A 72,089-nucleotide genomic window follows, 5' to 3' on the forward strand; every position below is an offset into this window, starting at 1 on the left:
CAAAAATCGAGCTAAGCAATGTAAACAATCCCTTCTTCATTGTTTTGCTCGAAACGTCAAAAAAATAATTCACAAGTTTCTGTCCATTTGTCTCTGATATGGATATTTGTATGAGTTTAAAGTTCCGTTCAAAATTCATTTAATTTCACTTTTTATTCCCGTCCACACACACACACACACGTTCGTGGTTGGCATTTCATTTTCCAGCAGCATTGTCCAGGGTTTGTTGTTGGGTTGGGGAGGACCAGGACGGATGAATTCCGGGGGTACAATCGGTCGAGCGCTCTTGTTTCAATAATTACAAGGTACGACGACGACGACTTCAGTTTCGTCCAAAAAACCACGACACGGAAAGTTTGTTGAATTTGTTTTGACATTTTGTATTTAATTTTGACAGATGACGTTTACTGTTTGTCTCACCTTTAGCTTTACACTTTCATTGTGCTCGCATCAATGTTAAAACGCTGAAGGTGACGTTACTTCAAAAAATTATTTGTCAAATCGATTTTTCGACAATATTTTTCCGTGCACTTGGTCACTGGAATTGTCCGACCTCCCCTTTCACCGTGTCGGATGGTTCACTTGACCAATGTTTCAAGAGGGGTAAGGGGGAGGACAAAACAACAGAAAAATTTATGTTTTCAATTCTACAACAACACTCCATTTTCCAGTGGAATAACTATGCTGGATTGCCTGAGCTCGCGGCTCAGTTAAAGTGACTTTTCCTTCCATAACCTCAAAAACGCGAGGGAAAACATAACCTCAAACCTTCCATTCTTCCCCCACCTCAGTCCCGAAATTAAAGTCACCGAGTCCGCAGTGGAAAGTTTTTTTTAAATATTTTATCACACAAAAATTTCGAGTTCGTAATTCACCGCGCGCCCGCGATGACAGCTGGGGAAAATTAAATGTCCGGGGATTTTGTTCCACCGAAACGAAATGGTGTCTCAATTTTACCTTGGCAGCGGTGTCTTCTCTATCTCTCTCTCTGTCTTTGTCTGTTCCGGGGCGATGGCCATGGCCACCTAGCCTGGGTGGCAGGTCACGAACCCGGAGAAGCTCAACTGGGTTGGCAGAAGGGAAGGGGAGAGGGGGTATTGTGGAGTCATATATAATGTGTGGCGTCACCTGGAACCGTAATGAATGTTTAATCGGGACAAATTGGGCAGGGAAACAACTGGATGGAAGTGTTTTTAGGAGAAGTTTTTGACTTTTTGGTAAAATATGGTGGAAATAAAGTTTGGCTAGCAATGAAATGTTAACAAACAAATGTTAACAGTAAGGAGAAATGGTTAAAATTTATTGAAGAAAATCTTTCTCAAACTCTGAAAGGAACATCAAAGAGAAAAGATCTTGGCTAAGTTCATTGGACGTCTACAGTAAAGTGACAGCACGGTTTCCTCTCTGAAATCTTAAAATTAGATTTGTTTGAGGTCTCATTTCAATAATAATATTTATTTCAAGTTTCATACTTTCTTTCTTCATAATGATCATCAAAAAATCTTCAATAAATATCCTTATTTAAAACATTTGCAGAAAATTTTAAACCAAAAATATTATTCTGGCATAAACGCATAAAAGTCAATTCCCAAAACCGTGAATTGTGTTCATGAGTTTGCGAACCATACTCATAAATACATTCCTTCCTGATTCTTAAATTCATGAACACAATTCACGATTTCAGAAATTGATTTTTATTCTGTGTATTTCAATCCTTTAACCATAAAACACAATCCAAACATTATTTCAAAAACTTTATTTTACTTTCTAAACCTCCGGAAATATCATGAGAGGAGACAGGCTTTATTTGCAGTCTTTTCGTAGAATCAGACGTTTCATCGGTAGACATTTGGCCAAACAAATAACTCTAGCTTTAAAAATCATGGGTTAATCTATTTATTTATTTTCAGGGTGAAAGTACTACAAAATCGATTAATTTTGTTTTGTTCTTTTCAAAACATGTTTGTTTTCGATTTTTTAATTTAAATCTGGTAATGTTTAAAAAAAATGCAAAATCCCACAGAAAAAAAAATATTTCAAGAGAATTTTGTTTTCACAAAATTTAATTTTATCATCTTTCCCTTGCATACATTAGAAACCTGCGAATGTTTTGAAAAAAAATACAGAATTATTCCTATTTGAAAACTTTCAATCCAAGGAACTGTTCATGATTTTAACAAGCAAGATCTCACAGAAATAAGTTGATTTAAAATTTCAAATATAGTCCAGACTCGATTATTTGAAGCCTCGATTATCGGAAGGTTCGATTATCCATAAAATTCCAATTCTGCGACCCCGTTTTAGTCAAATTTGAATAGTTAATTGCCTATTAAATTACAAAATGCCTTTTTTCAATATTTCACCATCGTCATTATGGCCGCCATCTTGGATTTAAAAAAAAACTAAATCAATGGAGCATTTCCATTCGAGCAGTTTTTGCTTTTTTCTACATTGTATTCCTTATGGGAGAACTGTCATTTCTACCACTAGAATCGGGTGCTCCATTTCGAAAAGTTTGGAGGTTATACTCAAGCTTGACAATCAAAAATAAAGCAACGAAGTTTTTTTTTTGATTATCCGAAGTGAAATTTTGCCAAGGCCTTCGGATAATCGAGCCATGTTCAAAATAAAGGAAGCGTTCGACAAACTAATAAACTCGCTTTTTTCGTGTTTGACAGTTGGCCCAACATCTCGGACGAAAGAGACAATGATAAATAATGCCTTTTTTGCATCGGTATTTGACCTACTTACGATAAGCCAATATCAAAAATGCTTAAGATTGTTCATCTACATGTCTTTCAAGTGTCCCAAACTAAAAATAAATGAAATTTTGTTATAACTTGGAGAAAACCGAATTTTAGTATCGGAGGTCACGGTGGCTCTTACAGCTTTTTGAAAACTCACCCGAGATGTAAACTTGTTGGCGGCAAACTCGCAAACAAAGCAACTTGTATGCAGGCTGGCATTTCTGCAAAAAAAATGCAGGCAAAGTGCCAAACTGTCAAAAAGTGCGAGTTTGTTTGTTTGTCATAGTCTAATATCTCCTTAACGCAAAAAAAGGTTATAAAATCATATTCTCATGATTTTCAAGAACTGCTCATGCTTAAGAGAATGCAGAAACTCGAAAAAAGAAATATTTCTGCATGTTTTAATACTGCCCATTTTTTTAAGAAGATGCTGATGCTCAAAAGAAATGCATTGCAGACAAACACAAAAATTTAAAAAAAATATCTATTTAAATAATTCAAAGAACCGCTTATGTAAAAAAAAGTCCTACAAATTATTTTATGAAAACAATAATTCTAGAGTAAATTTTCAAAACAACCTAAACCTGAGTCATGGGTTTTCTATGCAGATAGGACCTTTTGAAAATGTAATCTAGAATTGTTTTCATGGAATTGCTCATATTTAACAGATTTAAAAATCCCGTCAATAGTTTTTAAACCAATCTAAAAATTCTTTGACTTTAAATTTCCATGTTCCTATATCCATGTTTGAACAAATTCAAAAACACATTAAAATTATAAAAAAAAACAATTTATTCTCAAAACCTGCTCATGTTTAAAAGAGTGCAAAAACTAAAGAAATTATTTATTGAAAAACCTTTAAAAAAAACTAGCAAACGAAACAATACGTTTTTGAAAATACATTATTTTTAAAGACTGAAAAGAAAATAATTTAAAAAATCCCAGAAAATAATTTAAAAAAATCAATTTACTGAATACAAAAAACTCATAGAAATTAAGTTTTGAAATATTTTTTTCCTGAACTGCTCACTTTCAAAAGAATACAAAAACTCACAGAGTTTAATGGAAATCGTCTTATTAAATAATTCAAAGAACTCCTCATGCTTGGAAAAATGTAAAAACTCACGAATATTGAGCTTCTGTTATAATTTCAACTAATTGATTTATTCTTGTCAATATTTTTTCAGTCCGTCCAACGAAACGACCTTCTTCAAAACGTTCCATTTGACGAAACGATTATCAAATAAATGTTCATCCGGCGAAACAAATTCAGACGAAATGTTCCGCACCCTTTTTTCTGATCTACGCTCATGAAATAAAAACAGAAAATAAAATCTTTACAGAACCTTTACTCATAAATTTTAAATATTAAAAAAAAAACCTAAATGATGGTAAAAAAACATACCAGTCAAATATTTTAATTAATTAAAAAACCTTTAAAATAAAATCAGATTATTTGGAAAACATTGTTTTTTGTTTTTTTTTTTTTGTTAATTGGGTCCTAAAATGAAGCTTAGATTGCTGATATTATTGTTTACGGCGATAAAGCTTATTTTTCTGAGTACAATGACCCTTTGTACGACCACAAAGAGTTTAAAATGGATTTTTAAATCAATTTTGAAAAATTAACCTCGCGGTCCTTCTTGACAGAAAAGTTCCTACTTGACAGCTCGTTCCAAGGGGACCATAGTTGATCCATCGAAAAAATGTTGGCTTGTCAAAAAAATTGTTTGCATTAAAATGAAAAAAAGTGATCAGAAATGGTTTTTGATCGTGTTTTTTACCGTTGTACATAAAAATTGACATAGGGCTTTAGTACCCAATTGTTCTATAAATCACCTGAAATATTCTTATTTGCTTTATAAAGTCTGAATTAATGGTAATGCGTCATTTAACAATAATCACATTTTCCGCAAAATGTTTCTTAAAGTTTTAATATTTGTAATGTGATACGTTAAAAAATATTGTGTGAAATATTAAACAAAAAGAGAAATTTCTGAATTCTTCATGTAATGCAAAATAAAACTTTGACAAGTCGCCTTGAAGTGAGCTGCTTAAAACACTTCTCTCAAGAAAGATTGCGATGTATTTTTTTTTTCAAAATCATTTTAAAATTCCCTTTGAAAATTATCTCAGCACTTAACATAACCGTTTTTTTAAAGCTACATCAATAAATGATTTACAAAAGAGTAAAGTTTTGAAACTTGAATTTAGTTTGCTCAAAAAAATATTTTAGGTCTCTTTTTAAAAATAACAAGAGAGATAATAAACTCAGATCTAAATAAGATTATCTTTTGAGTGTGTAACGATGGAAATGACAGCTGTCACAGAAAATCCTTCCCTAATGAAAATGCTGGCTCAACCTCCCGTTAGCCCGTAAAGCAGCCAAACGATGGATAAAAAATCAACTTTAACTTTTCAGGGTGAGCAAACCTGAAAAAAACTACACTGCAGTAGAAATCTGATGTTTCAAAAGTATGAAACAAGTTCAAAATCCTACAACAATGAAATTCGCCACGTTTCCTCATTGTTTTTCAACAAATTCAAACGATCCGCTCACAACTTGTTAATTCAAATCACACATTCAATGCAAAGACAACATAAATCAGCACCTCAGCACCTTTCTTTCGCCCTAATTTCGCTGCAATCACATCTAAAAACCGCGCAAATCCTCGACTCTTTCGGGGGGTGATTTAGAGGTTATGGTGCAAATTTGTGTACACAACATAAATATTTTACTGTTTTTGATTCGACTCCGCGCTCCAAAATTACGAAATAAAATTCTATGCGCGACTAATAAAACAAGGGGGCGCGCGCACACCCTCGAAAAACAAGAAAGAAAAAAATAAAATTGATCAACTCCCCCCTCGTCGCTCCACTCACACAAACACACTGACGCTTGCGCTCACGCCAAAAAAAAACGGGGCGTGACAGCACGCTTTGCACTCTCCTCTCTCTTGCGCAGCTGTGTGTGGGAGAAAGAGGGCGTGGCAGCCACGACACGGGGCCTACTGCGCGCCCCCACCAATACCAAAAAGGTAACAAAAGTTGAGCTAGAGCAGCGGGAGCTGCTCTCGGTGTGTTTGTGTGACGTTTGGGTGCAGCACACCATCGCAGTAGGCTTCGGAACCGGTTTCTTTGGGCCGCTGCGCGGCCTGCTGCGATTGAGCAGGGTTTTTTTCGTGGTGTGCGTGAGAGAAGGGAGAGCGCGGTGCGCTCTCTCTGCTGAGGGGTTTACGAGCGTTCGGGCGAGCTCATGAGCTCATGCTTTCTCGCTTTTGCCTTCAGTCGTGCACGAGCTCGTTTCGCTTCGGCTGTTGTATGAGTAATTTATCATCAAACAAGTTTTTCCATATTATTCAAAAAACTATTCAAGTTAGTTGAAAGAATAATCTTGAATGGTGAACGTACACGTACACAAAACTCTAATTTATCAATGGGAAAGCGCTGGTCTGCCGCTGGGTGCTTGTTTTGAAGGGACCCCCTTTCGTTTTTGTGTAGTGTGTTGAGTTGCCGCCGCCGCCGCAGCAGTGTTCCGACGCGTCAAAGCGGCGAGTGTGTTTTGTTTTTTCGTGCACAGTGACCGACCCCTAGGTCGTCGAGGAGGAAAAATAATAAATTCTAATCTGTCAAACTAAGGAGGCGAACGAAAAACCCTAGGTTCCTGCCTTATTCAACAGTTCCAGTCGCCGCGCGCGAGTGTGTGACATTTCCGGTTACGACGACGCCATCTTGGATCATCTCCGCGCTTGGTGACAGCTAGCGAAATCGTGAAGAGAAACAATCAATCTTGACGGGATTCGAACCGCGCGCGACAACACTTGGAGCTGCGACCTAACGCCCTACGCCACAGCGGTCCCCGGTGATTGACAGCTGATTAGTTCGCGCGAAGGCGCCTTTTGTGAAAGTTTCAAGTTGTGTGAGTGTGTCGGTGCCGAAAGACCAGTAATGAACACGTAAAATTGCTCATTGTTATTTTTATAACGCGCAATTAGCGGTGGAAAAGAGCGCAGTTTTTCGAACGGGCTCGGGCCAAATAATAATAATCACACAAAAAGCCTAATAGCTCCCAAGAGTTTAAGGCAGCAGCAAAAAATATCGAATAAAAAGGAAAAAATGTTTTAGAAGTTGCCGCGAGCAGTCTCGGCCTATCGTTTTCTCTAAATATCAAATTAAACAAATAATCGCGAGAGAGCGAGCTCTTGCGAGAGCCAGCGAGCGCTTCGCGAGCAGAACTAAACGCCTAACCTTAAAAGTGAGTGTTTTTAAGATGACTCATTTGATTTAATTGCTCCCGCACTAAACCGAGCGGTCCGTACGTCAGTTGTTGGGCGAAGAACCGATCGAGGTAGATAAGAGTCGAAAAAAAGGGCCCTCAAAAAGCTAAGGCGCTAAGGCGAACTCAAAAAAAATAGAGCGCTCGTAGTCTGTGAGGAAGAAGAGGAAGAAGAGCTCGTATTGTCCCGGAACGCAGCACAAAAACGCCCGTCAAAACGTCGGATCCCACGCGGAGGCTCGAACACACGACGTTCAGCATGTTGACCGACATGAGTCCGTCGGCGGCCGGACAGTTCTACGGCGCCCAGATACCGGCCATGGGCATGAACATCACCAACATCACGCACATGCAGAAACCCACGGTAAGTGTCACCTCACCGCCTACTATCATCTGTCACGCGAAAAGGCGTAAAGGCGCTTCGCGCCTTTGACAGTCTCTTAGAATCACACCGGCGACGGACCCCCCGCGGTTGTGATTGGCACCTTAAGGAGGCACCCCGTCGATTCGAGGGCTAGACGCCCCGTGACCGTAAGGTCCGTGACGAAGATGATTTGTGTCAGGTCGTAAAAGTCGGACTCTCTTCCGAGGAATCGAGTGCGAAATTTGGCAAACGAAGGCGGCGGTCCGGCGCCGCCGTCGTCAACACAGAATTTTTGATGAAGTTTCGGTTTGCGGTGCGTTTGACGGCGGTCCGACGGCGGCACGACATCACGCGATGATGGATGGTGCCGGAAATTGGCGATGAAAAGGCGCTTGGCGGGTTTGGGCTGTTTGGGCGGAATGATTCAATTTTTGGGATGATGTTGATAATGGTTTTTGACATTTGAGAATTCTCCGTAAGTCGTTTAGTAATCTGATCAAAATATTTACGTTTTTGACAGTTTTTTCAACCTAGCAAATATCAAGGCTATGTGATCTGTTGATTAAGCTAAAATTGACTAATTCGCTGACCAAATCAACTAATTTCTATGGTTTTGTAACAATTTCTTATGAAAAACCTACAAACACACTCAAAGCGCGGAGTGACAGCTGTTTGTTTTGCTGAGCAGAGCACGTTTCTATTGTTTTTGATTTTTTTTTCCAAGAGCAACATAACCAAACCACAGAGTAAGACAGAGTCACTACTGCCATTTGATTTTTGGTTCCACTTTGTGGTACATCGCAGGCATGGCTTTCTACCTAAGGTACTCGTGATTGAGTGTGTAGTGGTGCGGTTGTCAAAATCGCTATCGCTGACTCTGTCACTCCGATGAAGGTGACTTTGTTTATGTTTTGGTTTTCCTGGCACGGGCCATTGTTCGTTTGTTATTGTTTTGGTTTTCGTGGCACGGAGTGGTGAACTCACACTAATGCAAACCAAGATCGCGAGTACCTTTGATATACAGCCTTGCATCGCAGGTACATCGCACGCCTGCTACCAGCAAACCTTATGGAGCCAAAAAATAAAATGACGTTTCTTCGGACTGCTCGCTCTGGGTTACTCTGTGACCAAACTGCTGGATCTTTATCCCGGATTTCTTCCGGAGAAGATCCGGCATCAATTTTGTATGGTTTGACGGTTTCCGGGAGAGTCGCAAAAAAGTAAACAAATCACGTCGTGCATCAGCTAAAGAAATAACAGATCGGACTCGCTAGTTCGATTGGGATTATATTTGAAGCAGTGAATCCAAATTTGCAAGTTGGAACGGATGACAGCTGTCAAAGGCATGAAATCACGGGCACGGAAATCGTTGAACAAAGGTGTGGAAATGTAAACATTAGTTTAAAACACCATATTTGACGTTGACTGGGTTCTGGCTCAAAATGTGAGAACTAGGAAAAAGTCAATGCGACGTCATTTGACCGCGCCTGCTGCTCAGTTTACAAGATTCTTGGCTACTGTTGACGACGGCACATATTCTTTCCTACAAGTCGAGTTCCGAAAAGGCCGATTTTTATATCTTTAGGACTAAAATACATCCAAAGACTATTTTGCTTAGTTAGTTAGCGATTTTTAAATGTTTTCAATGAATTAGTATGAAATAAGTTTCAAATTGATCACTATTTGCAAGTCTTTGTAATGTTGTTGTGATGTTCATGAAAAAAATCAAAATTAATGATTTTTTTTAAGAACATCTTCTTAAGATATGTTTTTCAGGGCTGCGGAGTTAGCTTTTGAAACGACTTCGATCCCTACTACGAGTCCGGGAACCGAAAATGTTTTGATTCTAACATCACCAACGGAGACTCCAACTCTCACAGCCAATGTTGAAATTTAACCTACTCCGAGTTCAGTTTTAAATATTTACTGACTCCGAATCCGTGTTCTCAGATTTTTTCGGCTTCGACTCCGAGTCCTCAAAAGTATCCGACTTAACCGGCTCCGGCTGCGACTTCACAGCCCTGAAGTATTCCACCAATTTATGTCACAATAAAACTTACCACAAAACACCGCATTGTTTTCGTTGAAGTTCAGTAAAGTTTTACTGAATTTTCATCAACTGAAATTCCAGTAAACGAGTTAGCAATTTAGATTTTACTGAACTCTCAGTTAATTGGGTCCTAAAATGAAGCTTATATTGCTGATATTATTGTTTACAGCGATAAAGCTTATTTTTCTGAGTACAATGACCCTTTGTACGACCACAAAGAGTTTAAAATGGATTTTTAAATCAATTTTGAAAAATTAACCTCGCGGTCCTTCTTGACAGAAAAGTTCCTACTTGACAGCTCGTTCCAAGGGGACCATAGTTGATCCATCGAAAAAATGTTGTCTTGTCATTATTTTTTTTTGCATTAAAATGAAAAAAGTGATCAGAAATGGTTTTTGATCGTGTTTTTTTCCGATGTACATAAAAATTGACATAGGGCTTTAGTACCCAATTGTTATTTGTGATTTTGACAGATGATCGACTGCCGTTTCAGTAAGGGAGCGTTCTTTTATTACGTAACGCAGTTAGGGGGCTCCATACAACAATAATTGCTAACAAATATTTTAAAATTTGTATGAAAATTTTGTTACTGGGAGGGAGGGGGTCCAAAAATCCACATGTTTACGTTACGTTATAAAAAAACGCTCCCTAAAACAGTTGTCAAAACAATGGAAATTTCAGCAAATGAAATGACAGTTTGTTTTGCTGAAAATTCAGTATTTTGTTAGTTTGACAGATTTTTGCTGAAGGTTAAACTCGTTATCATGATTTGATTTTTATGCCATTGTATGCCAAACCTTAAAAAAATACTGGTTAGAATCAAGGCATTTGTTTTTCATATGTTTCTTACCTTTGTTGCTTAATATCATTATAAAATATTCAAAATCAAACACAACACATTTAAAAGTTGATTTTCACTCAGCAGCATCCAATCGGTCTGTCATTAAGTGACATTTCAGTTTGACAGTTTATTGTTTACTGATTTTTAAGCAATGACTTTGTGATGATAACTGAATCGCATTCACTTATTAATTTTGCTGAAATGGCAATCCAAAATTTTGTGTGTGGATAAGCGTTTTGACAATTTGACATTTGCTAAAGGGCATATGTCATATTTAAGCCTGGTTTTGCTTGACGTCAAGCTAATCTTGCGATATGGTGTAAAAATCGGGTGAAATATCTGCCACCTGTTTGGTAAACAAACAAACAGGTTTGAAGATGGTCAAGCGGCTATACCCTTTGCCGTGCTAGATTGTATATTTGAGGAATTGTACGAAACTCTTCCAGACAACGATCCGGCCACTGCTTTGAACTGGCTTGATATTTGCTGAAGGTGATATTCCACTGCAGGAAAGATTGTCTGCATTTTTTTAAATGCCTCTGGTGACCAGGGTTACCTACAGATTGTCAAGTCAAACAGATTGGCCGATCGATTTTGACAGATCCAAACGCGCTGGACACCAAAGGCGCTGAGCAACGCGTTATGTTTCTTACGGTGGGAAAAGATGAGAAGTATTGTAATTTCAATATTGTTTTTATTTATTGTTTTAATAAATTAAATTATTAGTACACACAATTTAACTAAAACGTTAAACGTTAAACACAACATTTAAAAAAAATCAAATTTAAATAAAATTGTTTTGTTTCTTATGGGACCATCCATAAACCACGTGGACACCATAGGGGGGGGGGGGGTTTGGCGATTGTCCACGCTCCATACAAAAAAGATTTTTTTTGTATGAACAATTGTCCACGAGGAGGGGGGTTGAGATTTCCAAAAAAGTGTCCACGTGGTTTATGGATGGTCCCTATTTAAGAGTTATGCATTTTTGGATCACGGGTCGAGGTTTTTTTTACGAATTTTGGACAATTTAAATTGTTTTGATAGAAGAATATTATCAATCGGCAATAATGAAGTTGTCAATACTTTTTATAAAAAAAACTCAGTTCTCTTTTTAGTTGAATGTGTAATTATTCAATTTAATTGATCGACATTTTTCTGGTTTGATTTAACACACGTTCACAACATCGCCCGATACCGTCGGACAGAAATTCTCCAGCCGGACGAGATTATTATTCCGAGGAGATATCGAGTTCTTGCAGGGTACTTGAGGACACCTCGGCCGGATAGATTCCCTCCAACAAATCTAACGTCGAGGTGCAGTCGAAGAGGACGATTCCATGCAGTCACCAGCAGTATTCTGTGAATTGTTAAAACATTATCCGACGCGGCTGGATGGTTGAATTCTAGCAGATGTAAACAACAAATTGATTAACTTACGCTACAAATCCTCTGAGATTTCAACTCAAGTTCTCTGCCATAATCGCACAGTTTCAACCAGTATTCTTGATTTTTCTTCGAAAACCGAAAGAATCCCACCCTCGCAACAACGTTTTGCGAATCACTGTTGCAAAACTTGCTGAAACGCTTCATGCCGTTTTTCACCTAAGGACTTTTTGTTTACTTTTTTTCAATAATGTCAAAGTCACGCAAAATTTGAACATTTTGCAGTGTTGCCGAAAATTAGATATTTTTGGTAAGGCAAGGCATAGGTTGCCAAGCCGATTTAAATTGCATCGGCCAATCTGTTTGACTTGACAATCTGTAGGGTTACCGGGTCAAAATTTGAAAAATCTTGCAAAGTATCGATAAAAAATCTAGAAAAAACCTGGCAGACGAAAATCTTACAATTTTCAATGGTGAAGGGAAAGTAGGATATGAATTAATTCAAAAGTATGTAGAATTCAGATGGTATAACAGATTTTATGGCCTCGAAAATGTAAAATTTACATTTTCTGTAAGAAAAACACATTCCAATTTTCTTGATTTTTCAATTCATGCCAAAGTTGCTCAAAAAGGGCATAAAGTGAAAAATCTGGCAAAATCGGTCAATATCTAACAATAAGAAAGATGAATCTTTATTCTGACTGACAATTGAAAAATCTGGCATTCAAAGATTTATCTGGCAACTTGACAACCCTGCTAGCGAAGGCTTTCCATGATCGGTCTGTAGGAAACAATGTATTAAAGTACAGTGAAACCCCGAAGGTTTGACTCCGATTATTTGTGTTGATACACAGCAAAAATTTTCTGTGTAAAATCGCATGCAAAAGCATGCACATCACCTTTGTGAGAAAAAGCATGTAATATTATATGAGAAAACGTGTACACAAAAAGCATGTACCGAAGAAAAAAAAATCAGGTCTGCTCACCCCAAAAATAACATCAATCCGGCGAGAGTCATATTCAGATTACCAAGTCCGCGCCCCAACCCACTCGGCTATCTCGCCGCTATGAATTTAGCTGGATCTTCACTGATGTAGCTGTAGGTTTCCCATACATCGTATGCAGTTAACACAGTATACGACGTTCGGAATACCTACTGTTACATTGGCATTGATCCAACTATTTTCATAGCGGCGAGATAGCCGAGTGGGTTGGGGCGCGGACTTGGTAATCTGAATATGACTCTCGCCGGATTGATGTTATTTTTGGGGTGAGCAGACCTGATTTTTTTTCTTCGGTACATGCTTTTTGTGTACACGTTTTCTCATACAATATTACATGCTTTTTCTCACAAAGGTGATGTGCATGCTTTTGCATGCGATTTTACCATCGGATTTTTTGCTGTGTAGTGTGCGTGAGATCCATGTAAAAAGTGACAGTTCAAACTAAAAGTATCAAACCACTCCGGAGGTTGGGTGTGAAAGGAACTTGATTTGGAAACACAAACACTGAATCGGTCCGAATTGTGTTTTGTCAAGTTTGCAAACAAAATTTAAAATACAAATAAAACCACTTTTTGCAAAAAATAATAGCAAATTGTGGTACTTTCTAAAGCCATTTTTGGCCGATGTTGGTCTTACACGCAATTTTTTCATATGGGGTGATTCTGCCTCTGGTCGCATAAATGTCCCATTTGCATTTTCATCGTGTTTGAGTTATTGATGCAGTTTGGTTCAAAATCGTGTGCAATTTATCAACACATTCAATGTTTTGTTGTTGTTTACATGGCAGCTGGAGGTTTGTTTGCAACAGATTTGCTATCCCTTTCTAGCAAAAGGTTTTTGTCAAGCGACTTCTAGCTGGTTTTTTTTTGACTGTCCGCCCGATGTCAGCCAACATATTTCGCAGGGACAGTGACAGCTCGAGCTCGATCATTGTTTACATCAGGACACTGTGACGAGAAGTTCGTAATTTTTGGTTTAATTTTCTTTTACTGGGCCTAAAAAGCCTTATAGAGAGAGTTGACATTTGTTATTTCAATGAAATTCGGACATTTTAAAAATTGATAAATTTCAGTTTAAATATTAATTCAGTAACCAATCCCAGACCCTCTCCAAACGCCCAATAGCACCGTCGCGAAGATGTCCAATTGGAGGCACGATTTCCCCGTAAAACTTCCCATGAAAGGGCTTCATCACAACAGAAAGCCATCCCCGTCCTCGTTACTCTGTTGACACTATCACTTTGACACCATCGTCGGAATCCCAAAGCGGAAGAAAAAAATAACATGAAAAAATAAACCATAAAAATAAAACAATAAAAACAGAAGCCATCATCGCCGCTCGTAGAACCGTGCCCAGTTTTATGGGCCCTTCCTTCGACTCTATTTGAACGGGCGAACCCCGTTCGGAATAGAGAGCGAATAGAGAAAGAAAGAAAGAACAACAACAACAACAGAGATAAAACGGTCCCGATGAGGGCGAACTAGGCGTCAAAAAGTCAGTAAAGTTGGCGCCTTTTACACACAATAAAAACGATTGAAACGATGAAAATGGGACTCCGTACAATCCGGAGACGGCCAGACGGAGATGAATCTCGAAGTTGAAGTTCCCTTGAAGCTGGAAGAAGCAGAGAGCTGTACTCGCAATCTAGGCGAACCGATCAGCTTGAAGAGCTTACGTGATCTACACCGAGGAGGCTAGACGACCATTCAGAAAGTTTGAAGAACGAGGGAAATCAACTTTTACAACAAAACGATGTAATTCTAGAAGAAAATTAGCCTAATTGGACCAATTTTCGAGAGACGGAAAAAGTTTTCTTCTATTGACGACATCAATCAGAGGGTCGGACCTTTTTAAAAAATCAGATTTCTCCTCAAATCAGAAAAGCAAAACAACAAAGAGAAAATTGTTTTCGAGCGCGCTGTGCGCGCCGGGCCAAACTGCACTTTTTTGACGAAGGATCTTTGGCCCTTTTTGTTGGGTTACGGCATGCACATAAGTCAATCAAAATTTGCCAAAACGAACGTCAGAAAAAAGGACCCTGCCAAATGTCAAGAGGTGAAACGGTGTGTTTTTTTTTTGTATTTGTGTGTATTTTGAGTGGAGAGAGTCGATGGGATGACGGCGTTGACAGCTATTTGAAGGAGAGGGAGCAAAGAAGGATATCGTAACGGAGAATCCTAATTCAGTCAAATCTGTCATGGTTTCGTGATGGAATGGATAAGCGGATTTGGGTAATTTCGGCTTTGTTGAGAAGTTGTGGGGTGGTTACGCAACTTAGTGAGTTTGCCTTCTTTCAAGGAGAAAGAAAAGCTTTTTTATAAATATACCTGGCTTTTAACGTTTGAAATTACTCAAACAACGAAGTACAATCTAAAAAATGCCAAATACAGTCTTCTAAATACATTTTTAAATGTTGTTTTAAAAGTTTACTCAAGAAAACTAACTTAATCTACATATAAGGCTCTCTAGGCTCAGTGAAAAAAATACAATTTAACCCAAATACGACGAATTTCTCGTCACAGTGTCCTGATGCAAACAATGATCGAGCTCGAGCTGTCACAGCCCTGCGATGTATGTTGGCTGACATATCGGGCGGTCAGTCAAAAAACCAAGCTAGAAGTCGCTTGACAAAACACTTTTGCTAGAAAGAGATAGGAAATCTGATGCAAACAAACGCCCAGCTGTCATGTAAACATAATTTAATTGTGTTGGTAAATTTCTGACTAGAAAGCCTTATCGCCTTTCTGATTTGACAACAGTGGATTTTTTGGGGTATCGATTTGATCTCAATGATCATTAATCTATGAAAAAATTTAAATTCAAATTAAGAAAAGAGATGTTGACCATTTTTATAATTAGAAGTAATTAAAATTCGACCAATTTTTTCCCCAAAAAGGTAGAAACATAAACGAAATTTCCACTAAATCTACTATGAGTCATGTTTCTCAGCCCTCAAGATAATCTCAAATCTCACAAAACTTGCTCACTTTTCTACGCAAAAGTCCCTCTCAACCAACCTCTTCAAGCGCGTAACTAATCCATCCCAAACATAACCTCACTCGCTTTCAAGGACCAAGTCCAGAACAAATCGGCCCGTTTTCCCTCTCTCGGTTCCCCGAGTGAAAGAATAACACATCGCCCGAGGGGTCCTCTCGTCGCTTTGCCCTTTTGCTTCTTCTGCAAAGTGCCACGTCCTCGCAAGTCCCTTTTCTTTCCCGGTAAAAATTAGGTCTTTCTCAAGAGGGTTCCGAATCCCGACTCTTGTTGGCCGTTGACTTAATCTGGTTTTTCTGTTGTTCTTTTGAGAGTTTTTCTTTTTTCTTTCGGAGCAGCAGCTCCCGAAAGCCCAGCTGGATGCTGGACAAATAATAACAAATATGACAGTTTTTCTGTTCTTTCGTTTTTTTTCTCTCCGTGGAGTGGCATTAGCAGTCATTACTATGTTTAGGCCCGTTTTTGTTCGTCACTGTTAGCTCTGAATCCCCACAGTGAGCGAGAGAGAGAGTCCTGTGGAGTGCCAAAAAGTGCTCAATCTCAAGTACCTTTTGCGTGCAGCACAACAACATTGTTTGAAGTATTGTTGCTGCTGCTGTTTGGTTCACCCTGGGATCGATAATCTAGATTAGTGCGAATTGTGTGTATTCATGGCAGGTTTTTTGTTCTGGGTATGGATTTGCGAGTTTTACTTTTTGACAAAAAGTGCACTTCACGCTGGAGAAAATCTGTTTATTTTTCACTTGAATCGAGCTTATCTTCTCTCTTTGTTTTGAAGAAAGTGATTGTTTGAGCTTGAATTGTTGATTTTTTTTTTCTTAGAAATAATCTTTGAATCCGTAGCATCCAATTGCTTGCCTTGAGAATAAAATCATACCTCTTAAAAATATCATACCAATGGTCGCAACGCTTGCTTAGAGAGTATCCTAGACCTTAAAACATCCCAGAAACTGTTCAACTCCAAGCCAAACTTATTTGGGGATACTGTGGAGATTTTCCCTTATCCCCTAAAAAAGTGGAAAACCAACATCCAAATCCTTTTCCTTGTCCCTGGTTGTAGGGTTTTCGTACTTCAAAATAATGTAAACAATATAAATATATATTGACCGGGTAATAATAACCCGAAACAGACTATCCCTTACTGAAGCGTGTACTTGGTTTTTGACAGCGCATGAAAAGAAGCGCGCGCGTGTTTATGTTTACGCTGTGGACAGTGGAGAGTGAACGATTGGCGCGGAAGGATGAGTGTGATTGAATTGTGCTGGAACCGGTTGGCGGAATCCGGAGCAGGACACGACGGAAGCGGACATGAGGTCAGTGGGTGGTTGGGAGGTTAATGATCGGCAACGATGGTGCTGCGTCCGGAACGTCGTGTCTCAAGGAGTCCCGGTTGCGACTCTACAATGGTGACGAAGATCTGTTTGCTTTTATTTCCAATTATCAAACCCCTAAGCACCCTGAACTAGAAATCCAAGCGAAGCGAAGTATTTAATCATTCATCGGGAATTTTGAAAATATTGCTATTATTATTTTAACAATTCGAATTAATATTTTTAATGTATTCCCTTTCGAATGTGATATTAGATTTCAGTGAAATTTTAAGTTTTTAGAAGATGCACCACTTGCAACAAAAATCTTGATTTTGACAAAAATATAAAGTAGCTTTTTTATCATTTTCAATCAATAAAATGTTTTTTTCCTCTTTCTCAAGAGGTCATTTCGAGCAACTTTTGTTAAGCGAAAATATAATTGTCTCTCGTTTTATGCATTTATCTTGTTTAGTTTTTTTTTTAGTTTTTGGACTTTTCAATTAACTTCAATAGTTATATTTTATTTGCTGTATTCCATAACTTGCAGTATTTTTTTTATTTTATTTTTATTTTGATAACATATTATGAGACTTTTCAAACCTTCCAAATTAACACATTTTTTTACTGGGTAGCCTTCATATGTAATGGACGAATGGGTAAAACGTTCAAAAGGTCAAATGTAAAAAAAAATGAAACAATATTCTGTAAATTTTCTAACATAAAATACACATTTTCCAAAATATGCTTAAATAGTCCGATTAGAAAATGTTTTTATTTTTTGTAAAAAATAATTTCTTGCAAACAAATCTGTATTTTTCTGTGAGTTTTTCACCTTATTTTTTTCAATAATGAGTAGTGTTTTTTTTTTTTTTTTTTCAAAGAAAAAGCATAACTTCCAATCTGTTTTAGACAGTATCTCTACTTGATTTTTTTCTAATGATATTGTGAGTTATCCCATTATTTCAAATATGAGTAGCTCTTTTGAAAAGAAAATGTCGAGTTCCTGAAATATTTTGGGAAATTTACTATTCTTTAAAAATTGTCGTAATTTTTTCCATTTTTATAAACATGAGAAGCTCTTTAAAAAATGGGCCGGCTTCTATTCCTAGTTGTCGTTATAGTTTTGGCAGTTTTTTCATTTTTCAAATATAAGAAGTTTAAAAAAAAAAATGTCTGACTTATTAACTATTTCTTGATAATATGAAGTCTGAATATTTTTGGATGTTTTCGATCCTTTCTTTTAATTTATCCTTGATGGTCAAAATACCTCTTATTAAATTTATGTCCCCACACACCGGATTACCGAATTCGGTAAAGTTTACCAAATTTTCAACTGCTGAACAGACCGGTAAACTGAAAATTTACGATTTCAGTAAAAAAAATACCGAAATTCGGTAATAAAGTTCACTATTTTTCGTCGTACAACCGATATTCGGTAAAATTTTGTTTATTTTGACAGATGTTTTACAGATCTATTCCTTACGTTTTTTAACTACCGAATTCGGTAAAAAAATGTCTCAAATATAAAATATTTTTTTTAATTTATCTTCTTTTGACGTTTCTTCCACTTTCGATCTTTTGTCCATTCGAACATTTTTCTATTCGACCTTTTGTCATACATTTGTAAAATCAACAAACCGAAGATTTCATAGTATCAAAAATATTTCTACTTTCATATTGTTTTTGAAGATTCAACATTGATTCAAAATAGATTTTTAGCGAACATTTCGAAGCCCCTCAAAGGCAGAATTGTCTTAGAAAAAAATAAGAATCAAGAAAATCAATCCAAAGAAGAACTGAAAGTATACAAGGTTGCTTTCTGTTTTTTACTTTTCGTTTTTGCTTGTTTTGCTTGCATTGTGGATTTATTATTTATATTTAAATTCGTGGAGAAGTATTTTCAAGTATGAGTATTTTGACGAATGCTCGCAAAAGATCCACTCTCGAGCTCGAAAATGAGAGTGAGAATGTTTGACAACAGTTACTGTCAAAAGATGAGCAAGCTGAGCGCGGAAAGCAAGAGAACTCACGAGCAAGCGATTTGGTTAAGATCTCATCATTTCTCTCGAAAATTACTCTCACTTGTCATTTTGAAGGATTTTAATATGAGAAATAAATATGTAAAAAAAATCTTTCCTGTGACAAGTCTTCATTAGAACTAGTGATCAAATTCAATTCGAGATTCACAATGAAATCGACATCTGGATCGCTCCAACGAAAACAAATACCACCAGCAAGTGTCAATCGACGTGTCAAACCGGCAACAGAGACATTCCCGGACACCGCAAGCGATCCGGAATTCCAACCGACGATTAATTACGATTGTTTCGTTGACAAATTTCGGAATGCGACACACTGGAAATTACCGGGGCGCGAAGAAATTCCAACCTCCTCTTCGGGGCTTGACAGCGAAGAAGCGGTCGACAAAGAGGAAAGTGTGGCGGAACGCCGCCGTCGATGGCCTGTAAACATGTTTGAAAACATGTCGGCTCGACTGTCGTACCGACTGTGGTGAAGTGGCGGGCCACGGTGAGTAGCACGAGATTTATGGCCGTACGGCATTTAAGAGACCGCCAACTTGTGTTGTTTTGTGTGTTGGATTCTTCGCAACGGATTTGCGGTTTTCAACGAGCTGTTTAGCGGTTTGAAGTTTTTGCCGCGCAGCGGCGCGCGGTGACAGTTCGTATGTCGACTCTTTAAGTCGACTCATTATTTTTTGCTTGCGCAAATTTTTCATTGATTGCATTTCGCGTTGGATGCATTTATTCAGCACCGTCTGCATTTTCTCTCTCTAGTTCCGATGCACATAGGTCACGTTTGCGAGCACCACGCCGGATTGACAGTCGGCACAGATCGCGTCGCGCCGGCCAAGCCGGCGGGGTCGATCAACCCCGACATTACTTAGCTCGGTGAATACATTAACGTGCATTTGCCTTTCCGGAGGCCAATTAATTCATCTGATTAATGTCTCCTTCCAGCTCTAGCATGGATATGTCTATGCTGCGACCAACCTGGCAACCAGGTCGCGGACACCTCGGTCGTCTCGGGTGCGTCCGGAACGTTCTGGAACGACGACTTTGGCGAACAAATACAAGCCTAATTTGTTATTAAAACGAACCGACCTTACGACATTCAGATCGAGCCGAGTCGACCGGAATTTTCACAAATATTATTGTAATTTCAAATTGGGTCCAGACACGTCGGCAAACACACACACACCCGGGGCGAATTGATCACTTGGGCAAACGAATTTCATTTTCTTGGTCTATTTTGAGCGCCGTTTGCCTTTGCATGAATTTGTCAAATGATTAGACACTGACGTGCAAAGTTGACAGTTGCACTACCTTTAGCGTTAGCAACCTTGATTGTGTTCTCTACGCGTCAATGCAAGCAACGCAGAAGGTGAGCATCTGTCAAAATCAGGGCTGCGTTCACGGTATGTTGAGCCCAGAAGGTATGGCATTTAGGTCAAGCCGATTCTGGCAAGAATCGGCCTACGTTCAGTTGAGGTGATTTAGAACAGGAAGGTGCTGTGTCCTATCCCTCGCCTAGACCAGACCAAAATCCATGATAAAGCTATCAGACCAAATCTGTCAGACCAAGACTGTCAGACCAAAGAGCAAAAAGTAAACAATCTTGGTCGTCGACGTAGGTGCACACAAATCAAGAAAACAAAATTTGAAAAAGAATTTTATTTTTCCATTTCAATAACTAGTTTTGGGCTGCAAAATTGAATGTACGTCAGAAAATGATTAAACAGTGTGGCGTCCTGTTCAACGACAGTTACATAAGCAGTTAAAAGCCTTAATCTTCCACTTTAATTTTTGATCACGTTTTCGGTTTACACCTGAACAATCTTGAAATTATTTATGTGGATTTGTGATTCCTCTCGTTCCATCATTCCCTTGATTTAGAACGTCCACAAACGAATGCAACCCGGCAACCTTCTGTGCGTGCAGCAGCAGTTGCAACCAATGACAGTCGGGTGATTAATATTTATTGCGCCATGAGAATGGAAAAAATGATCTCATATGTATTGCTGGAGCCACCGAAGCTGGTGGTGGAGCCCCCCCGAGGGCCAGAATCGATATAATGAAAAACGACAGTCATTTGGCCGCCACACCGGCTCCGTCTCCGACTCCGGCGTTCCGAAATAAATGAAAGAATAAATTTTTATTACAATATTCATTAATTTATTTTGGATTTGTTTACGTTCCGTTTCTGATTGCTTCGACGAGCTACTGGTTTTGTTTTTTTTTTGTTTTCGCGGCCGCCAAGATCGCCACGACTCGCCAAAAGAAGGTTGTATATGCAAATGTAAACATTAATTCCGGTCCCGACTGCGCTGCCGAGGAATAGCGCCTCCGGCGCGCTGAACTACCGAACGAAAATGATATTTTTTGACAGATATTAAAGCGCGAATCGTTCGGAGACTCCTCGCGAAAATGAGGTTCACAGGGTCGTAAATCATCTCGTGGTTTCGGGACATGGCTTTGGAGGCAATCCCCGCGGAAAAGCAGCTGCTGGATTTGGGTTTTGGGGGCACCCGTCATGACGGTCATGCGGAGTTGTCATTGGACAAGGTGGTTTTACTACAAGGTGCATTGTTTTTATGTAGAGACCAGCTTTGACCCTTTTGAATTGTTTTGTTTGAAATAAAGATCCAGCAGCAGCATTTTTAGACTAGTTTGACGTTTGCGGAGGGAAGGTAGTTTGGTTACGTCACTTCTTGCAATGTACTGCTTTGATCGCAAAGCTTTTTTAAATTTGACAGCACATTGTTTTTACAGTGCACTCACAAAAAAAGTACCAATTTTGGGTGAAATTGATCTCAACCATAGTTTTCGCAGTGGGCTTAGGATCGGCATTTTCTGTTTCGAATTCGTCTACATTTCAAACGTAGCAAATATGTACGACTTTGCATAAAACATGAATCACCGTAGGAAAGAGCACTGCTATCCAATCGTGAAGACCCTTTCTTCGGCACATCCAACCCTTTTCAACTGGGAACAAATAAAAACCAACAAAAAAAGTAAAACAATCGCACTTTGAATCGCAACTTGCAGATCTTCACCAGCGATGAAATTCACTTCTCGGAACTCGGGGCTCCGATTACGAATTCAATCTTTCTCCCTCTTCAGCTCGATTCAGCAGACGGGTGTTGATTATCATATTTTTATGCTGTGCTAGCCCACCTTCACCGTGAACTAACATTTCCGAAGCCCAAGTGTAAAGAGCAATCATCGTTGGTTTGCATGTTGTTTTATGTGCGCCCTTTTCGGATTTTTTATTTTTTGTTGCATTATGTGTACTTGACTTTCAAAGGTTGTTTGTGTGCCATGGGTTGGTATTTTGTGTTCTTTGGAACACAGCGCCCCCCTCCCCAACGGGAGCGGGGGGGCTGGAAATTTGAGGTGGGTAATTTTCCTTTTGTTTCGAATGAAAAATCGAGACCCCGAGGGAAGGACACCTCCACCTCACTCTTCTCGTTGCCTCTCAATCTACGGAAAGTGGCTCGGAATAACTGAATAACTCTGATCACGATTGTGATGCGGATCATATCGGAATTTTGCATAGAAATTTAACAGTTGGAAGAATCAACGAATAAAATTTTTCCAGTAGATTTGATTTCTACGTCCATGTACGGTTAAAATATTTGCGATTCCAAGGATATCACAATTTGAAAACTAAAGTTTTGCACAAACTTCACAAAAAATGCGAAAATTTTGGGTGGTTCCAATCTGTTCCAATAAGGCCTTCTAGGCCCAGTTCAGCAACTGTAATTTAACTCAAAAATGAATAAAGCTCCATCACAGTGTCCTGACGTTGCCTGTCAACGGACGATCAGTCAAAATGGTTTGAATGTGTTGGTATATTTTCGACTAGAAAGCCTTCTAAGAAGGGGATGGTCCGATTTGCATGAAAATTGATATTCTTCAGAACATCGTGAAAGGTCTGTAGTGAGTTTGTAGACAAAAAAAAAACATCACACTCACTAGGGCTGAGAAATCGGATAAATTTTTCAGCGACATTGGCTATGACTGCGGCTTCTTGAGATTTGTCGACTCCAACTCTCAATTTATTCATCACTCCTGATGGAATCTTGATTGTGGTTCTAATCTAATTTCATCGTCACATTTATTCATTTAAATTGTTTTGTTTGCAAATATAGTTTAACTATTAAAAAGTGACAAGTGAAATCGAAAATCCGCTCGATAATCCCGAATATATTTTTTTAATTACCAGTGATGAAAAAAATCTTCATCGAAAGATTTTCTGTTGATTCTCACTCATGATACAATTTAAAGAAAACTCGTCGTCTTTCTCATTCGCTGAGCACGTAGTTTCAAGCTTTTAGCGAATTCGGACTCGCTCATTCGAATGCAGCTTCATTCGATTTATCGAATCCACTCTGTAAACAAATTCATGTGATGTTTACATGGAAATTTACGAAAATAATCATTTACTGGTGTAAATGTTCACGAATGATTTTTTTTGTCGTTTTTCAACTCCTCTTAAGTGAGTGAATTCACCTGGGAAAATGGAAATTTCGAGATAATTTCATCTCTGGTTTTCGTACTCTGAACGAGGAGAGAAAAATTCTTTTGCAATTTTCTCTATAAGTGAGTATAAACAGATATTCGTTTGATAAAGATTATTCCATTGCTGCTCGAGGGCGTTACCAAGTTGTTTTTCTTTGAGACCACTTCCTTCTCAAATATTTTAATAATTCAGTTCAAATAACTTAAACTGAATCTTGAGAGGTCGAGCTGAATCTTGAAAAATAAAACAATGTCAACAAACAGTGCACCCGGCCCTCCATGGCTGTTGAAACGGGTAACGCGACTGACGACTCCGGTTCTCCAAAATTCAGCGATTTCATTTCCGACTCCGGCTTCTAGAGATTCAGCGACTCCGACTCCAGTTTTCCAAAATGATCTGTCTCCGACAGCAACTCTCGTTCAAAACTGTTGAAAACTGACTCCGATTCCGGCTTCTGAAGATTTAGCGACTCCGATTCCGACTTCAACTCCATCTCTTAAAAAACCCGACTGTCGTCGATTTTGTTTGGGGAAATTCGTCGAAAATCGACGAAGACTTTGTAAACAGTGCACGCGAGCTGTCAATTGACGTCACGACCTAAAATCTATAGTAAATAGGCCAAAACGTATGTAAACATCAATTGACGTGCCTGTTGTTGGATGGAATGTTTGTTTACCGTCATCAGGGGCGACATTGGGTCTGGGGGTGAGATTAGAACATACAAATTTCTGCACCCTTCATTCTAGGCCCATTTACATTGTTCTGTTTCATTTGTTTGAGCCCCAAAGTTAGTGACTAGTGAATGTTTACATCTAGAACGAGTCTAATGTCATGTTTGTTTACAAACTTACTTTGACGTTTTTATGTTGTTTTTTTAGAGTTGTTAGAGTTGTAATTCGTGTGTCATGACAAATATGGAGACAAATTCTTCATATTTTGACGGAAATTTTGTAAACAAACAGTTCAAAAAATATTTCAAAAAAGGATCTTGATTTAAACAAACAATCTTTCCCGTTCACCCAAGTGAATGTTTACACTGAGTGTGAGCGGGATTACGGGTCACATTTGTTTACTGTTGACGACAATATAAACACATAACCTCCTGTTTGCGGCGCTAAGCCCCGTTGTTCAAAACAATTCTCAGTCCATTTTCACGACATAACCTCAAAATCGGCCGGCCGACTAGCGGCGAAGATCGCGCCAGATAACCACGCTCAAAAACATTACCGTAAACGCCATTTCATACGCCCAGCAACCGGCTCGTAAAGTCGATCCACCACCACAATAATGGCGCACCTCTATCATTACAGCCTTAAATGTCTATACTTTGGATCAGAGGTTCGAGCGCGCGCGCCGAAACCACAAGAAGGTGGTGGCGGTCTTCGGAACCACACCACAGGAGAGGAAATAATTGAAAAAATATCAAGCATAAAGTGAACTCACGGCGCTCATTTTACCTTAAAAGCAAATATCAATAAAAATTGTGGGCGAGAGGGCGCGATATCACTTTGCTCGCTCCCACTCGCGTGAAATCGTTTAAAAATCGATAAACAGCGAACGATACCCCGTGTTCGTCTAGCGATGGATACGAGCGATCCCGGCTGAAACAGTGTTTATCGCGTGCGGATCAAAGCCAACGTGGTAAATGCAGGTGTGGTTGACAGCAAAGTGCCCGCTTATCTGTCAAAAAGATCGTTTGCAGCGCGAAGCGCGCTGCACGCTATCGAAAGTTTAGCCAACTGTTCAGTTTTAACTGTCAAAAAATGCGTTACACGCTTAAATCAACCTACTCGCGCTCCGCGCGCGCTTGTTTACATTTGCACAAGTCTTTTGTTCGTCCCAACCGCGGATTACAACCACACTACCCGTCATAAATCTCTCAGACCAGTCAACCTCGGTCGGTCGGCGCGGTCGGACGTTTACATTGTCAACAAATCGTTTCGCTCCAACCCCCGTCAACGACGGCAAACCGTCAAGTGTGTATGCAAATTGGGGTATCGCACTCTCTTTCAAATAGATAATAAATTACTACAACGTTAATTACAATAATTATTCAATAAGCTAAGCCGTTTTGTGTGTGTGTGAGTGTGACGTGAGCTGGATGCACTGCCGCTAAGTGATTTTGACAGTTGGACACGTGTTAATGAAGCTTTTTCACACGCTACCTCGCTGGCAACACTGCGCGCAATTTACATTTACACCTTCTGCGTCAAACGCATTGGAAAGAATCCATAAACTCTGTCCGATTATCATAAATTACCGCCGGTGGCGCACGATTAGAAAATTATACTGCAATTTTAATGTAATCAAGGAATTTCGCGCAGCGTCCAGCATCACTGCTGCGCTCAGCGCAGCGCAGCGCGTCAGAACGTTGATTGATTAATGTAAATGCATTCTCTTCCGCTCTCTCGCGAGAGCGCGACTAGACTGCGCAGCTGTCAAACCGCGCCGGGTTGCCAGCATGGCTCAAGGTGCCCCGCTCACTTTTGATTCATGGGGAATTAATTGATTTGGCGTGTCATCATTTTTCATCGACGACTCTGTCGACTTTTCGCAAGAAATCCGGTTCCGCCGTCAATCGGTCACGGCCACTTTCCGGGAGGACTCTCGGAAAAACGGTTCCGTAGCGAATCGACCACTTGAAAACGATTCTAGGATTCGAGCAAGAGGGGGAATTGAAAATCGGGCAATAAGGCATGAAATTTAAATAGTCATTTCTCACTCCTCTCGAAGAGAGGAGAATAAAGTCGGTCTGTGTGTTTTAATTTCCATGGTTAATTTTTGGGTTTTTCGACGGAGGAAGTCGTGTTCTTCTGGTGTGTCCTTGTACCGCACGCATTGTTTGAAGGAGAGGCAGAAAAGGATACCCGGAGATCTGATTCTGGCGGTGATTAATGATTTTCGGGTTTTGCGTCCGGAAAGGTTGTTGATTTTTTGTTGGTCTATTAAATTTGAAGTTTAAACGGCGGGAGAGGGTTAGCAGACAAAGTTCAGCGTGTACCGATTCACATGAATTGTCAAAAACTGTATAAACGACTAGTGGCTAAAGTTTTTAGGTTTTTCAGTAAAGTACTGATAATTCGAAAACGATTAACGTTTTCGCAATACTGACTCGACAACTTTTAGGCAATACCTCTACACACCTTCTGTCCAAATATGAGCTTGGTAGGTTTAGTCTAGCTTGAGTTATTGTCTTTTTTGTGAGAGGTTGGACTAGAGAGACTGGGAGTTTTTTTTTTTTCAAAAAGTTCAGATATCTCGAAAGCTGAACACTATTTTTGAAAACCAGCTCGACAACTTGGTGTCTTTATTTTTACCCATCTTCTGTCCAAATATGCTTGATCGGTTCAGTCTAGCTTGAGTATTTGTCTTTTTCTAAGAGGTTGGACTTGGATACTTAGTAGTTTTTTTCCGTAAAGTTAAGATGTCTCGATAGCGGTACACCTTTTTCTTAAAACCAGCTCGACAACTTGTAGGCAATACTTTTACCAATCTATTGTCCAAATATGAGCTTAATTTTTCAACTCTAGCTTGAGTTTTTGTCATTTTAGTAACAGTGCTCTTTGAAAATTGCCTTATTCTTAGCTCAACACATTGTACTCCTCGGTTTTCAAATCAACGTGTACCGATGCCAACGAAGTGTCAAAACAGCAGAAACCCATAGAAGGGCTAAAGACAACATTTAGGATTTTTCAGTAAAGTGAAGATTTATCGAAAGTGGCTCATTTCTTCGGAAAACCGACTCGACAACTTATAGGCAATACTTTAACACATCCACTGTCAAAATATGAGCTAGATCGGTAAAGTCTAGCTTCAGTATTTGACTTTTTGGTAAGAGGTGATAGCGCACTTTGAAAATTGCCTTATTTCCTCCCAATATTCAAAAAAAAATATGTTTTAGGAAAATCTAAGCTCAACACATTGCAGTTCTAAGTTTTCAAATCAGTGTGTGAACTGTCAAAATTGCAAAAAAAACCTATAAAAGGGCTAAGGACAACACATAGAAGAGTTTCAGTATAGTTAAGATTTCTCGAAAGCTGTGCACTTTTTCTAAAAACCAGCTCGACAACTTGTTGGCAATACTTTAACACATCTACTGTTCAAATATGAGCTTGGTTGGTTCAGTCTAGCGTGAATTTTTGACTTTTTAGATATAGATTTCAGTGCACTTTCAAAATTGCCCTATTGTAAGACCTGAATACGATTAAAGAAAGTCTGAGCTCGACAAATTGTTTTCGAGCTTTGCATCTGATTGTATTATTGTATTTGATGTATTATTGTGATTCCACATTGATCGCACAAAAATCTGTGGTAGAAAAATATCCACCGGTAGATGCTTTGGTGGATTTTTGACAGTTCGAATTATTTCAAGAAAATCCACCGCGTTTAACCAAATCAAATTAATAAAAGCCCTCAGAAATGATGGTCACCTGGATGAAAGATTGCATAAATCTATGATTTTTGAAGGTTAAAAAGCTTCAGGTAGCTCCAGTGAGTCACACTGGGTAGATCTGCTGGGACTGCGTGGTCTGTTGAGAAATTCTAAGAAATCTACCAACTCCATGGAGTTCAGAGATCAAGGTCAACCTAATCAATGGCGTCCTTTATCAATGATTATGATGGTGAAATATCTTCAGGTAGCTTCAGTGAGTTACACTGAGTAGATCTATGGTCTATTGAGAAGTTCTTGGTCATCTATCAACTTTACGGAGTTCAGAGATCAAGGTAAATCTAATCAATGGGACCCTTTATCAATGATTACCAAGGTGGAATATCTTCAGATAGCTTCAGTGAGTTACATTGAGTAGATCTATGGTCTATTGAGAAGTTCTTGGTCATCCCCAACTCCACGGAGTTCAGAAATGACGATCAACTTGATCAACGGCGGTCTAAATCAATGATTTTAATGGTGAAATAGCTTCGGGTAGTTCAAAGATAAAGGTCAACAGGAGCAATGGTCACATATATCGATGATCAAAAAAAACGAAACTATTGGCACTACGCCCCCCGGGGCATGGCCTTCCTCTAACGTGGGATTTCTGCTCCAGCGCCTCTGACGAGACAGGAGAAACCGGGACCGACGTTTTACTTCACCATCCGATAGAAGCTCAGTGGATAAGGCGGGAATCGAACCCGCGTCTCATAGCATCATCGGGATCGGCAGCCGAAGCCGCTACCCCTGCGCCACGAGACCCACGATGATCGATGATCAATGGTCAGCAATTCGAAACTAAAGTTGCGCAAGTTTGTATAAACGTCAAACTATCGATTTTCGAGTCAACCAACTTTACGGAGTTCAGAGATCAAGGTAAATCTAATCAATGGGACCCTTTATCAATGATTACCAAGGTGGAATATCTTCAGATAGCTTCAGTGAGTTACATTGAGTAGATCTATGGTCTATTGAGAAGTTCTTGGTCATCCCCAACTCCACGGAGTTCAGAAATGACGATCAACTTGATCAACGGCGGTCTAAATCAATGATTTTAATGGTAAAATAGCTTCGGGTAGTTCAAAGATAAAGGTCAACAGGAGCAATGGTCACATATATCGATGATCAATGGTCAGCAATTCGAAACTAAAGTTGCGCAAGTTTGTATAAACGTCAAACTATCGATTTTCGAGTCAACGTGTACCCGTTTGACATTGAACTGTCAAAAACTGTCAAATGCATTACACGCTCATGCTATCTCCCCCAATTTTGAGTTCAACCTTCCCTTTTGCTGCATGGGCCTCAATAAGTTTCACACAAAAGTGTCCCAAGGGCGCGTAATTCCCGCGGATCAACGACCGCAAAAAAAAAACCAGTCCCAGCTAACTGTGTTCTGGAGGACGTGTAATCTCCGGGATGGCCGGGTGCGCGGACTCGCGCCCTCCGGGAGCAGGACATTATCTCTTGATCGATATTACGTGGTGGTGGTGTTCGGCCGAGTTCAGCGGTGGTTTACTGGCATAAATTATCCTGCACACTGAAACGTTCCGACGACGACGACGGAAAGCGCCCCCGGGGATCTGCGCTTTTCGAGGTTCGCGCCAAGGCGTGGTGATGAAGTTGCACCGGGGGAGGGAGCGCTGGCCACTTTACATCAACAAACCATCAATAACTTGTTTTTTTTTCGAGCGCGTTGGAAGTCCGGTGTGGGACGCGTGCCCGCTGGGGGATCGGTTGAAGATCTTGGTTACGGAGATGAGGTTTTTGGGACACGCGTAGATCCTAGGTTTAGGTCGTCGTCGTCGACGACGTCGGATAATGCAAATGTGATTAAGATAAGCATCGCTTGATCGCTTCCAGTGGAGGTTGTTGGAAGTTGTTGTCGATCCCTGGAGGGGTCGGTGCCGAGGTGATCGACGATTAACAGTACACGCGGTCAGGGTTGCCAGAACGGTTGTGACGCTGGCAACCCCCTGGTGTAGGTTGCTCATGCACACAGATTAGTAATAAATCGTGAATAATTTATAATTACTGAACCGTGCACCGAAGGATACACGCCTCATGCATAATCCGCACCAACGACAACAACAACAACAATCTCATTCAAATTGATTTGTGCCGACGCGATGATTCAGAAGCGATTGTCAGTTCGCCGGAACTGCCGGTCCGAACGGACCTTTAATAGCTGTATCGTGACGAGAGCTGCTTCTAGTTACGGACGGACCCCAACGACCGTTCCCTCAGCCTTTAATGATACGTTATCGTTTCGCCTTCTGCATTCAGGAAACATCATCATCACCGTGCACCTCTTCGGTAGCAGAGTCCAACAGTCCAAAGGTTGATGATTTCATCTCTCCCTCTGCAACGGCTTCGCCGTTTTCCAAGAACCGTCCAACCGCTTCCTGTCATTTTATTGATTTTGCACTCTGCTCTCATATACTTTGTTTCAATCGCTCCTTTCGCTTTTTCCTAACGCAATTATTTCTCTTCTCTCCGTTTCTCCTCCACAGGTAAGCAAAGTCGCAACACGACCTCCTAATTGATCCCAGGATTCCCAGGGTGTCACAACGGCCGCCGCCGTATTTATCATCGCAGCAGGCTTCTTCCGAAAAAAGAACCCGACGACGAACAGTATCGTTTCGGCGCAGTAGGCCACGCGGGGACCTACCGCTGGGGTGACGATGCCCTAAGCTGCTCTTTTGAGAGTGCAGTTCGGGTCGATGGTGGGGACGCGCTAAATGATGTTTTAATCTGTGTGGTGTAATCTGGTAGCGCGGTGTCAGCGCACCAGCGGTTCCGATTGTGCATTTGCCGGAACTGGCATGGGTTGCGCAGCGGGAGGGAGTCAGGCGAATTGCCGGGGTGATTTATTGGCGTGTTTGAAGATGGATTTGTTGAGAGTACTTAAATTCCGGTTTATGAATCCCTTCTGAACCCGGAACAAACATAAACAATAGAAGACATAACACACTAATGTTCGTCACTTAACTTTTGTTGTTGTTTATGTTTTGGTTTTACTGGCAAGGTCGACCCAGCTATCGTGTCTGAACAAGGCCGGATAATCTGGAGTGTTACTTGAAATTTACTGTAACCAAGTACACCAACCTGTAGAGCAGCTTTTGGTGAACATTTCTGTTAAATTTGGCTTTTAGTAAAATTTATTCGTATTACTTTTATAAGCATTTTACAAAAATATTTCCCAAGTCTATTCTGGTCTGACGAGAACGCACTGGAACGCACGCAATTTCTATTATCGGCTGAGTTCTTGTTTCTTTGAGCGCTCGTTTTTGTCTGCCCAGTGCTGCCATTTGTGACGATATTTTAAGCGAACACTCACTAGAAGTGACTTTTCAAAACAGTTTCCTGGCAACACTGACTCGCTTTTATCGAGCTGTCAAATTGCAACATGGAGTTAAACTTTCTGTGCAGTTGCTGTGAAGCTTACCAAGGCTTTTCAAAAACATTAACTCCATGTTGCACGCACACACTCTCACTTTTAATTTCTCGATACGCTCTGCTGGTGGTGTTGGTGGACTTCGTTTCATGCTCGTTTTCATCAGCCTTCGACGAGAATAGGTAAATACTGGTAAAACGTCAAGTGTGTTTGTTTTTTTGCTAGCGATTGCTAATTGATTCCATGTTTCGGAATTATTTTTCACGTGAAAAGGCTGATATGCAGATCGGAAGGAACGCAAAACTCCATATAAAAAAACGCCCAAGAAACGGTCAAGGAAAGGGTCACGAAAAGATTTTTCTTAAGCGGTACGCAGCTGAAAAGGAACAGAAACGGAAAGCGGCGTTTGACGTTTCTTCTCGCGGTGCTTGTTTGTAATACGTTTTGATGAAAAAATAAAAAAAAATGAATTTTACTTTTTGAATGCGACTGAAAGTTACAATCGTTTCAATAATTTTAAATTCTTTAGAATAATAGAAAATCCCGGCGAATCTCAAAATGCACAATCTTGATATTAAAAGGACAGATTTAGTTTTTTGGTCGAAACGGAGTAAAAAATAGAAGTTGTCTTTATTGCTGTTGGCCCACGTGTCGCCAACTATTGCTAGTACCAACCAGCAACCTTTGGATTGTGAGTTCACTACATTGTCCGATTAATCCACCCTGGCGGGACCGAAATGAAATAAACCGGAGTGAAAATAAACTTGACGATAATCATACAAATATCTATTTTCTTACTGAAAAATTCAATAATAATCTGATATTCGACAATACAAATGATTCAGAAATAAAAATTTGAAAATATGGAAAAACAAATATTTCAGAAATTTCAAATAACAAAAAATATGAAGGAAATTCCAACCATTTTTAAAATCTTTATTTTGGAAATTCAAAAAAAAATATGCAGGATTGAAAAAATAATATTAAAGTCGAGATTAAAGAATGTATAAATTCAATAGATCAAAAAAATAAAAATTCGAAACCTGAATGAATTTAAGAATTCAAGAAATTATGAATTTTAGAATTTTGAAAAATATTTATAATTTCCAAATTTCCAAATTTCCTAACTTCCTAATTTCCTAATTACCTAATTTACTAATTTCTTAATTTCCTAATTACTAAATTTCCTAATTTCCTAGCTTCCTAATTTCCTAACATCCTAATTTCCGAACTTTCTAATTTCCTAATTTCTTATTTTCCTAATTACCAAATTTCTTAACTTCCTAATTGTTCATAATTTTCTGATTTCCTTATTTCCTTATATCCTTATTTCTTAATTTTCTAATTTCCTAAATTTCTCAATTTCCTATCATTCAAATTTCCCATTTCCTTTATTTCATAATTTCATAATTTCTCAATTTCCTAACTTCTTATCATCATAATCTCCAAATTTTCTTTTTTTCTGATTCCTAATTTCTTAATTACCAAATTTCCTAATTTCTAAATTTCCTTATTTCCCAATTTCCTAACTTCCTAATTTCATAGTTTCTTTATTTACTAACTTCCTAATTTCCTCTTTCCTAACATCCTTATTTCCTTATTTCAAAATTTTCTGATTTCCTAATTTCCTAACATCCTAATTTCTTAACTTACTAATTTCATTATTTCATTATTACATGATTCATAATTTTATAATTTTAGTTTGTCTTGCTTGAGAATTTGTGAATTTCTAATTTTATGATTTTCTGAATAAATGTTAAATTATTGATTTCCGAATAATTCAATTTTCAACTTCTTTTTACAATTAATAATTGTTTAAAGTTTTTGAATGAACATTTTTATGTTATTCAATTTAAATTTTTTGAATATTTTTGATCTTTTTTTTATTTTTTCCCTCAAAGAACCTCAAGCGCGCTCACCGTCAAACGCGCTCATACCGAACTGTCAACTTTTCTTGGGGGGGTCACGAAAAAAAACACTCAACATTTCTGGACCGCGTTCCTTCCGATCTGCATACCGTACTAAAAGCTAAACCATGTGCAAGACAATATATTACCGGTAGTTGGAAGCAATTTTATGTCTTAGCGCCGTGAAAACGTGGTGAAATTAAAAAAAATCACTTTTAGCCTCAAATTGCTTGCGATGTTTTCGAAAACTGCCAGCAGACATCAGTTCTAGAGTAAATTTTCAAAACAACCTATGAGTCATGGGTTTCCTATGAAAATAGGACATTTTTAAAAAAAATAGAGTTTTGGTCGGCTCAAACATAACCATGATAGCTCAAGAACCAATCGTTAGATTTTCAATGGCATCCACTCTAGTCATCTGTGGAAATTTGACTTTTGACATAACCAAGGGGTACGTCACTCAACGAAAAACAACTTCCACAACATTGAGCAAAACTTCCTAAAAACTAAAGAAACGACCAAGGGGCCAATCACTCAACAACTTTTCGTAGCCTAATTTGACAACTTACTGCTCTCCTAACCTCAAATTCCAGCTAATGACAGCGCACGAGTTGTTTACCAACCCGCGCAGACCGCGCGTCCCACAGAGAAGATCACTCCACTACAGGGGGTAATCAACGCATCCACCATGGTGTCAGGTGACGCGTCGCGTCGATCTAAACACGATAAGCATCTCTCCACCAAGTTGTAACTCAATTCGTTCTAGTTCTACGCCACCAACGCAGTCGACCAGACGACAACCGGATGGGGCCCCGGGACTCCGCCCCTCCTCCATCGCTAATGGCATTATGACAAATTAGTTTTGTTTTATTCGTCCGTAATGTGACACATTTGTTGGTGAGGTGGCCGCCACCGGCGGCGATGTCGATTTGCGAGGTGACAAATTTACGAGGTTTTAATGGGCTCCTCCGGAAGAATGCGTTCGAAAAAGCGAACCTTGTTAGAGGGCGCTAACGAAAGTGGCTCGTAGGAGAAGGTCGACGGTAATTACAGGGCCACCTTCCGACCACTTTCTCGAAAGACCAATTGCGGGAAAAAGTCAAAATCATTAACACGTTTTATGTGTAGAGGAGCGCACCGAAGCAAATTAAAAGATCAAATAAATAATAATTGCGAGGCCAGGCTCAAGTTCCGGAGGGCGAAGTTGTTCGCTCTTTCTCCGGAGGAGCCTCTGCCAATAATGGCGCTAATTATCGGCTTTTCGTTTTGCACACACACTGACCGACAGTAGAAGGTGCAATTTGATCCCCCCCTCTGATCCTAACCTCAACCCACCCGCACATCCAAGTCACTTTAATTAATTCAACCCTCAATTAGGGTCGTCGTCGTCGGGGAGGGGTGTCGAGTTCGAACCCTTTTTTCGAGCAGCCGTGGGAGTCGCTAATTGGACTTGAATTTCGGTCACTCGACCTCGTCGTACAGTAGCGGCCCTGCCGCAGCCATCATGGCGATGACGTTTCGCGAGCGGGGGGTGTCAGATGCGACACATTGCCCGCGTATCAGCTGATCGGCCCTGGCCGACTCTTAATTACAAGGGCGAAATCTGTAATTAAAACCATCAGTCAGTCACATCGCGCACATTTTGATGTGAGCTGGAGTAATAACAGAGCCTCTGAACTGCGCGCTAAACGGTCGCCTGTCATCATCAATCGGAGTGCCCCTCGGAACTACCTGGAATTTGCATTCGTTCTAGGTGCCGAGGTTGATGACTTACGGATGTGCCAAGGGAACGGTCAGTCCGTGCCCAGAGGGCACGACGTAAACAAAGCTACACAGCTGAGCCGAGTCGGCAACATTGTTGGAATCTTTAATTGCGAGCCCAAACCGGAGTTCTTGGTGCCGAGGAGCGCATCCGTCAGGGCAAAAAATGACGTCAATTTGCTGCAGTTAAAAATTAAAACACGCAAAGCCCCTCGGTGCGTGTCCACCGACTTGCCAGCCACACACACAATTAGGAAGCCAATTTCCAATCGCAGCTTTTTCAAAACCTTTTCAGCTGAAGAAGATCGAACGGCAACGACGACACGTCATTAGGACTGCAAGACTCCCGAGTGTTCTGAAGCGAGATGCGTGTGACGGTAATTGATTAGTTTGGTTACAACATTGTATCGGTCGAGGGGCCCGCAGGGCGCGTCGAAATTACACGAGCGTTCGTTTTTGTTTCTTCAGGACGAAGATTTGGAACCCGTGGACGGATGCAGCGGGTTAACTGACCTACCGGGTGCATCGCACGCTAGTGTGGTGACCTTGACGGTTGACGGACTGGAATTGGTCTATTTTGACGGACGTTCCCGAAGGGGGCTTGCACGTCATAGACGAACTCGAATAGCTCATCATTGGATAAGTTTAGATTGCAGTTTGATTGGATCTAAATCGATGTTTTGAGTTGAATTTAATCTTGAATCCACAAGTGTCTTCCCCCTTGCTACCAAACAATTTCTTTTGTTTGGTTTGTTTATGTTTGCGAAAACGGAAATCGTTGCTGTCAATAGAGCAGAAAATCAACTCGCAACAAACTTCTGAGGCTAGAAATTTTGACAGATGGTACGACCATTCTTGGCGTGTTAGATATTACGTGGTAATTTGAAAATCTTGAATCACGTTTCCATCATCAGATTTTCCAGATTTGAGCGAATTTCACTCATAATTCAACGAAGCCTGAGTGATATCCACCCAACTCTGAGTGAAATTCACTCAAATCTGACAGATGCCCCATTACGCGTTTGTGACAACATCAGTTTGACAACTGATTTTGACGGTTGAGTGCATTTTAATTCGAATACGTTCGAATTACAAAGCAAAATTCGAATTAACGAATCCGCTCTGTAGAAACTGTCAAATGAAATATTTCAAGCCCCACCCACCCCTGAATGAAATGGAACAAAGCTCCTTCTTTGGCAGCTACTGTAACCTCAACCCCATAAAAAAAAACCACAAACGTCACCGGCTCTCTGTCCAGTCGACACTGGTCGACCATTTCTCGACTCGCCCTTTGTTTACATCCAGGTTGCAACAAAACTCGCTCAAAAAGCCGCGGCACCCGCACTTTTTCGCGCGGAACCATCAAACGGCCGTCAATCCGTCGGCGGCGAGTTGGCATCCGGCGCACTGCCAAACCTACGGGTGAAGACCCAAGGGAGGAGAGGGGCACGTTCAAATCGATAAAAGCATCGACCAAAACGACGCGGCCGCCAAAAGCAGGCAAGATTTACGCGAAATTGAGCCGCTCCAAGGGGGCTCCTCCCGAAAAAGCTCGAGAATCGAAAGACCGGGTTCAGTGGGGTCGGAGGAAGGGGGGAGAACCGCGCGAGGGGAAAGTGCTTTTAAACATAAATTTGAAACCTCAAGACAACATAATTATAGCTCGCTTAATATAGGTTTAAGTAATAGAACAAACCTCGGGTCGAGCCCCTCGCGGTCTACGCGCCGCTTTCCGAAGGAGAGGGGGGAGGGTCTCTGGGTTCGGCAGGTTTAAAGATCAATTGCGAAAGAGGAAGGAGGGAGGGGGCGCAACGAAATAATATGTAAAAACAAAAGAAGCCAAACCGCAAAAGGTGCCCCCTCTCTTTTCTTTCAATTTCTCGACGATCGGGAAAGTTTAAAAGCCTCTTCTCCGAGTCGGCTTCTGCGGACGGAACGTCCGCGAAGGGAGAAGGGGAGGGGCAAACATTTTAATACATCTTAAAACAAATAAAACATATGCGTGAAATCGACCACCAGGGTCCGCCGCAAAATGAGAAAAGTGGAAGCCCATTAGCGGTGTGTTCCAGAGAGGTGGTGGCGTCATCCCGACCACACACACACAGGACTTACGGTTCTGTGGCCACCCCAAGCAGAGCAGGAAAACGACGACGGGGTCGTCGACAGTTGCGAAACGGGGTCCCAAATGAAACCATTACGTCGACCACGAAGCTGGAACAGTTGGCGGTGCCAACTGTCATCCCGAAGGGGAAAAGAAAGTGACAGTTGTCGTCGTCGTCCTTTGCGGTCGGGGTGAAAAGTGGGTCATTTTCGGGTTCGTTGACTTGCTACGCGGAAGAGTCGGTGCGGGTTTTTTTTGCGGTTGAAGGACCTTGGTCGAACCGCACCTGTCAAAGTGACAGCTTGCGTCGACTACAGTAGCGGCCGCTGGCACAATGTAGCCAAACCGAACCAAATTGGCCCATAATCGGTGCTCAGGGTAATTGGCCGTGCCACTGCAGTGGCAGCAGCCGCGGCAGCGGCTCCAATCAGTATCAAATTGAAAACAAATACGTACTTGCGCGGAGCGCAAGATCTTATTATTGGTAGACCTCTGTGAGTACCGTACCGGGAGCAACCCCGCAACAACCAGCGAGAGGTACGGTACTCGGTATTTACTCGACTCTTTTTTGTTGTGCCTCCTAGACCTTCTCCTCGGATTCGTGTTGCCCCTGCGATCTTAGACCAAGTCGACGAGTCGGGCTAAATTGCCGACGTACGTACACAACTCTGTGTGTACTCGCTAAATTATAGGTATTTTCAACTTAACTCTCATTTTCAAGTAGTTCAAAGTTATTGTTGCCTCAATTGGAGCAGTTGCCGACCCCGCGCTCCCCGCGCGAGACAGGTCCACGACGAAAAAGGGGGGAGCGCACGGTAAACCAATAAAACAATCCCCGCGCCCTCTACTGTAGTCGACATTACGGAAGCAGTCATAGACTGCTATTAAAGATGGTTGCATTGTCGCGCCCCTCGTTTGACAGCTACCACTGTCAGCGTCACAATTTATGTCGACGAATGTCGACTGCCACCAAACTTTGACAGCAAACGAAAGTGTTGCCAGCGTTTTCGTGAATGTCACGCTATGCATTTAAACTTTTTAAACTTTTCAATTGAAATTAAGAGCCACTGCACCGTATAAACTTGGACGGATCGCTGGCGCGATGTGAGGTTATGTCCGTCGGCGACGCCGACTCAAACTTTACCCTATTCAAAAGTGGGCGCTTGCAAAAAAGTAAAATAAAAGCGAAACAACGAGATACTCAACCACCAACTTTTGACGTTTCGTGTGTAACAAATTACTTTCAAGTTCTTGGAAAAAGCCGGCACCGACGACGACGAGGGTTAGCACGAACCCCGACTCTTTCCGTAAAAGGGCTTCAACTGGGATGGTGTGAAGCGGTTTTATCTGTGTATATGCGCAATGTTTCGCACATTTGCCGGCTTTATGACCGAAAATCACGACTTGGGAGTTGTGTTTTGTTTTTATTATTCAAGAATTTGCAGGGGCATTACTTCACTTGCGAAAGAGTGAGGCTAGGTGCAATCGGACTATTTGAATTAATTATACACGAACTGCGAGGTGCAGTTCTTGCGTGGAGAAAGCAATATAACACAAACTTGACGGGCCCCCGGTGGGATGAGTGAAGTTGGAACAACTTATTTAAGCTTGCACTGCCTAGCCTTTGCACAATTAAAATATGTATGACTGAGCTCGCTGTGCAGCTAATGGTCGTATTTACAATTCAGATTGCACTGAACCCCGGGGTAGATAACTTTACATTTCTCGATTAAATTGAATAATTGCATCACCCCTCGTCCGACTATGCAGTTTGGCAGCACTGCCTTCAAACTTCAACCAAACTGGCAACACTGACGCGTCGCGTCATTAGCGCAACCTAACCGCAACAGGATGCCGGTAAATGGATTAGGAAATGATCACCTCTAATGTTGTTCTACCGCGCCGACTCGATTAACCTTGACCGTCGTGCGATCACGGTGTTGGCGGTGAGTTCCGGCAAAAAGCTCCAAGTGGCGACCTCTAACCTTACGGCGACGGCAACTCACGATCGCAAATTACCGTGGCGCAGTCGTAACCAAGACCCGGCCAAAGGGTTTACGGTCGTCGTGACAAATGGGTTTCTAATTGCAATGCGGGATCTTGTTGGGGGAGCCTCTACTGTAGCGTTGACGAACTGTCATCCGTTGAGCGGAAACCGTCGTAGGGGCCTCTACTGTACCACGCGAATGTGATCTAATGTCGATTTGACGCGCTTCGAATGACATCTAATCGAACTGAAAGTCGACTGATTGGACCACACCGCAAACGTCAGAAAAAGGGTAATTATTACCCATTTTCTTGCAGCGGGGACGTCAATCGAAGAGTAAATTGATCTTATGTGCCGCCACGGTGAAGATTTCCAGCTTGAGAGGGAAAATTGCTTTGATTGCTGTGGGAAAGAGTTTGATTTCGATCGGTAGCGCGTAATTGCCGGATGACCCTACACCACACAGGGGTGGCGTGTCATACGCGAAGGACAGAGCGCCGGAGTTCTGGTTCTTCCCGGCCGGAGTTATGATTGACGTTTTTTTTTCTTCATCTTCGGGGTAAGATGATTGAAGATGCCAGAGTTGAAAAGATTTTTGTGTTTTTTTTCTGGTTCGTCTGTCAGACGGACACGTTTTTGTGGTCGCCGCCATCAAACTGGCAAATTTGAGTCAGTTTTGGGACTCGCAAAAAAAACGAAAACAAGTCTGTCTGTCTCGCGAACTCCATTTGGACGAGGGTAGAATTCGGTCATGCGAGCCGATTCCGGGAAGTGTGCCCCTTTTCTGTCACTTCCCGAAACTGATCTAACGAGGGAGTCCTCAATTAGATCACTTTCAGGCTCGTTGTGCCGCGCTGCGGCACGCAGCCCCAAGTGTCGGTAATTGAATCATCATCAAGTGCTTGAGAAATGACGTGACTCGGTCATTGTTTCGCGCCCGCCTTTGTCCGCTGCCGGTCCAAAAAATCATCTGATTAATTAACTTTGGCGCGGTTTCCGCGCCTCCACCTCTTCAGAACAATAACTCGGCGTCTTCAGAAGAACCCCGTCAAGACGCGATGAATTGGCGCTATCGCCGACGAAACTGACTGACAGTTCCTCACCTCCTTCGCCATCACCACCTTGAGCCCCGCGCGCGTAAAATGTGTAATAACAACAACAACGGCGGCGTAAAACGGCCTAGTCACGCTACACGCCGCTGTCGCCGGATCCATTTTTGCGGTTCGTCGCCTTCTGCGTTGACGCGGAGTGTAAGGCCCCTCGGGACGCTGCTGGTTTCAATTAGAGCCCCGCAGTTGTGGGAGATTTTTTGGGGGTCGTCGGAAAGACTTCTGTTATGATTCTCGTTGAAAATTAGAAAAAATGATCGAGTTTTGACGAAAAAAACAATGTTTTGAAATTGATTTTGACGTTTGGACCGAGCAAGGGGATCGTCACTCCCATTATTTTTCTTCTAGAATGAAATTTTCTGTGGCAGAAGTCGAAACGATATGTGCTGTCAATATTGAAATATTTCATTTATCATTCAATAACCGCTGAAGAATGTGAACCTGACTTCTATGTGAAGTTCTTCAAAGTTGGCTGAAATAGTTCTAACTTCTAACGGGAACTGTCAAATGAAACGTTTCAAGCAACCCCATTAAAAATCCACCGTAAATAGAGCCACCTAGACCGCATCGTTCCGATTTTCCGCTACGTCTGCGCGAGAGGAAAGAAACGGTCCCCAACTCATTAGCGTATCGCCGCGAGGTCGTTCCGATGAAGACTTCAACCTGCGACGAAGCGGCGTTGGCCAATTAGACGTGCTCTAGTGGGTTTCCCCTTCCCCTATGGGAAAAGCAACCGGGGTCAGACCCCGCAGGACGGATTCAATTACGGGCGAAGAGCAATTTAAGTGTCTTATTTCCACGACCACGGGACTCTTGACAGAAGCGATCGCGCGCTGACGTGCGCGCAGCTGGATTTGACTGCAACTTTGTTGCCATCTAAGCCCAGCTTCCATGCGGAGATTAGCCGCTCCATACATTGTTGGTAGCCTCTGGGAAAGTAAAATTACCCTCAGCGGAACGCGAAATCGCGTGCCGGCGATAATGGGCCGCCCGGCATTCCGGGTATCCGACCTCTCCGACTCTGTTTTCTCCGAGAAAAACAAGTGACGGATCGTGCTTTTGAAGGTTACGCCAAAACTCGTTTTGTTTGTAAACAAAGCGCTGTCAGATTCGCAACATTTCAAGGTTGTGTCGCACGCGGAATCGACGGCGACGGGTTGCCGCGGGGGCCCAGGACCACTTCTTCTCGGAGAGCGCTAATTGATCGGCAATAATGAATGAAAATAATCATCATAAAACAAAACAACCCAGAGAGGAACGGAACGACGGACTGTGGTCAGCGAGGTGCAATAACCACTCCGAGGATGGCTTCTCGGAAGGCAATTTGCAACATTGAGGCAACTTTAATTAGTTCGTTTGCCCGGTGAGGATCAGGGCGAACGGTTTGGAAAAGGTTGAGGGCATTCCTACAATCCAATGACGGAAGTTTGCACTTCAGGGCGGTACTTGAAATATTTCATGTGGCAGCTGAACCTAAAGTCGCGGTAAAATTTTCGACATTTGGGGGATTATTTTTGAAACATTTCATCAGCCAATTTTGTTAAACGATGTCAGTCAAATGTATGACGTGATGCTACTTTGTTATGACAGATTTCGAACTGGTAAGAGCTGTCTTAATTTGTAGAAGAAACATTTCCTAAACAATCCACCAAAAGTTGAGTGATAATTTTGATTGATATTAAAATCAAATCAGTCTTACATTTGTCACAAAATAGTCAATTCCGTCAAACATTTTGTCAACATGGAATGTAAAAGCTGTTTAGTGAAACATTTCAAAACAATATTTAGATTGAAAACACGCCTCGACACTAGCAAAACAATGTAAATCGGTCAATGTAGATGTGTAAACAAGCATTCTATGCTGCTGACGTCAGAGGATGTTTACATTAGGAACGAGCAGAATAGACTGTTTGTTTACACACTGTTTACAGAACTCGGAAAGAAGCCTGATTTTAGTGAATTTCACCCAGAACTTAACGAAAATGGAGTGTTACTTACCCAGATATGAGTGAAGCTCACTCAATTCTGAAAAGTGCCCCATTTACTCATTTCTGAATAGGTTTGATTTTGTCGAAAACTGAGATTTTTGAAATGAGAGTGCACAATCACTCAGTTTAAACCTACAAAAAATGAGTAGTTAAGCAAACGTCAGATTTGGGTAAATTTTACTCATGTTTTCTTTCTCCTCATTTCTCATTCGGATTTGTTTTTAACGAAATATAATTTAATTTGAATATGCGTGTAGCGACTTTTGTCAGGGCGCTTGAAACATTTCAATGACCTAAGTGAAACGTCATTTCGGTGGAACGACCTCACCACCACCGACTAGCGGTGTTCAAACCCGTTTTCTACCACGAAAAAAAGAGCGTTTCCAACGCTCTTTCACCCATAATTACCCCCCGTTTTCGGCGCATAAAAGCTTTTCCATTATCACCGAACACCCTTCGCCCCACTCGCCAAGCCTCAACTCTGAACCACTTTAGGCCGGGCGTACGCCCAGGTCCCTAATCGCTACCACTTTAATCAAATCAACAAATCGATCTTCACATTTCCAATTTTGATAGCCAGCCGACCCCGCTACTCGCCAATCTCAATCCGAATTGGAGGCATCACTTAGGCGCGGCCTATCGCGGGAAAGCGATCAACGGTAGCGCCGCTAATCCACTTAAGTTTACGTTGATTTCACCTCATTCGAGGTCACCGGCACTAATTGACGCCAGCGTGAAATGTTTCACCCGAACTGGCAGCGTTGCACGGTGCGCGAAATGTTTGAACTGTCAACAAACGAACTGTCATCGCTACACGATTAGGCAAAACAAACCGACTAATCAACAACATTGTAGCGACGCGCCACTTGTTAACTCGAGCTGATTTGTTTACGGTTATTACTCCGCCCCTGAAAGGGGCATCGAGATTGCTTTATATTCTACCGACCTAGGCCAGTATAAATATTGAACCGATCTCTGGCCTTGGCGGTGAGTGGTCTCGCCGCCGCAAAGGAGAGTAATTTATCGCCCACAATTCCCGGGAAGGTCCGTCAAGAACCCCCGCTGGTGGGGTTGCATAACCCCGTTGGCAGGACTAGGGAGCCTCTAAATCTTGAAGGAGGCGAAGTGTCTTGCCCCTCGGTTTGAAAACGAGACAACTGTCAAAACAACCAAGGTTGCTGCAATTGTGAGGTAGCATGAACTTTTCTTCAAAAAGTCGAGGCTCCCCAGCGTCGTTTACAACCTGGAAGCTGTAAATGAGGTTAGAGAGCTAGAAATTGCTCCATAAAAAGCCACAGGCCGAAGGCCTGCTCGTAAAATCGATCCCGAGAAACCCCGAAGCGGGTGTGTGGGAGGAAGGCCGGCCGCGGACGCGGCGTTATGAATTAATATTTCTTCCCCGGACAACAACCGCACGAGTTCCGAAAAAAATGATAAACGCCGCGTGTCTGGGCGCGTAGCGCCGCGGTCAACCGGTCCGGAGCTGTTGATGTTGTTGTCTTTCAGAGACGCTGCGCTGAAAATAATGACTTCCTCCTGCGGCCCCTTCCCGACTCTCCTGAGTTGGACGTAACCGGCCGCAAAGAGGAGTTTGAAAAATTAGGGTAAAAAATTAGAACTGGAATTAATGAGTTTTGAGCGCGGAGCGCGAGAAAACGATTGAATTAGCCGGGGTTGTTCCTCGGAAAAGGGGCCGTCGGAAGACTTTTAACGGCCGCAGACAATGACTTCCGAAGTTCTGTCTGTTGATTTGTTTTGCAGGGAAATTGGCTTTGTTCTCATCAGTGCGGTTGCGAGCAGTCCGGGAAAAGGGTTCTAATGATGCGCTTCTCTTTGGGGTTTCTTACTGCGAAATGATTCCGGAATTCGTTCAGAACTTATTGGGACTTGTCGATTCTAGATCAAAAGATTCACATGTTTGGTCTGTCAAAATCTATGTTACCTGACTGTTGATGAGCCTTGAATTGAGAAGTTCAATGTCAATCAACAACAATTTGATAATTTGACAACTTGACAATTAGACAACTTAACAACTTGACAATTTGACAATTTTTTACATTTTTTTCAATTTTTTTTACATTTTTTTCAATTTTTTTTATTTATAAATTTTTTTTTAATTTATTTACATTTTTTTACAATTTTTTCACATTTTTTTACAATTTTTTACAATTTTTTACAATTTTTACAATTTAAAAAAAAAATACAATTTTTACATTTTTTTACAATTTTTACAATTAGAAAAACTATTTTTTATGATTTTTTAACAATTTGTAACAATTTGTTACAATTTTTACAATTTTTACATTTTTTTACGTTTTTCAACCATGTTTCACAATGTTTTACATTTTTTTAAATTTTTTTACATTTTTTAACAATTTTTAACAATTTTTTAGAATTGTTTACAATTGTTTCCAATTTTTTACATTTTTTTTAAATTTTTTTCAATTTTTTTACAATTTTTTAACAAGTTTTAACAATTTTTTAAAATAATTAAACAATTTTTTACAATTTTTTACAATTCTTAACAATTTTTAACAATTTAAAAAAAATCACATTTTTTTAACAATTTTTTACAGTTTTTTACATTTTTTCAATTTTGACATTTTTTTACATTTTTTTTTAATTTTTTTTATAATTTCATACAATTTTTAATTTTTTTTTTGCATTTTTTTACTATTTAGTCAATTTTTACAATTTTGTCAATTTGGCAATTTTGTCAATTTTGTCAATTTTATCAATTTTGTTAATTTTGTCAATTTTGCCAATTTTGTCAATTTTGTCTATTTCGTCAATTTTTTACAATTTTTTAACAATTTTTTACAATTTTTTACATTTTTTTACATGTTTTCAATTTTGACATTTTTTTATTTTTTTTTACATTTTTTAATTTTTTTTTATAATTTTATACAATTTTTTACATTTTTTACTATTTTGTCAATTTTGTCAATTTTGTCAATTTTGTCAATTTTGTCAATTTTGTCAATTTTGTCAATTTTGTCAATTTTGTCAATTTTGTCAATTTTGTCAATTTTATCAATTTTGTCAATTTTGTCAATTTTGTCAATTTTGTCAATTTTGTCAATTTTGTCAATTTTGTCAATTTTGTCAATTTTGTCAATTTTGTCAATTTTGTCAATTTTGTCAATTTTGTCAATTTTGTCAATTTTGTCAATTTTGTCAATTTTGTCAATTTTGTCAATTTTGTCAATTTTGTCAATTTTGTCAATTTTGTCAATTTTGTCAATTTTGTCAATTTTGTCAATTTTGTCAATTTTGTCAATTTTGTCAATTTTGTCAATTTTGTCGATTTTGTCAATTTTGTCAATTTTGTCAATTTTGTAAACTTTGTAAATTTTGTAAATTTTGTAAATTTTGTAAATTTTGTAAATTTTGTAAATTTTGTAAATTTTGTAAATTTTGTAAATTTTGTAAATTTTGTAAATTTTGTAAATTTTGTAAATTTTGTAAATTTTGTAAATTTTGTAAATTTTGTAAATTTTGTAAATTTTGTAAATTTTGTAAATTTTGTAAATTTTGTAAATTTTGTAAATTTTGTAAATTTTGTAAATTTTGTAAATTTTGTAAATTTTGTAAATTTTGTAAATTTTGTAAATTTTGTAAATTTTGTAAATTTTGTAAATTTTGTAAATTTTGTCAATTTTGTCAATTTTGTCAATTTTGTCAATTTTTTCAATTTTGTCAATTTTGTCAATTTTGACAATTTGGACAGTTTTGACAGTTTTTGACAATTTTGACAATTTTGACATTTTTTACAATTTTGACAGTTTTGACAATTTTTACAATTATGACAATTATGTCAATTTTTACAATGTTGACAATTTTGACAATTTGGTCAGTTTTTACAATTTTGACAATTTTGTCATTTTTGGCAATTTTGAGAATTTTAACAATTATGACAATTTTGTCAAATTTGACAATTTTGTCAATTTTGTCAATTTTGTCAATTTTGTCAATTTTTTCAATTTTGTCAATTTTGTCAATTTTGTCAATTTTGTCAATTTTGACAATTTGGACAGTTTTGACAGTTTTTGACAATTTTGACAATTTTGACATTTTTTACAATTTTGACAGTTTTGACAATTTTTACAATTATGACAATTATGTAAATTTTTACAATGTTGACAATTTTGTCAATTTTGTCAATTTTGTCAATTTTGTCAATTTTGTCAATTTTGTCAATTTTGTCAATTTTGTCAATTTTGTCAATTTTGTCAATTTTGTCAATTTTGTCAATTTTGTCAATTTTGTCAATTTTGTCAATTTTGTCAATTTTGTCAATTTTGTCAATTTTGTCAATTTTGTCAATTTTGTCAATTTTGTCAATTTTGTCAATTTTGTCAATTTTGTCAATTTTGTCAATTTTGTCAATTTTGTCAATTTTGTCAATTTTGTCAATTTTGTCAATTTTGTCAATTTTGTCAATTTTGTCAATTTTGTCAATTTTGTCAATTTCGTCAATTTTGTCAATTTTGTCAATTTTGTCAATTTTGTCAATTTTGACAACTTTGTCAATTTTGACAACTTTGTCAATTTTGACAATTTTGACAATTTGACAATTTGACAATTTTGACAATTTTGACAATTTTGACAATTTTGACAATTTTGACAATTTTGACAATTTTGACAATTTTGACAATTTTGACAATTTTGACAATTTTGACAATTTTGACAATTTTGACAATTTTGACAATTTTGACAATTTTGACAATTTTGACAATTTTGACAATTTTGACAATTTTGACAATTTTGACAATTTTGACAATTTTGACAATTTTGACAATTTTGACAATTTTGACAATTTTGACAATTTCATTAGTTTTTGTCAATTTTATCAGTTTTGACAATTTTGGCAATTTTGACAATTTTAACAATTGGACAATTTACGCTCTCGACGTCGTCCGCTTTGTTTGCCTGACAATTTTGACAATTTTAACAATTTTGTCAACTTTGTCAATTTTGTCAATTTTGACAATTCTGACAATTCTGACAATTTCCACAATTGTGACAATTTTGACAATTTTGTCAATTTTGTCTATTTTGTCAATTTTGACAGTTTTGACAATTTTGACAATTTTGACAATTTTGACAATTTTGACAATTTGACAGTTTTTGTCAATTTTGACAATTTTGACAATTTTGACAATTTTGACAATTTTGACAATTTTGACAATTTTGTCAATTTTGACAATTTTGTCAATTTTGTCAATTTTGTCAATTTTGTCAATTTTGTCAGTTTTGTCAATTTTGTCAATTTTGTCAATTTTGACAATTTTGACGATATTGTCAATTTTTAGAATTTTGACAATTTCGATAGTTTTTGTCAATTTTGTCAATTTTGACAGTTTTGACGATTTTGACAATTTTGACAATTTTTAGAATTTTGACAATTTTAACAATTTTGACAATTTTGACAATTTTGTCAACTTTGTCAATTTTGACAATTCTGACAATTCTGACAATTCTGACAATTTTGACAATTTTGACAATTTTGTCAATTTTGTCAATTTTGTCAATTTTGTCAATTTTGTCAATTTTGTCAATTTTGTCAATTTTGTCAATTTTGTCAATTTTGTCAATTTTGTCAATTTTGTCAATTTTGACAATTTTGACAGTTTTGACAATTTTGACAATTTTGACAATTTTGACAATTTTGACAATTTTGACAATTTTGACAATTTTGACAATTTTGACAATTTTGTCAATTTTGACAATTTTGACAATTTTGACAATTTTGACAATTTTGACAATTTTGACAATTTTGACAATTTTGACAATTTTGACAATTTTGACAATTTTGACAATTTTGACAATTTTGACAATTTTGACAATTTTGACAATTTTGACAATTTTGACAATTTTGACAATTTGACAGTTTTTGTCAATTTTGACAATTTTGACAATTTTGTCAATTTTGACAATTTTGTCAATTTTGTCAATTTTGTCAGTTTTGTCAATTTTGTCAATTTTGTCAATTTTGTCAAATTTGTCAATTTTATCAATTTTGACAAGTTTGACAATTTTGAAAATTTTGACAATTTTTTCAATTTTATCAATTTTGACAATTTTGACAATTTTGACAATTTTGACAATTTTGACAATTTTGCCAATTTTGACAATTTTGTCAATTTTGTCAATTTTGACAATTTTGACAATTTTGACAATTTTGGCAATTTTGTCAATTTTGTCAATTGGGTCAATTTTATCAATTTTGTCTTTTTTTTTCAATTTTGACAATTTTGTAAATTTTGTTAATTTTGTCAATTCTGACAATTTTGTCAATTTTGTCAATTTGGTCAATTTTGTCAATTTGGTCAATTTTGTCAATTTTGTCAATTTTGTCAATTTTGTCAATTTTGCATATTTTGTAAATTTTGTAAATATTATAAATTTTGTAAATTTTGTAAATTTTGTAAATTTTGTAAATTTTGTAAATTTTGTAAATTTTGTAAATTTTGTAAATTTTGTAAATTTTGTCAATTTTGTCAATTTTGTCAATTTTAACAATTTTAACAATTTAGACAATTTTGTCAATTTACGTCAGTAACATCTGTCAAACGAAATTCCCGATAAGAAATGAACGATTTATTCCATATGTAGGGCCGACATCAACTAAAAACGTCGAGCAGTCGAGATTTGATGCTTTTTCAAGTGACTAAAACCCATCTCTCTCCCTCTCTCCTTCCAGGACCACCCGGGCCTTCGCGGCACCCCGCTGGCCATGCTGGCCGCCCAGTGCAACAAGCTGTCGAGCAAGTCGCCGCCGCCGCTGGCGGACGCCGCCGTCGGCAAGGGCTTCCACCCGTGGAAGAAGAGCCCGACCGTCTCGTCGGGGCCACACTCGCCCAACGCGGGCTCACACGGGTCGATCCAGACGTCGTCGGTTCCCAGCAGCAGCAGTAGCAGCAACGTGATACAGTCGACACAGAGGGCGCTCTCGACGTCGTCCGCTTCGTCTGCCTCGTCCACCGCTAGTCCCATGTCGTACGTCACGACCAGGTAGGTTTGGGAGGTGGGGGTTTGGGTTTGACAGATGGTGTTACCTGCCGCGTTTGTTGACATTGAATCGAGGTGGTTCAATGTCAGTCGACGTTGAGGTAACGTAACCTGTCAAATTGAGAACGGAGGGCTTTTGGGGGTTTGGTTCCGGAAGGGTTTGAACAAACAGCGACTTTCGTCAACAGGCCAATCACGTCGTCCTGCGCGGCCAGTACGGCGCCGTCCTACGGCAGTGACTTGTATTTCCCGGGAGCCACCACATCGCCGGCATGTGCCGAGAATGCCCACATGCAGCACGGGCTTCTGGGCAAGGTCGAGGGCACGACGCTCGGGTCGGTGTACTCGCGGCACCCGTACGACTGGCCGTTCAATGCGGCTGTGTCGGCGGCCACGGCCCACAAGACCGACAACATGAACTCCGGCTGGTGGGACATGCACGGTGCGGCCGGCAGCTGGCTGGACATGGGCAGCGCCGGCATGCATGCCGCCACGATGGCCAACTACGCGGCCACGGCTGCCGTCAGTTCGGACTACTCGACGTTGACGCACTCGCTCACGAATACGGCCCACCTGCTCGGGACCGGGCAGCACCTGCTGCCGGACTCGTACAAGAGCATGCTGCCGTCCCAGGGCGTCGGCAGCTTCGGCTTGCCGCACACACCGGCTTCACCGGCTCCGCCAACGCCGCAGGCTCCGTCACCCCGCAGCCAGCGCCGCTATTCCGGCCGTGCCACCTGCGACTGTCCCAACTGTCAGGAAGCGGAACGGCTCGGACCGGCCGGAGTTCATCTGCGCAAGAAGAACATCCACAGCTGCCACATTCCGGGCTGTGGCAAGGTCTACGGGAAAACAAGTCACCTGAAGGCTCACCTTCGATGGCACACGGGCGAGCGGCCCTTCGTCTGCAACTGGCTGTTCTGCGGCAAGCGCTTCACCCGCTCCGACGAACTCCAGCGCCATCTACGAACCCACACAGGTGAGAAGCGATTTTTATGCCCCGTCTGTAACAAAAGATTTATGCGAAGTGATCATTTAGCAAAACACGTCAAAACACACGGCGCCACGGGGTCATCCAGCGGCACCGGTTCCAACGCCAACCCAACCAAGAAAAACTCGTCCGACTCGTGCAGCGACTCCGAGGACACTAACAACGCCCAACAGCAGCAGCAGCAGCAAACCGATCTCCAACAGCAGATGCAAAGCGGCGGCGGCGCTGGCGGCGGAGTCGGCACTCATAGCCCGGGCTTGGCGGGCCACGGTGGCGGCGGTCACCTCATGGCCATGGGCGGGGGACATCCCGGTGCGTTGAGTCACCCCTCGCAGCAGCAGCAGCAGCACCATGGGGCGCACACCCCTAGCCCAGGGCTGGAACAGCACCCCGGTCACGGTCAGCAGCTGGACGTGAAGCCGGGCATCGTTTGAGGAATGCTTGGGGCGACGCCCTTCTTTGGCCACCACCAGGTCACGGGGTCACCCTACTGAACAACACAGCGTAGTACTGTAATTTAGGAGCGACGAAAGGGTTTGGGTTTGGGGGGTTTCCTTTTGTGGGGATCAGTGCATGGTGGACATAACCTCGAAATTTGTGGGTGACAGTTCAAAAATGTAATCTTTGACTTTTTATTGTTTTTTGCAAGCAATAACATAACCAAACTTTTTGACTCCCCCAGCAAACGTCAAACCAGAACAAACTTGCTGCCGGATCCCTTCCTTAGCTGTTTTTTTTAGACTGACAGCTCGATGTCAGTCAACAAATTTCGCAGGGACAGTGACAGCTCTTTGTTTGCATCAATACACTCTGACCAGGAGTTCGTCATTTAAGAATTAAATCATATTTTTTTACTGGGTCTAGACTCTAGAAAGCCTTCACTCAAAAAAATGAGTTCGCGTAAACGTGAACAGCGTTCATGCCAACGGAAACCAGGAAGAAAACTGTTCACTTTCATGGTGCATTGCACTATAAAAGTTGAACAGTTTTCTTCCTGGTTCCCGTTGGCATGAAGGCTGTTCACGTTTACGCGAACTCATTTTTTTGAGTGTTATGATTTGACGTTTGAGTCGAAAAAATGAAAACAAATCACTTAGTGCATCAGTCAATGCAAACTCTGCCCTCCCGTGCTTTTTTTGGCTATTTGTTTTGACAGCTGAAAGATCCACTCTATCATACACGGACATTAAAAATCACTCAGTTTTACTCAAAACCGAACCTACTCAGAAATGAGTAAATCTGTCATCTCATGGGCATCTGTCAGATTTGGGAGAAGTTCACTCAGAATTCAACAATCCGACAATTCGACGTCGTCGTGCTATCATGTCGCACCCGCCATTTTGACGTTCCGAGAAAAACGCGTTTTAATGTTTGACCTTGAATAAACAAAAACGAAAGCACGCAATGTAAACAATAACAAACACGTTTTGTTTGGCTGACCATTCTGTGCATTGTCCCAAAGTTTGGTTGAAGTTGGTTGCTGGAGTCCCGAGTTATAATTACAAATGTTTACGGTAGTCTAGCTTGTACGTGCGACAAACGCATCCTGACTTTTCTGGCCTGAAATCCCTTTGGCCTTTTGTCGCACTTACATCAATTTTCATGGAGTGACAAGATAGCACGACAAGATTGAAACTAGTTTCATATGTAAAGTGACAAAAATGCACGGAGTTTTTTCGGTTTTTGTTGAATATCTCAGGATTGAAATCGAATTTTGGGGATCTGTGAAGGTCAAAAGGTGAGGCATTGTGAGCTGCACAAAATGGCGTTCTTAACTCAATTTGGCCCAAAATGCACGTACGACAAGTTAGCACGATGGCGACGAATTGCTCGATTGACTCATTCCTGAAAAGGTGCAGTTTCGACGAAACCTGAATTAAAATAACTCAGAAATTATTTATTTAAAACAAATGCGTATATTATCCACATACCTTGGGAAACCCTAAAAATTACAGCTCTTTGTTTAATAAAAGCTAAATTGCTACACGCTAATTTAAAAAGGACAGGAATGAATTTTGGAGAGTTTATTTTTTACTCATTTCTGAGTGCACTTTCCAAGAATTCTGAGTTATTGTGATTTCGGAAATAAACCGAATTATCGCGGCGACTTATCTGACACTTCCGAAGTCATGACTTCGCAAACTTATCTAACCCTAATTCTGAGTGCATGTTGTGTTGAACGCGAGCCGCCACGAGAAACGTCAGAAAAAAAAAACAAAGTGATTCGCGTCATGTTTTCTCAAGAAAAATTGTAAGTTTTCACTTTTTTCATAAAAAAATAGATGAGTAATACATATTTTTGACATTCATCAAACTTTACAGTGAAAATGACCACGGCAGACAAGTGGAGGAAGATGAAAGGTCCGAGGAAAGCTACACCGAAGAAGAGTATCTGAAAGAGGATCAGCCGGAAGAAGCCAATCCCGAAGGACTTGAAGAATCTGATCCGGAAGCTGGCGGGATTGATTACGATCCGTTTACGGACGACGAGGCTGGACCTTCTCCATCCCCCCGGGAAAGCGACGGAAAGTGCGAAAAGTTGTTTTCACTGGAATGCAGTTTTTGTCTGAGATTGTACCGAAGTCAATTGAGGCCAAAGGAAAACTTCTCGGCGCAGATCAGTGGCGATTCTGTGCAGGAGGTGGTAGCAAATATGTGGGAGTCAGGAAAAAGCCTCATCAAACGGGAAGTCATGTTTGAAAACGGAATCCCGAAATGGGCTCCTGATGAAATCCCCGGAAAAGAATCCGCAGAAAAGTTCCTCATCGTGTATGACGTAACCGCCCATAAATCGTATGCCACGACGAATCTAACCCCAAAAAAGTTGCAAAAGTGGTGTAATCAGATTGTTAAGGTGTTTGTGTACGCTTACTCCAAGGAAGTTGAGACCAAGGGTCAGTATGGGGATGTTCTCAAATACTTAATCAATCCCAAGAATCCTGATCGGGCTGGAGCCAACTCTATGAGGGAGGAAGCTGCTTTGGCAAAAGAGTTGAGAGAGCAAAATCCGCACCTCGAAGGTCATTCCAGCTCCTGGCTGCTGTGGGCGACCACTATTTACGCTGCCTCTGCCCACGAGCAAGAAGCTTTGAAGGAGGCGCAACATCCCCCCATCAACATATCGAAGTACTTCCGGTGGGTAGGAGTGTCCGAGGCAGCTCGCCTAGATTCAGTCCATCGAGGAATGGTCGTGGGGAATACGGACAATTATCGATGGTCGAAGCAAATCCGGGAGGTCAAGGAGGAGCTTCACACAGCATTTAACATCATTCAAGGAGCAATCAGGAAGGTGGAGATCATGGAAGCGGAATCGAACGCAAGCATTGATATACTTTCTGCGATGGAATCGGCTGTGCAACCCGAGGAGAGCGAGTTAAGCCAACAGTTGGCTTCCGAGGTTACAGATAGCATCGATATCGACCACATTTAACCATTTTGAAGTGATTTTATCACATTTATGTTTTCTTACATTCATGAAATAAACAATTTCGTAGAAAGTCAATATTTAATCAGTACTTTTATTCCTCCACTGCTTACGATATAAATCTAGCCCAAATTTCTTCGAGTCTTGTCCCAATCCTTTTTCTGGCAAAAATGAACCTCCAGCAAAGTACCCGCAGTGCTCGAACAGTTTGAGGCACAAATAAGTTCGAAATCGATTGATTGCATCGAGAATTTCATGAAAAATCGGTTCGTTCTGCCGATGGTGGCGCTGCAAATCTTTTTTAACCATTTCTGCAAGTAATAATAGTAATTTGTTCAATTTTTCATTGAATAAACAAAAAAAAAAGTTTGACAATCAGAACAAGATGAAAGAATCACAACAAACTTGGCTTACACACTGATCGAGAAATACCAAATTGAGTTTGACAGAAAAAAGGCGGAGAGAAAAGGTGCGGCGAGAGTGGAAATCGCTTGGTTCGATTTAGTGCCAGAGCGACAATAAGATCACTAAGAAACTTAATCTTGAGAAGTTCGGGTTTGACAAAGTTTGAGTTAAAAAAAACTCAGAAATTGATGAAATGCAACGAGCGTGTAGGATCTATGATAATTGCCATTTTTCCTTTATTTTATAGATGAATTTGGTACTTAGATGACCAATCAACATAAATTTGGCTTGTAAAGCTTGTGAAATTGTAAAAGAATTTTAACAAGTCGTTTTAAAATTATTTTTTACTTGAACGACTTTCAAAAATGTATCTGAGAACCGATTTCATCAATGAAATGAAGAAAAAATGAGCAAATATCATTTCAACGGTCTAAATGAGACGCTCGTCCATAACAGATTTTCTCTGAGACACTTTTTGTGTTAAAAACTTTGTCCTTTTGAAACTCAAGATTGAGTAAAAAAACTTCAATTCTTCACTCAATTTTGGAAGAATTTTTAAATTTCCAAAATCATAACTTGAGTAAAAAAACATAAACATTTTTTGTTTACTAAACAAACAGCCGTCACTGGATAGAAAGATGTCTTCTTTACACCTCAAATGGCGTTCTTCTTTAATAATCAGCATGAAAATTTACGAAACAAAAACAGTTAAGTTTGTCAAAAGCCTTGAACTTACAAGCGATCAAAATTACTCAGATTTCGTCAAATTCAAACTTTCTCAACAATGAGTTGGTGAAAAAAGGGGACATTTGGTTGAATTTCATTCAGAATTCAATGTAAACCGAGTGATTTTACTTCAAATATTTGAGAGCCTAATTGGAGAGGCGAAATTCAGGATTCCCATTGAGCTGTCAAAGCTGGATTTCAATTGGGCGACAAGACATTTAAAGAATAAGGTTGAAATCGCCTATAGTAAATCTAAACAAAAAATGAGATTGAAACTCTCAAACATTTTGTGGAAGTTTTGTTTTCAGTAATCATTATTATAAACAATAGATTCACAATTAAAAAAAAAACAACCTTAAAATTTCGTTTTCTCGTTCAAAAATATTTTAAAGTAATTCCAATTTCTTGTCATCCTTGTCACGCGATTGGAGGCCAGATTTGACAGCTCAATTTGAAGCGAACGACAAAGCAAAATATCCTGGATTTTGTTTGTATTTTCATCATTTTTTTTTTCAATCCGGTGGAATCTGACTCAGCGTGTGAAATCCAACAAATCCGACTTCAGCGAGCCAAAATCTCTACGAAATCCATCGGCAATCTGTCAAACGTAAAGTCAGAAAGGACCACACATACACACGCGTTTTCTCCGAAAAGTCAGATTCTCGCCTTTACGTTTGTTTTGTTTGGCTATCAATCTGTCACTTTGCGAACACACTGAAGTGAAATCAATCAAAAATCGGTTAAACACTGCAAATTCTGATGAAATCCGTGAAATCCAATGAAATGGATTAAATCAATGAATTTTTTTGAGCTTCAAAGAAAAAGATAAGAAGTAAACAAAATTCGAAGAAATGAAACCGCAATTGATCACTGTCGTTCCCCTCGGCTCAATTGAAATCCTGAGGGTGACAATAGAGTAATCTACGTACGTATGTATTGCGTGTACGTACACGAAAATAAAGTGAGGTTAAATTTTGTCAGCCAGCGAAATCAAATGGTGCACTAGTGTGCGTACGCGAAACGTCATAAAGCTCTATTCTAAATTTGACGTTTGTCTCAGTTTACTTAGGTTTAATTGGTTATTTTTATTCCGAGGTTTGATGCTCTATGTTAAAATTTGTACCAAATTATCTACACATTTAATGTAAATTTTATAGATAAGTTGCCTACTTCTACTGTTTAAGCAAAATATTTTATGACATCTGTCAGACTTACATACTTGCAATAACACAATTTTTCCCAAATCATAACCTTCTATGAATTGTATTTTGGTTGAATTAATTTTGATTAAGTTTCAGTAAATTTATCATATTTCAATACTTTTAAGAATTTTCACTTAAATGCCGCGCACTTACGTGCACTCAAAATTATGATATGATGCATCAGTTTTGAACTCCTTTTTGAGTACTAATTAAATTAATAACTGGATGAAAAATACGTCTCGCATGAGCGTGTAAGATTTATGTTGTACTAAAATAAAATATAAACATAACAAAATATATGAAAAAACGAGAGCTAACTTACTTCGATAATTTGTCTTCTGATACTTGTTATTTCGTCAAAGATTAACCATTCAAAACCCACGATTCGAGCTTATGTTGCACTGGTTCCCAGCGGGCCCCTTCCTTTTCACAGAGTGCGTGGCATTAAATGTGATTTGTTCAGAGTAGAAAAACTAAAACATCAACAACATTGACTCACCTCCCCCACGGCATACCTATTGTGATAGATTACTTTCCAACTGTCAAAGATAACAGAAACGCAAACAACTAGAACACGCTCATTTGGAACAACGCATTTTTGTGTTGTTTTTTTAAGGTTTTGTCAAATTTTAGTAGTCTAAACATACATTTAAAAACACTCAATTTTCGTTGAAATAGAATCTACTCAAACATCAGTTATTGGGGCAAATGTCAGATTTGGGTAAATTTCACTCCGAATTCAAACTTATCTTTCGCCTCATTTACTCATTCCTGAGAATGTTCGGTTTTAATTTGAAATTGGTGTATAAAAAATTCAACTAATTTTTGAGTAAATTTATTCAAATTTTGAAGAATTTCTCTAAAAAATTTGAGTAAAATTCCTCGGAATGAATCGAATCGATCCTGAAATGCGTTATTTCGAATGAGCGTGCAAGCTGTCAAATCGTGCGTTTGTTTCTGCGTGAACAAACCCTCCCCCCCTTCAAAACGAACACAGATGATCAAATCAGTTTGTGATGTCTCTTAATAACAATTATTGTATGTGTAAATAAAACTTGATCTTTAAAACAAATGCTAAATCGCAAGAAAAGTAGCAAGACCCGGCGCACGCGTAAATTGGGTGATATTTCTAAACTATTAAATGTGTCTATTCGTATATAGTTAATTTGTTATAAACAATAAAGAAAAGAAAAAAAGAATACATTTACACACTAAACAAAACGTACACTCACACAGACACCCCCCAGCACACTTACACTGTTAAATTATTTTCTTCAAAGTAAACAAAAAAAATCAACTTATCCATTAAGGGCGCTCGTAACGACGAAAGCGGAAAACTAATTGACGGCAGATCGTAACAATAAAAGTAAAATTAAATTGTGTAAATTATTCGCTGCTTCGCAGAACAAACTAGTTTAAAAGAAAAGAAAAAAAAACTCACACACGATCAAAACCCAGCACACTAAGTAAAATTCTATTTTATTACGAAACATAACTTTTTATCGCGTAACGAGGTGGGAATTTAATCCCACCGGATCAGGCCCCCTCCGGTCACAAAGAGCGAAAAAGAGAAGGACGGGGGAAAACAACATACTTATCGTTATAACTTAATGTAATATAATTGTAACATATCAAATGAATAACATAAATAAAAACAAGTGGAAGCAAATTGGGCAAGAGAACATAACACTGCACAAACATTAATGAGAAAAAGAGGAAACTGTAATGAGAATAAAAATTAAGGAGTTTAATTAATCCCCTCGTGCATTTTGTTTTTTTTTTCTATCCCCAACCCCGAAAATCCACACTCCAAAAGACGAATGGGGGGTTATTAAGCGAAATTGTAATTGTTCGATTAGCCGCAAGAAAAACAAGTTTGTGCAGTGGTGGACCCCTCGTTGAGCACGAACCAGTCGAGACCCGGGTGAGGACCCGAGTCACGTTGTTAATTCGATGAGTATAACCAATTAATTGCAAATAATGATGATGGGCCACCTGCGCGGAATTGTGCGCTAGCTGCTAGAAGTAGAAGAGACAGACAGGTTAAACTTGAGAACAATTGGAGGGAGATGAAAAAAGAAAATGAAACTATTACAGTGTACTTGCGAAAAGTATGTGGCTAGGCTAGCATGTAAGGAAGATAAAAAAAAGTGGAACTTAAATTTATTAAATATTTTAATTATTTCTAAACAAATACAACAGAGGAAAATAAAAAAAAAGTTTAAACATTGAATTGTACGAATGGCAAAATTAATGGGTTTAGAATTGTTTAATTTGTTTGAAATATCACATCCCTTGAATGTCCGAAATTCCTTTTTCAATTTAAACCTGAAATTAAACATTAAGACGCATCGCCAAACGATTTATGATTGAAAATAAGCAAAATATATAAGAGATCATAATAATAAAAAAAAACTTATACGTCTTTTTTTACTAATCTGTGGACTCCAAAAATGTATGTTTATCTTCCTCACTTTACTGATAACAGTCTATAAAATCCCACCTTCGTGTATATACTGACTCAGAATCAAGTCCTGAGCAAATGTCTGTGAGCAATGAGCAATTCATGCAATTTTGGCAACTGTTTTACAAAAACGCTATTAAATTATTTAAAACTCTGTATCTTGAGGAAGCATTTTCTGATCAATTTTCTCAAAGGAAATAAACCTTAATAAAAATAACCCACTATAAAAAAATCATTTGACAGTGTTGCTATTTTTTTAATCATTTTATTTGAAATCGTGGAAAAAGTCAAAATGCATTTTGACTATATTTACAAAATTCAAAAAAGCTCTTCACATAAAACATGACATCATTCACCATGGTCAAGTTATAGCCGCTTAGAATTATTTTATATATTTTTTGTTAAAAACGTGACTTTTTACCACTAGAAGTCATAACCAAGATTGACCATCTCTGAAAATATTTTGTTCGAGGAGATTGGTAAATTTCCAACATATTTGCTTCAAAGACAATGAAGATTTTACCAATGGTCGCTGATTGTCTGGGAGAAAAGTAAATAGGAAAAATGATGTTTCAAAATAGCGTCGATTTTAAAGTGTCGATAGCTCATCAAAAATGCTTCTGACTTTCACGCAGAAAAATCTAATTGTGAACTTGGCAACATGTTGGGTACAGCTGCTAAACACGATTGTCATCTCAAAGCCGGCAAACATGTTTGCCAAATTCAACCTTACATGTTTGTGGTTTCAACAAACATGTTTGTCATTGCCACGGCCTGACATGTTTTTAAATACAATAAACATTTGGCATGATTTAACAAACGTGATTGTTGATTCAAAGATCATTTTTGTGAAAATAAAAAAAGCGGGGAAGGCTTTTCTTCTTTTTCTGTGTTTTCTTTATATAAACAAAAGCTTCTTTTGATAACATTTATTTCCACATTTTCAACTCATATAAATGCATCACAAGGAGTTCCGGCCACGCTTATTTGACAGGCATTTTCGCTGGACACCAAATAGAAACATCAGCTGCTGGAGACATGGAGAAAGTTATCTGAAACTAAAACTTCTGAAAAATCAAACTCCTCGAGAAAATGAAACGACATATTTTTTACCTGATTATACCTGGAAAAAATCCACCAGCCTGATTATATGGAACGAACAATTACTGGAAAGGAAAATATTAGGTTTAATTATAACCTATTCAGTAAAAATCCTTAGAATTCCACCTTTTTCACTTCGGCCATCTTGATGTTGATGTTGGAGTAAAAACATACACTGTTAATTTTCCATACACGTTTAAACGAATTTAGTTTCAAACAACAAACTTGTTTGTCAAACCGGCAAAATGTTAGTAGAATCGAGAAACGTTGATTATTAAAATATTAAAATGTGTTTGTGGTGCTTACAAACCGTGATAGTTGTTTGTAATAAACTGTTTTGTTAATTCAAACTTACACAATTTTTGTGCGTGTTCAATGTTAAAAAATTTAACTGTCATCTATTTTTTTGTTGCTTCGAAAAACAATATTTTCAAAATTATCTGATCAACCCCGAAACTATTATTTTCTCGAAAAATTGCCAACACTGCCAAATGAGTTTTGACCAACTTATGCCATAGAAAAAAAGACGTTTTTTGGCATTTCCAAAAATGTTGTTGTTTATTTTATTAACGGGACTTTAACCTAGGATGGTCATTCGTCCCTTTTTTCAAAAATGAGATCTTCTTTGTGTAAAAAGTCGGATTAAAAAGGTAATTTTTGAAGGTTTTAGCTATTGTCTTAGATGTTCTACACCCTCATTTCAAATCACTCAGTTTTCATCAAAAGTTTTGAGTTACTAAACCGAACCTGCTCAAAATAGAGTAAATGGTGAATCTGTCAGATCCGATGAAAAATTCACTCAGAACTGGATAAAATTCACTAAATTTTCGATGAATTTGAAGTGAAATTTACTCAAATCTGACAAATATCCTATTTACTCATTTCTTAGTAAGTTCGGTATTGACGAAAACTGATTGATTTTGAATGTGTGTGTGAATTGATCACAAAATCCGTTGGCAAAATACGGTTTTTTGAATATTATAATCCTAGATCTGGCAATCCTATAAAAATGTATGTGCTAGTAAGTTAAATTCAGAGAACATTGCTATTTAAAAAAAACACACACACACACGCAGTATATTAATGTGAGAACGATGGAATTAGTAACGTATTTAAGCTTAAAAGTGTCACAAATTGTTTAAATAAATGTTATTAAATGTGATGTGTCTACAAATAATGATGGTATACAAAGGGGTTCCCAATTGGTATGACAAATTTCAATTAATAGAAAAATTATGGATTAAAATTTTAATTTAATCCCTTTTTCCGACATCAGGAATAATGGAGCATTTCCATTCGAGCAGTTATTGCTTTTTTCTACAATGTATTTCTTTTGGAGCGAACTGTCAAAAATTGCTCGACTGCGGGTGCTTCATTGTTTGAACATGCTCGCAAATTTTATATTCAGTCGGAAAAATATTATTTTTCATGAAAAAAATTTCGAAAAAAAATCAAATCCCGTAATCGTGCATTGTTTCCATGAATTTGGGATGGAATTTATTCATGAGTATTTGCACTATAAACGTGAATATATTCCTTCGTGGTTTTCAAATTGTCCCGCCCGTGTGGATCAATCGGACCGCGCACCGCTCTAAAATTCTTTGTGTAAATATGGGTATTCGGCGCCGTCGCTCCGTGCCATACTTTCATACACTTAGGAGCTCAGGGCGGCGAAGTCCTTGTAGATAAAAAGGAAGACACTAGTGGTTGGTACTAGCAATGGTGGCCGACAGCTATAAAGTCAACTTCGTTTCGGTTCTCAAATTCATGAACACAATTCACGATTTCGTGAATTGACTTTTTTCCATGCACATGATCTGGCTAGATGCCGCCATCATGCGACCGCGTGCACCGTTTGTTTGTCCACAAAGCTGCAGCTGGACGGTGAGACGAAGTGAGAGGCACGCAGAAAAATAAGGCATATTTGAAACAACAAAACATTTGGTTGATTTGAAAATCATAATTTTTCCAATTAGGAACTGATCGTAACCTATGAAATAATAAAGTTTTGTCAGAAATATCAAAAATATGCTCATTTGTGAGAAAATTAGAAAATAATTGCAAGCATTAAAATAGCAATATATGCAACAAGTTGCAAAAAGTAGATTTTTTCAGCACGAGCTTAGATTTTTCAAGAAAGTAAACCGAGTTGTATAAATACGACATTTGTATTTTTTTTCTTACTTTCAACATCAAATTCGAGTTTTGCGACATTTTCTCAATATTTCATTAAAGCCAATACAGTGGTGACAATTCCAGAAATCATCCTTTGAAATTGGTATAATTTTGTGAAACGATAGTTTCCCACTCTTAAATATCATTGGCCGTCAAGATTTTGAACTTTTAATCATGGATGCTGAAAATTCATGACTCAAAATTAAAAAAAATATTAAAAAATTTATCAAATTTTCAAAGAAAACTTCATATCAACATTGCCAAAAAAAAACAAATATTCACAAAACCCCGGTTTTGTTTTTTTTTTTTGCGCCACGGATCATTGCTTCAGAGCCAAGGCGCCGCTGCGCGCTTTCCGGGAACCAATTGATTTAATTCTCAATTAATTGTAATTACCATACCGAAGCGCGCCGCGCGCTGACACTCACCCGGGGCACACAATCTCCCACAATCTTTGCAACGCAACTTCGGGGCCCTTCTGCAGCACATGTCCACCACCACAACAAATGATAAAGATGACCCGCTGCGTGAAGATCTTCCCGCTGGGACTATCCCTTGGCTGATCAAGGTTTGTGGAGTCTTAATTTTATTTTATTTTTTTACAAGAATTAAAAGAAAGATTAAAAGTAAAGTGTATTTTTTGTAGTTTGAAGAGTTGAATTTAAATTCAAACAATTTAAAGATTTTTGGTCAACCAAGGGTTAGTCTAACCCTTTTAGCATCATTCATTAATTTTCCCTGCACTGCGTGTGGTTTTCAGCGTCGTCACACGGATTTTCGCCCGGCGCTCACAAAACCATGCCGCCTTCTTCCTCTCTGAAAGAATATGCCGCCGCCGCTGTCCAGAACATTACTTTTGACACATTTTTCCCCAAATTAAATTTATTATCTCCGATGGGTCCGTCCGTCCGGAGGGTTCCGAGCTGGGTCCCCCAGCGGGGAGGGTCGGCCGATTTAATGACTTTGGCGGCGCCTGCAAGTGTGAATTATGACTTTCCGGGCCGGGCGGAAACTGGACACGGAGTTGGAGTTCAGAACTTCGAAAAAAGAAGTCCAAAGTGACTGGGAGTGGCGTTTGAAAAAAAGGGTTGTTGCGGAGCTGGCGCTATTCTTGGGAAATTTGAGGAAATTGTCATCTAGATCTCAAGACAAATCAGCAAATTTTAGAATTGTTATTGAATATAATTACAATTTTCAACCGTTGAAATGAATGAGTAGAGCATGTCGTACACAGTTCGGAATAATTACATTAAACGCAATCGACAGGTACGTCGAGCAAATAATCGTCTTAATTAAGAGATTTTTCTGACGCTAATCAAGCGCCAATTAGACGTGCGCAGCTGAACACAACTCAAAGTCTAATTGATTGAGAAACTTGTCCCGTACACGTAATATCAGACTACACTTTGCAAATTGTGGCGGCACACTTCGCGGAACTTGTTGCGATTTGCGTTATTTTAAGATGGGTTTCGATTACCATTTGAATCAGGGACTCAATTCAATTCCGGACAACACTGTTGTCGTCCGTTTTGCTGGAGCTTGTTATTAGGCGGATTGAACTTGAAAATGGGGGGGAAGGTATCATTTCGATTTCACTGGAATTGATATGCTTCGTAGAACTCCGCTGGAAAGTTTTATAAATGGTTTGTATTAAAACTACACTTCCAACTGGGAAATTTTCATCCTGATCGGCCTTCGTCAGATCGACTTTATCCAAAGATTAGACTGATCAGGAAGTTACGTTTATGAGAAGGTTGTGACTCGTGAAATTCAGATTTAATCAGTATGTTTAAGGGTACACAGCAACGGGCCCAATCCTGCAACAATCTGAATGTAAAAATAGTAAAACTGTGTCGTGAATAATTGTGTATACAGCACTTTAGGAGATGGATACAAAGTTATATCAATAGTTCCCGTAGTTTTGAAGATACCAAAATATGTGCAATGTTTTGATGTGCACCGTTAACAGGTAAAGTTTTTTTTTTTTTTTTTTTTTTTAAGTTTTTTTTTTTTACGTTTAATTTAGTAGCCTTAAATCAGTTAGATCAACAAATCATGCATTACAAATGTATTTTAATTCTTTTCCAACACTGAAATAAAAAAAAAAAGTACCAAATTCCTAAATTCTAGGAATATTGGCTCTTTTCCTTATTTAGTAATTGGGTTTTTTGGATTACTTAATAAGAAAAGGAGGCGAAATTCCTAGAATTTAGGAATTTGGTACCGTAAAACCGGGGTGACTTTGATAGGATTTCAATTTGTTTTTAGAATATTTTCCAACAGGTAAGGTTTTTCTCAAGATTATTATTTTTAAAACATGTACTGGGGTAGGCCACACAAAGTCCATGCACTATTTTGAAAAAAAAAGTTTTTTCAATAGTGTTTAGAAAAATAGTTACGTTAAAAATTCTTAATTTTAATTCCGGGGTGACTTTGATAGTCATAGTTTTTCTTGTTAAAGTCATATTTAAGATGTTCAAACTTTATTTGTACGTTAAATGTACCATCACTAAAGTAGCTGATATAGTTTGTAAGAAAAAAATCAATGTTCATGTTAAGTTAACTAAGTTTATAAGCATTTTAACAAAATACATATAAATTTTAGGTAAAATTGTTAAAAAGTCGGAATTATGCCTGAAATTTCTTAAAACTAGTAAAATTATCGATTTATATTGCATTTTATACTGAATTCAAAGCACGAATCACAAGTTTTCACATTTTACATGAAATTTGTTCAACTGAAATCGCCTATACATTTGGAGATTTTTTTTAATTGTGTTTCAAAAACACATATTATTTATTATTTACAAACTTATTTAACCTTCTTCTAGTGGAAAATTGTCCAAAGAATCCGAAAATGCATTCCGTTTTCCGATTAAAAATCATGTTCATTGAGAAAATCATGACACTTTGAGAAGTTTAAAATAATGACTTCCATCAACATTTTTTTAACTATAGTTAACTAACTTTATAAACCTTTCAAAAATGTATGAAAAGTTCTTCTTGAGGTACTTCGAACATTTCTCTACCACGGTCAGTATGTTTCTGAACCATTCCTTACACCCCGTTTTACGGTACTTTTTTTTTATTTCAGTGAACAAGAGGAAAATCGAGTTTTTTTTTACGTTTGTGCTTGCCATTTCAATATTACTATTTTGACCAATATGGATGGAGCTTAAAATCAAGGAAAACTATGTAAATGGGCTAAAGGCGAAATGTAAACAAATAGTCTGTCCTGCTTACGTTAAGAACTCACGATTTGTTATTTACTGAAAAAAAAATTGTTTTCATAGAAAATATCATATTTTGTTCTGCGAATTGCCCCGTATTTCACTTCAAATCGTAGTTAGGGGTTCTACCAATAATGTTCTATATACATATTAATCCAAGAAGTCGTCACAGTTTTTATTGGCAGTTAACATGCTTTAGTTATCTCTAAAAATCGACTTAAAAAAATGTTGTAAGCAACTTCTTTCTGAACAATTTTGCTTTTTGAATATTTTGTTTTTGTCGCTTCCGAGCCAAGAAACAGCCATTTGAGTGAAATAAAAATGACGAATTTTCAAAATCCCTCATGAAAACTCTTTTTGGTCACTTTCATCACTGTTTGTTTATTTTATTTTATTATTATTATTTTTTTCATTGAAAGCGGTTTTCAGCAAAAATTTTAAAAACAAACTGATGTTGATATACAAAAGGCAGATAATTTAAAATACATTTTTTCATAATGGCACTTATGTCACATAGTCAAATCAATGAATGTTATATGGCTTGATGAATCATTGAAATTCTTTAATTTAAGACATACATTTTAAACGCTAAAAAATGAATTTGAGGTAATTTCCAATTACAAGTCGTGTATTAAAAAAATACAAATGCTTCGTTTTCAACGAAAACTGGATTGTATTCGAATATTAAGCTCGTAAAAATAAACCCATCTTTTAGTAAGTTGGTACAAGGCAAGATTTTTTAAATTGTTGTCCCTCAGTTCGGTCATGAGAGGGAGCATTTTTTTTATATATTTCCATTAAAATTTTAAAGTTAAAAAAATCATGCCCTCTAAGTAATTTCATTGAAAATTGTAAATTTTCAGCAATATTTTTTTGCCCCTCTGATTTTTGGTAAAATTTTCAGGAGGGCGGGGGGGCAAATACTTGCGATCAAATAAGCATTAAGCATTAGTTAAAATTTAATTACCAAAATCCGTATTTTAGGTTTTAAGATTTTTTGAAAAATTTGTGGAGAATTAAAACATGTTGTGGTCATCAAAAAGCTGTAAGGGAAAGTGGGGCAAGTGTAACAAGCTAAGGAAATGCTCGTTAAAACCCATTAAACACGTTAAAAATCTGTCGGATTTTTTGATAATCATCTTATCCCAGATCTTGACTAAGACTTTGATAGAACAAGTTTCTAAAAAATCCTGTTTTTCACGATAAAAAATAGATTTTAAAATTATTGATTTTCAGTACGTTCTACTCAACTAGTGGGGCAAGACGAACAACCCGTTGGGGCAAGAGGAGCAATGCATGAAATAGCATGTTAATTTGCTAACAATTTAACTGTTATCAATTTGAGACGTCAGATTACAATGTATTTGAAACGTTCCTATAAATAATAATATTTTACTAATAATTTGATTGTTTTCCGAAAAAAAAATATTCAAGAGATTAATGGTAATTTTTAAAAATGTCGCTTTATTTTGTATGAATATTTTTTAAACAATTTATTATTTGTTTTTAAGTACTTTTATGCATTAATATCCCAATAAAATATGTTTTTGCAACAATTCTTATTTTTTCACATACTTAAAATTCACTTGCCCCACTTAAAAAGGGTTTTTTAAAAGCCTTCAACAAAAACAACGAAATGATAAAACATACTTTATGATAGGTGAAAATCATTGGTAGGGACACTACTGATCTAGGAAAAATTTCATATTGATAAAATGAGTCTTAAACGAACCCTAAGCCCTATTTTGTACTTTCCAAATATTATAAGAAAACAAAGGTTTTGAAAAAACGTCATTCAATATTATACCTAGTGGTGTTTACGTCGTTTTGGTGGTTATGTGGTAGTAGAATCAACTAATTGCATTGCTAGCAACAATTCCTCATAATGGAAATATCAAAATTGTAAAAAATACGGCCGTGCGAGCGATTGTTCCTCTTGCCCCATATGGTCGTCTTGCCCCACCTTCCCCTTTTTTTGAAAGGTTTTTTTTTTAATCGTTCAAGAAAATTCATTTTTAAATTGAATTTAAAATCTGAAAGTACTTTAACAAAAAATAAATTTTTGAGACACATTGCAATGCATTGTTTTATATTTTAAGGTTTTAGTTTTATGTGTTTTTAATTTACAGTTTTAGCCAAAAAGCTTATAGATTCTGATTGAGAAGAAATCTAAAGAAGTTAGTTTAGATCGAAAATCAGTACATTTTTAAATTGCAAATTATTTAAAAATAATTAAAGTTACATAGAGCTTTCCAAGATTCTCGAAGAAAATCACATGAATTTTAATGGTTTCAGCAAAGCTTAGCTAAGCAAAACTTAGGAGGTATTTATTAATCATTTGTTATAATCAATTTGTACTAAATGCAAATTTTAGTATCCAACCACACAAATTTTCTGTGTCAAAGTTTTATTTCATTTTTCCAAGAAAAACAACAATTCTGAACTTCTTATTTGCCAGCTACAAGCAATGACATTGGAATACTACCTTGTTGTGAGTTCCACGAATCTAGCCTTCCGCAATTTCCGATTCAAATCCGTTAATCGGTTTCGCGGTAATTGAGAAATCAAGTCATAACCAAGAAACGTGTGCGCGCGCGCGCAAATTATTTACGCGGTTGAATTTAATTAATCCATCGAGCTGCTGCTGCTGGTTCAGGTCTGATTTCTTGTCAACGACGACAACGGAACAATTATCGGCACACGCTGAGCTGAGTGAGCAAAGAGTCATTGTATACCGGTCCATTTAACAGCATTGCTCAGCTGCCCCTGCCCTTGCCCCCGTTTGCCCTTGCCCCCGCGGCATCGAGAATCTTGAAAATGTTTTAAAAAGCCCTTCTTTAATTGTTCAATGCACTCGAAGGAGGGACACTTTCGCGGTTCGTGGACAACCCTTTTAATTATTGTTTTATAATTTAGCCCCTCTTTCGAGCAATTTTAACGGTGAAAGGATTTATTTTGAACTCACGTGTTTTTGCTTTTTTTAAATGTTAAACAATCAACAATCGACATTGTTCACAGCAAGTGCGATCGAACGGTTTTAATGAAAACAAACAAACTTAACCTCAAAAAAAGAATCAATTGGGCACGCTCACCGCGTGAGGCATTTATTTAATTTCTCGTTTTTTTGGGTTGGACGAAAAGTCGATTGAACTGTCAACCGCACGTTTCTTGACTCATTGCTACGGAGTTCAGCGAGTTGAAAAAGTCGTTATCCGTCATCGAATTAAAATCTTAATTAAGAATAATTAAACAATGGGCAAGGTATCACATTTGATGATAAAAGGATGTAAGATCTCAGTTAAAAATTAATGAAAAGATTCGATTTTATAATTGGAAAATCAGAATATACAGAAAGAAAACAATTCATTCATTTCTTTAGGTTTGTTTTAATTCAAAATGTCTTTCCTTACAAAGCAACACATTTCTAATCACTTTTTTTTTCATTCTCATGCAAAGAGATTGATAAGACAACATTTGACAATGAATCAACTATGGTCCACTTGAAACGAGCTGTCAAGTAGGATGCTTTCTGTCAAGAAGGGACTCGAACACAGTAAAAAATCCATGGCTCTTATTATCCGCGCACCACCAAACCGAAGTGCGCATCTCTTCTGTTGTGCGAAAAAATCTGTTGCGCCGTACATAAATTGAGTGGTTTGTCGTAAGCGTGTACATCAGCCTGTGGCGCAACAGGCTTTGACAGGTTGCGCTCGTATTTTGATTTTTGTCTGTCTTCACAATATGTCAGAAAAAAAATGTTATTTTTCCTATGCAAATGTGTAATTTTACCACTTTTATAGTGTAATGTTACTTTTTCAGTCTAAATTTAGGTAAAATTACATCATTAAAGAGGTAATATTCAACCCTCCAACATTATAAATCCGTTTTAAATCCTTTGCGGTCGTTAGTTTTATCGTTGTGAACAATAATATCATCAATTTAAGCTTAATTTTAGGACCCAATTGCCAAGAGCAGTGTTGCTTATTTGACAAACATATAATGATTTTGTTAATTTTATTTATTTATATATACAGCAATTCCCCACGAAAACAGCATGGAAAAAAAACAAAAGTGCTCAAAATTTTTCTGGGGGTTCCCTGGCCGAAATAATTAGACCCGTATTTTTTTGTTTGGCCATTAGGGTGACCTACGCCGTGTTAGGGTGGTCTAAAAAATGGCAATTTTCGTCGATTTTCACAAAAACCACTTTTTTCGAAAAAAATTCGATTTCAATTGTCTTATACGCAAATGAAAGGTGATAAGTTGGCCTTTCAAAGAAAAATAATAAGAAGTTTCAAAAATTTAGCCTGACATATGAAAAGGGCGTATGAAACTTTAAAATGCCATTTTGACGGTGTCTGGACCAAAGAGCCTATGTCTGGAAATATTTTTATCGGATTCCCCGTACATTTTTACGTAACATACCAAAAAATGGGAGGAGTTCATTAACAGGATTCCGAGATATGATTTTTTGAAAATAAAATCCGTTTTTTTCGACGCGCCGCGCGCAAAAACCGGAGAATGACGAAATTGGCAAAAAATCAACTTTTTTCACTAAAACTACGATAACTTCAAAATTTCAGCGATGACCTATACATGTCTGGGTACCAAAAGTTGCGTCTTTTAATTACGAAAATTTTGGTATCCAGACATTTGTTTTTTCCATGCTGTTTTCGTGGGGAATTGCTGTATATTTATTGGGTTCACAGTGAAAAAATGTTTTTTCAATCTGTAATTTTGGAAGGATAAATTTTTACCTCAATTATGATGTAATTTCACATCAATTTAGACTGAAAAAGTGACATAACACCAGAAAAGTGGTAAAATTACACATTTTCATACGATTCCCGAGATCGATCATCGTCAGGATACTGTGACGAGGAGTTCGTCATTTTTGGGTTAACTAATATTTTTTCATCCGGGACCGTGGTGTAGGGGTAAGCGTGATTGCCTCTCACCCAGTCGGCCTGGGTTCGATCCCAGACGGTCCCGGTGGCATTTTTCGAGACGAGATTTGTCTGATCACGCCTTCCGTCGGACGGGAAGTAAATGTTGGCCCCGGACTAACCTAAAAAAGGTTAGGTCGTTAGCTCAGTCCAGGTGTAGGAGTCGTCTCCCTGGGTCCTGTCTCGGTGGAGTCGCTGGTAGGCAGTTGGACTAACAATCCAAGGGTCGTCAGTTCGAATCCCGGGGTGGATGGAAGCTTAGGTGTAAAAAGAGGTTTGCAATTGCCTCAACAATCAAGCCTTCGGACAACTAGTTTCGAGTAGGAATCTCGCAATCGAGAACGCCAAGGCAATGCTGTAGAGCGAATAATTTGATTTTGATTTTGATTTGATTAATATTTTTTCACTCGGCCTAGAAAGTCTTATGTTATCAAATTTAACTCAATTATTTCAACAAAATATTCTTAAACTAAATCCTGTCTTCAGACAGTAAGGAAAATTTCAATAAATTTGCAACAATGTCCATCCAAACCTTTCTAATGACCAGTGAAATCGTTTCCCATTCCCATATGCCAAACATCCCGTCAAAAGAACCCCGAAGTGTCACGGAAAAAGAAGGGTTCCCAGCGGCACTGACACATGCACTAAATCAACAAACAAGAAATGCCATAAAACGATGAAGAATCCCATCAAAAGGGGGGAAGCGCCTACTGTTTTTATTTGTTTCCACACCCAAAAGTCACCGATGCAAATCGATGCCTCTTCTGACAGTCTGCCGACGTGTGTTTAGAGAGCAAAGTGTCAAAAAGCAATAAATTAGGTGCGCTAGAGTGTGAATATGAGAGACAACATTAAAGTCCACCGATATTTCGGTAGTGGCAAAAGAGTTGATGCTCGATAGGGGAGAGCGACCAATTTTGGGATCCATTGGCGACACTTGTTTGACAAACGTCAGTTTGACAGCAGTTATGCCAGGTTTTTTACTCTTTGCCGCCACTTTCCCCCTTATTTTGACGCATCTATTCATAAAATATCGAACGAAAAGGGGAGAAATCATTATCGTTTAATGAACATACACACCAAATAGCTACGCGCTTATGATCTGTCAGATTTTATTGCCTGTCAGGGCCGCGGCAGACCTTAGTGCGGGCCGTGAAAGATGGTTCTGCTACTTAAGGGGGAGATAATTAATGAAGTGGTTACGAGAAAGTGAAACCCGTTAAAGCGATGTTTGGGTAAAAGTCGTCATTACTCAACGAGCGTGTACGAGAGCGTATTTATAAACAAATGAACGTCAGGCTGCACGGTTAACTTGGACCAGTCAGAAGCGCGCCAGATGTTGCGGACTTTCTTTTGTTCTCGTCGGAATTTGAAAGGAGCGGCAACAGTTTGAAAAGAAATGTTGCACAAAAGTAATTTTTCGCCATTGTCGGAGTCATAAGTGTGCCAATTAATTGAAAAGTTCTCGTCATTTGCAGCTTTTCAGTGAATTTTGAAAGTGTGGCATGACACGTGCCACCAGAGAACAATAGAGTTCCTTGCAAAAGTTTTGTTCCGGAACCCGTTTTTTCGAGCGAAATTTGCCAACCTTATTAAAAACCGCAAACGACATCTGGGTAAAGAATGTTGCTGCTCAAAATTGCGGAGATGTTTGCGCAAGTTGTTTTTTCATGACCGAGGGGAGAGACGATTGTCACACACACACAAAAAAGCACCAGCTTCGCCAGTAAATCGAGAGTTTTTTTTCTCATTCTACTCGAAGAAATTCAATTTCGATGCTGATGTTCTTTTCGCGGGCGAATAAATTTCCATTTCATGAAAGTCGTCCGGATCGTCCTAATTTCACATTCAAGTCAATTCAACGAAGAGAAAAAAAATCTCGAGACAAATTTACATATTTTCACCATTCGAATCACACGCAAATTCTTGAGCGGCGACAAAAAAGACGACAAATTTGCGGTGTATGACGAGTAACTTCCAAGAGTTTCCGCTCCAAATAGGGGATGATAAAATAATGAACAAAACATATTCCGAAAACATCATTTATCTCCTCCTTGTTGTGTCATTCAGCACCAGTCAAACCGACAATGACGGTTAGAGATCATTAACGATGGTAATGTCAACTCGGCAACCCCCTCGGTTCCCACAACAATCTACGGCGAGGGTGACACTCGGCTTGCTGCGATTTGTGCGTCTTGCTAACCAGAAACGGGGGGT

The 72,089-nt window shown here is 38.8% G+C and overlaps 2 protein-coding genes across 5 annotated transcripts; both read left to right on the plus strand.

The window, feature by feature from the left end:
* The first annotated feature begins 6,036 nt into the window (after window positions 1–6,036).
* LOC120414531 (transcription factor Sp9) lies at window positions 6,037–50,822 on the plus strand. Of its 4 annotated transcripts, none has more exons than XM_039575739.2 (4): window positions 6,037–7,387; window positions 48,901–49,211; window positions 49,397–50,187; window positions 50,248–50,822. In XM_039575739.2, the coding sequence occupies exons 1-4, from the start codon at window positions 7,283–7,285 to the stop codon at window positions 50,631–50,633; spliced, it is 1,593 nt and encodes a 530-aa protein (XP_039431673.1). In that variant the 5' UTR covers window positions 6,037–7,282; the 3' UTR covers window positions 50,634–50,822. The 4 variants fall into 4 exon arrangements, with proteins under 4 accessions (XP_039431673.1, XP_039431674.1, XP_052562328.1 ...); XM_039575740.1 differs by lacking the exon at window positions 6,037–7,387 and adding an exon at window positions 16,856–16,975; XM_052706368.1 differs by lacking the exon at window positions 6,037–7,387 and adding an exon at window positions 30,183–30,284.
* A 1,530-nt stretch (window positions 50,823–52,352) lies between these two features.
* Window positions 52,353–53,708, plus strand: LOC120414532 (uncharacterized). Its single transcript, XM_039575743.2, has 2 exons — window positions 52,353–52,450; window positions 52,522–53,708. The coding sequence occupies exons 1-2, from the start codon at window positions 52,431–52,433 to the stop codon at window positions 53,627–53,629; spliced, it is 1,128 nt and encodes a 375-aa protein (XP_039431677.1). The 5' UTR covers window positions 52,353–52,430; the 3' UTR covers window positions 53,630–53,708.
* The last annotated feature ends 18,381 nt before the right edge of the window (window positions 53,709–72,089 follow it).

Source organism: Culex pipiens, chromosome 1 (genome assembly GCF_016801865.2).
Source record: "Culex pipiens pallens isolate TS chromosome 1, TS_CPP_V2, whole genome shotgun sequence".
NCBI lineage: Eukaryota > Metazoa > Arthropoda > Insecta > Diptera > Culicidae > Culex > Culex pipiens.

Bases quoted from the DNA above. Each gene is read 5' to 3' on its own strand.
- LOC120414531 (XM_039575739.2), top strand. From the start codon at position 7,283: ATGTTGACCGACATGAGTCCGTCGGCGGCCGGACAGTTCTACGGCGCC. The intron at 7,388-48,900 runs GTAAGTGTCACC...CTCTCCTTCCAG, and splicing joins CGCACATGCAGAAACCCACG to GACCACCCGGGCCTTCGCGG. The intron at 50,188-50,247 runs GTGAGAAGCGAT...GTGATCATTTAG, and splicing joins CCATCTACGAACCCACACAG to CAAAACACGTCAAAACACAC.
- LOC120414532 (XM_039575743.2), top strand. From the start codon at position 52,431: ATGTTTTCTCAAGAAAAATT. The intron at 52,451-52,521 runs GTAAGTTTTCAC...CAAACTTTACAG, and splicing joins ATGTTTTCTCAAGAAAAATT to TGAAAATGACCACGGCAGAC.